At 47.0% G+C, this 67,558-nt stretch overlaps 1 protein-coding gene across 1 annotated transcript; it reads left to right on the top strand.

Annotated features, from left to right (window-relative positions):
• Window positions 1–7,737: 7,737 nt before the first annotated feature.
• PTMS (parathymosin) lies at window positions 7,738–58,228 on the top strand. The gene is made up of 5 exons (XM_078651535.1): window positions 7,738–8,115; window positions 42,960–43,034; window positions 43,746–43,815; window positions 50,175–50,248; window positions 55,204–58,228. The coding sequence occupies exons 1-5, from the start codon at window positions 8,071–8,073 to the stop codon at window positions 55,258–55,260; spliced, it is 321 nt and encodes a 106-aa protein (XP_078507661.1). The 5' UTR covers window positions 7,738–8,070; the 3' UTR covers window positions 55,261–58,228.
• Window positions 58,229–67,558: the final 9,330 nt, after the last annotated feature.

Here is a 67,558-nt window from a genome sequence, read left to right as displayed (position 1 = left end):
ACCAGAACCTATGGACATTGGAGCAGTAAGGGCTTCCTTAACTGTGAGTGAGAGGGATTATCGAAGAAAACAGGGCCCCTGTCTTTACTGCGGAAAAAAGGGACACTACCTCCGTGATTGTCCGATAAAACCTAAGGCAGGAAGATTCAGAGCCGGACAAGCCGTTGCAGGAACAACTGACAAGGGGCCGGAAAACTACAAAGCTTGAGGGTGGACGAAGGGGTGCCATCAAGCGAACAAGTTATCCCTTTCATAACGCCAGGTGGGGTGCAGGAGAAGAGCCATATGTTTCTTGATTTGATTATGGTTATCGCAGCTAAAGAAACTAATGTTAGTGCCATGGTGGATTCCGGCGCAACAGGGTGTTTCATGGACTGCGCAGAAGCCGAACGGCTGGGAGTGAGGCTTACAACCAAGAAACATCATGAAACGGTGTATGCAGTGGATGGTAAAGAATTGGAAGCAGGACCCATCAAATACCATACCCCAGAATACGAACCTATTTGTAATACATTCCATAGGGAATACCTGTCCTTTAACATCATCAATGCACCACAATACGGTATCATCTTGGGACTCCCTTGGTTGAAAAAACACGAACGCTCCATACATTGGTCCTCTGGAACGGTACAGTTTACATCCGCATTTTGTATGGAACATTGTGTTTCACTGTTTGATGGTCCCTCGAGGGCTTTGGCCTCCATCCAACACGTAGCCACCGCGGCTGAAAAAGACGTGTCATTACCGTCTTGTTATCTGGAGTACGAAGCGGTGTGCAGTGATACCCAGGCTGAGATGCTCCCACCACATAGGGAGTACGACTGCCGAATAGACCTTGTTCCGGGGGCAGTGGTCCCGAACGGAAGAATTTATGCTCTCACAATACCCGAGAACGAAATCCTGCGTACCTACTTGGATAAATACCTAGCGTTGGGATTCATACGACCCTCCAGATCCCCGGCTGCATCTCCTCTGTTTTTTATACCAAAGGCTAACGGAGAGAAAAGGTGTTGCATCGATTTCAGGGCTCTCAACACTATCACTGTGAAGAACCAGTACCCGCTGCCGCTAATCCCTGTACTGCTGGAGCAGGTGCGATCCGCTCGAATCTATACCAAGCTGGATCTAAGGGGCGCCTACCATCTCGTTCGCATACGCCAAGGGGACAAATGGAAAACGCCGTTTAAAACGCGGTACGGGCTTTTTGAATATCTGGTGATGCCCATCGGGCTCTGTAATGCCCCGGCCGCATACCAATACTTCTTAAATGAAGTATTGAGGGAATTTCTCGACCGATATGTCGTGGTATACATTGACGACATTTTAGTATATTCGGATACCACAGAAGAACACATAGAACACGTGAGTCGGGTGTTACAAGCATTAATGACTAACCATCTGTATTGCAAGATCACAAAGTGTGAGTTTCACGTCACCACGGTAGAATTCCTGGGCGTGATGCTCACGCCGTCTGGGCAAATCATGGCCGAAAGGAAGGTCAAAGCTGTGATGGAGTGGCCTCGCCCGTGCAATATCATGGATATTCAGAGCCTGTTAGGATTTGCCAATTTTTACAGGCGCTTCATTCAAGGATTCTCAGCTATGGTAACACCTTTGACCAAACTCACACGGAAAGATGTACCGTTCATATGGGATAAGGCAGCACAAAACGCTTTCGATCAGATGAAAGCTGCCTTCTCTACAGCCCCGGTCCTCATGCATGCCAATCCTCAACTTCCGTTCACAGTGGAAGCCGACGCATCTGAAGTTGCAATCGGGGCTGTGCTGTCTCAACGAAAGGAGACCACTGGACAACTGCATCCGATTGCCTTTATGTCGCGGAAATTAACTCCAGCAGAAATTAACTATACGATCGCTGAAAAGGAACTGCTGGCGATTCGGGAAGCGTTCCTGGAATGCAGACATTGGCTACTAGGTGCAAAACACCAAGTGACGGTATATACTGACCACCGTAATCTGCAATTTATGCGTGCGGCTTGTCATTTGACTCCTCGTCAGTTACGGTGGATGTTATTTTTTGAGGAATTCCGGTTTATCATCACATACAAACCTGGCGTTCAGAATAAGAAGGCGGACGCACTGACCAGACAAGAAAACCAAGAGATGCATACCAACAAACCTGTTTGGGCTATCATCGATTCCTCCAAAGTTTTGTGTGTCACTAGAACAGGGGATTTTTTGTTGGGTGTGAAAGCTGGAGCGCAATCATATGTATGGAGAACCTGGCTGAGGCATCACCAGAAATGGAAAGTGAAACAAGGTGTGCCTATGAAGGGAACACAAGTGCTCGTGCCTACGAAAGCTTTGAGGAGAACAGTGTTTTCTTGGTGTCATGAGTCCCCTTGTGCGGGTCACATGGGGTATGCAAAGACTCTTGAAAAGGCATTAAGACAGTTCTGGTGGCCTACCATTCGTCCGGATCTTTGTCGATGGGTGAAAGAGTGTTCCCAGTGTGCCCGAATGAAGTCAGATCGTCAACAACCACAGGGACTATTACAACCTATGCCCATGCCAGAAAACCCTTGGGAGAGATTCTCAGTGGATTTCATACTTGGCCTCCCCAAAGACCAAGGGAAGACTGCCATTATTGTAGTCATCGATTACCTCATCGCCTGTAACCAAGTCCCCACAGCGGGTCAGTTAGCTCACCTTCTTTTGACTCACATAGTCAGGTTGCGCGGGCTGTCGAGGGTGATAGTGTCTGATAGAGGGGCCCAGTTTACCGCACGGTTTTGGAAAACCTGGTGCTCGGAGCTGCAAATCACGTCATCTCTTTCCACCGCCTTTCACCCACAAACAGACGGTCAGACGGAGAGGCTGAACCAGACTCTTAAGCAGTTCTTGCGTTGTTACGTGCAAGAGAATAAAGATTTGTGGGTGAAATGGTTGTGGGTAGCAGAAATAGCCTACAATAGCTCTCAACACTCCTCCATGCTTCACTCCCCTTTTTTTAGTTCCTATGGGCATCATCCCAGGTTTAACCCCCTGTTGCTCCCGAATGCCAGCAACAAATTCCCAGAGGTCAAGGAAAGGTTGTTGCGTGTGCGCAAGGTGCTCCTTGCCACATGCAAGAATCTTGTACAAGCTAAAGCCAGATACAAAACACAGGTAGACAAAAGGCGCAGGCCTTGTCCAGGGTACAAGAAGGGTGACCTGGTGTGGTTGTCCACGAAACACATTAGGTTTAGGAAACACAGTGTGTTCAACCATAGGTTCATAGGGCCTTACAGGGTGGTAAAACACATCAATCCGGTGGCTGTGCGGCTGTGTTTGCGTGCTCACTTTTGAATCCATCCAGTTTTCCATGTATCCCTCTTGAAACCCTCTCACTGTCCGGTTCGTAGGGCTCCGCTGCCCATCTGGGTCCAACAGGACAGGGAATACGAGGTCAGGGGGGTTCTTGACTCTAAGTGGGTGAGGGGGCGCTTGATGTACCTACTCTCCTGGAAGGGCTACGGTCCGGAAAATAACTCATGGGAGCCTGCCAATGCCGTGCATGCTCCTGGTTTGGTGGCAAGGTTCCAATGTACGTTTCCGGGCAAGCCTGCTGCCGGTCAGCCCCCCTTGTGAAGGGGGGTGTACTGTCCGGAACTGAACGAAGGGGTCACTGATTGGCATCGGCAATGTCATGAACTTTGAAGATTGAAACCGAGTACTTTTGTGCAGAGATCTGGGAACCCCGTATCGGATTGGGTTCACGTACTGTTGGTTTCATGAGGTAGAGCTGCCTCATGTGAGATACCGTACAAATCGGTGCTCTCTCGGCTGAGAGAGCGTGAGCATAGTGGTTCCCCGTTGGCTGAAACAGTCATCCTGCTGTTTCTTTGGGGGGAACATAGAAGGGGACACGTGCAGATCGTGAGTGAGTAGAACAACGTTCGGTTGGGATTCCAGCCATACTCATATATCCTGCATGCAGCCTAACTTTGGAATACGGTCTGGGGTGTCCTAATTCGAATCATTTCAGGATTATTCACCTACAGCTGGCAATGTTAAGAAGTGATTAACCTATGCCCGCTGTGTTACTTTCCTTATCATCAATTGATGTACATCTTTATTTCCTAGCACAGGAGTGACGAACTGGGGGAGATACAGAGGGATTTATCTAACTACATGCCATGAACTCATGTATATATAGGTATGTTGTGAATACATTGACAGGACTGGTTTTGTACTAATGTTATGAGAGTTCCAACACCAGCTATCAGTTCTTCTGTTTCAGTTGATGAATCTCTGGTCTCACCTCATTCTTCACCCCCTGATTTACAGCTTCAATATTTTTTCTTTACAGGTAGGGAATAGGATAGTACAGGGTTCCGAAGCATAGTGTAATTGATGGTGTTATACTAGTATTTCTTAGAGTGTAAGTTCTAAGTGTATGCTCTTGTCATTTCAGGTCTCCCTCCCTGCCGTCCCCTTCCTTTCCTTCCCTCGCCTGACTATCCTAGCAGTCTGTGTATTTTCTCCAGACTCTTGGGGACGTCGTGAGGGGTAAGTTATAGGTACTTCAGCACAATCCCGAAGGAACAAGAAGGTGGAGCCTGACACAGGCTACAATGGCACACCTGAGAAGTGTTTAAAGGGCCACTTAAATGGGTGTCGCAATTAGTGCTGCGAACTCACTAGTGACTTTTCATTTACAGGCCAGAGGTCCATGTAGATCCACTTTACTAGGGACTTACAAGTACATTAAATGTGAAAATAGGGTGTAAGTCAATATCACCACGTTTAAAGGCGAGAGCACAAGCACTTTTGCACTGACTTGCAGTGATAAAGTGCACAGAGTCCTAAAACTTAAAATGCCACAAATTCAGAAAAATAGGAGGGGTGAAGCCAAAAAGTTTGGGGGTGACCCTGCAGATAGGACAAATTGCAAGAATAAAACGATATATCGCACCAACGATAATGTATGGATATTGGGTTTCAACAAGTGTTTATCATTTGTGCACCACCAAGTGTATTGATTTGTTTTGATCCTATTACATTCTTTGTTTCCATCACACTTCAGAATTACACGTGTTTCATTAGTGCTTTCTGAACTTCTGATTTATTTCGAAATATGTGAACAGTACATTTGGATCACTGAAATAATATCGAGGGACAGAATATCGACCATCAAAAATATCGTTGACAAAATATCGACAGTCAAAATATCGAGTTTCTATCTACAAACAGGTAAGTACAAAAATATCGAGTTAAAAATATCGTTTACAAAAATATCGTTGTAAAAAATATCGTATTTACTAAAAACAGTGTTAAATTAAATTAATATTAATAATTAATTACTAAAATATACTTAAAATTACTTAAATTAACTTATAATAATTAAATAATTAAGGAAAGTTAAATAAATATTTTTTTATTTCATATTTATTAAAACATATATATATATATAGTAACAAAATATAATAAAATAATACCCAAAAACTGAAAACTGACCCTGAACCCTAAAAATAAAAACGAGTTTTTTTACTATCTATATTATATACTTACATATTTTCACTTTCTATATTATTTACAGTCGATATTACTTCACTTACCTTAAAAACAATATTTTGGCTGTCTATATTCTGTCCTGTCTATATTTTGTCCAAACGATATTTTTGACTCGATATTCTGTCCAAACGATATTTTGGAGTCGATATTATGTCTGTGCACCAGTACATTTACAGGCATTTACATTTTGTTGTGGTTTAGAAAAAAATTGCATTCTACGGCCTTTCCTTTCTTACTCCCTGTACCCCAGCACGGTTGTCCAATGGTTCATTTTACAAAATTCTCTCACTTTGCAATTAAAGATGAAAAGAGAGCACCAATCTCCGTGTTAAAAGAATAAGCAGCCATTTGTCAGAAGACATACTCTGACATTGGGCCTCTGTTTTTGAACGCACAGCAAATGTGGCAAGATAAACACACAAAATGTACAGCTATTGTGACCTTAGATTGTAGGTAAGTGGTTCAGGAGTCAACAGAGAGGGTGAATATTAGGGTAAAAGATGGGGTGCAGAGTGAGACGGTGGTAGAGGGGAGGTGAGAGACAGGGTGAAGGAGAGGGCAGTAGTGGAAAGGGTGAAGAAGAGAGAACTGCCATGAAGGAGCGAGGAAAAGGGTCAAAGAAGAAAGGAACAGTGTAATGAGAGAGTTTGAGGAGTGAGAGGTGTTGATAGGAGTGAAAAGGGGATGGTATGAAAAAGAAGAGGAAGAGAACGCTGGCTGCTGAGAGGGAGCTGGAGGCGCGAGATGGTACAGGGAGAGAGAGAGGGGAGAGAGAGAGAGAGAGAGAGGAGGGAGAGAGAGAGGGGGGAGAGAGAGAGAGAGAGAGAGAGGAGGGAGAGAGAGAGGGGGAGAGAGAGAGAGAGAGAGAGAGGAGGGAGAGAGAGAGGGGGAGAGAGAGAGAGAGAGAGAGAGAGAGAGAGATAGACGAGAGAGAGGAGGGAAAGAGAGGAGAGAGAGTGAGAGAGGAGGGAGAGGGAGATAGAAGAGAGAGAGGAGGGAAAGAGAGGAGAGAGAGAGAGAGAGAGAGAGAGGAGGGAGAGAGAGAGAGAGAGAGAGAGGCAAGAGAGAGAGAGATAGAAGAGAGAGAGGAGGGAAAGAGAGGAGAGAGAGAGAGAGAGAGAGAGAGAGAGAGACAGAGAGAGAGAGAGAAAGAAGAGAGAGAGGAGGGAGAGAGGGAGAGAGAGAGAGAGAGAGAGAGAGAGAGAGGGAGAGAGAGAGAGAGAGAGAGAGGAGGGAGAGGGAGATAGAAGAGAGAGAGGGGCAAGAGAGAGAGAGAGAGAGAGAGAGAGGGGCAAGAGAGAGAGAGAGATAGAAGAGAGAGAGAGAGAGAGAGAGAGAGAGAGAGAGAGGAGGGAAAGAGAGTAGAGAGAGAGAGAGAGAGAGAGAGAGAGGAGGGAGAGAGAGAGAGAGAGAGGCAAGAGAGAGAGAGAGATAGAAGAGAGAGAGGAGGGAAAGAGAGGAGAGAGAGAGAGAGAGAGAGAGAGAGAAAGAAGAGAGAGAGGAGGGAGAGAGGGAGAGAGAGAGAGAGAGAGAGAGAGAGAGAGAGAGAGAGAGAAAGAAGAGAGAGACTGAGAGAGAGAGAGAGAGGGAAAGAGAGGAGAGAGAGAGAGAGAGAGAGAGGAGGGAGAGAGAGAGAGAGAGAGGCAAGAGAGAGAGAGAGATAGAAGAGAGAGAGGAGGGAAAGAGAGGAGAGAGAAGAGAGAGAGAGAGAGAGAGAGAGAGATAGAGAAGAGAGAGAGAGAGAGAAAGAGGAGAGAGAGAGAGATTAGAGAGAGAGAGAGGAAGAGAGGGAGAGGGAGAGAGAGAGAGAGGGAGAGAGAGAGAGAGAGAGAGAGACTGACTCTGGGGTCTGTCAGGATTGAGGCTTAATGGAAATCTCCTGTAAGGGCTTCAAAGTGCTACAGGCGGATAAACGCGCCTCTCCACCCCGCCCCTCAATAGGAACCTGAGACCCCCAGACCCCGGCGAGTGACGGGCACCCCTGGCAGCATGCCCCGGGGGGCCGAGGGGGGAGCCAGCTGGCTGCCAGGGCTGCGGTGCCCATCCTCCTCCTGCCACTGAAGCTGGGAGGGCAGGCTGGTGGGCGGGGCCGAGGAAGAAGAGGAGGCGGGAGGAAGGCAGGCCAACCAGTGCCCTGCCAGGGGGGACCCCTGCGCTGCCAGCGGCTCCGCCCTGGCAGATTAAACCCATATATATAGTATGCCCTCCCAGCTGTCACCAGCACCCTGCTCGGATCTCTGCCAGGCGCCCAGCATTCCCCGTGCGTGCTTCCAGGCGCCGTCTGCAGCCTCCTCCTCCTGTGCCAGTGCACCCAGCAGGGGGTCCTCTCGGCGCTGCCCTCCTCTCAGCCCCCACCCAAGCGAGCAGACTTCCAGGGGTGCCCCGGAACCCTCGACAGGTGACCCCAGGTGATCGCATCCTGCACACTGCCCAGGGTCCGAGGCAGCGCCTGGCACTTAGCGCGCGGACTCCCCCTGGCATCGAAGCGACCCGGGCACCCAGGACAGGGCACAGAGCAGCAGCACCGTGTGATCTGTGGCGAAGACCGCGAGCATGTCGGACTCGTCTCTCGATGCGGTGGTGGAGGTCAGCGCCAAGGTAAGGCTGGGGAAGTGGCACTGCCCTCCAGATGTGGGTGCGTGCCAGGTCGTGCCAGTTTCGGTCGCTCTCTTCTTGTCTGTTCTATTCTCGCTTTCTCTCTCGTCTTATCTTCTGGGCTCCTCCATTTCCTTCTCTTTCCATCCTGTCTTTCCTCCTGTTCCTCCCCTCTCTCTCTATTCCCCCTCGCCCACCACCTTCACTCTCTCCCCTCTCACCATCCGCCCCTTCTCCTTCACGTAACCTTCAGCGGTACCTGGTTTCCACTTCTCGACTCTCACCTTCCCTCTTACCTTCGCTCTCACCGCAGCTCTTCGGTGTCCCGCCTCCTGTCTCCTCTTCATGTTATCTCACCTTCCCTCCACCATTTACATTTTATGTTTTTGATGGCAACATGTACCATTGTAAAGCGCTCTGATACCGTCCGGTCTTGCAAGCGCTATAAAAAACACAAATAAATAAATTCTCCTCTGTAGCCTGTCCCCTCTCCTTTCTTCACGCTCGAGTCTCCCTTCTGCCAACCTTGGTCCTCCTTCACCTCTTCCCGTGCCCACCTCTTTCATTCATTATCAGTGTTAATCCCTCCAAGATTATTTCCTCTGTTTACCTCCCTTCTTTCCTGACCTTTTGCCCCCTCCCTCATAACATGTGTCTTTGTAAAGCGCCCGTTCACCCCCACAGGTGTCTTGGCGCTGAATAACATGATTATTGTTATCCAACTCAAGGGTACTCATTTCATCGACCTCAGAAGGATGAAAGGCTGTAGTGGTACCTCGGTGCTGAATAACAGATGTTTATTTTTATCCAACTCAATGGTACTCATTTCATCGACCTCAGAAGGATGAAAGGCTGAAGTGGTACCTCGGTGCTGAATAACAGGTGTTTATTGTTATCCAACTCAATGGTACTCATTTCATCGACCTCAGAAGGTTGAAAGGCTGAAGTGGTATCTCGGTGCTGAATAACAGATGTCTATTGTTACCCAACTCAATGGTACTCATTTTATCAACCTCAGAAGGATGAAAGGCTGAATGGTCCTGTTGGTATTTGAACCTGTGACCATGAGGTCAAACACAGGCCCCTACAGTGGACACATTAGTTCACTGAGCCACCAGACACGCCTCCTCTTCACCTTCACCCTGTTTACTTCGTTCTGTTTAAGCCTTCCTCGCACGTTTGTTTCCATTTCTCCCCCATGTCACCTTTCTTTCCCGTGTTCTCCCCCTCCCCCTGCACATCCCTCGATCCTTCTGCCTCACTCTCTTCCATCCCTCGCTCCAACCACCTGCTCAGGCCTCTCCCCTGAGTGTTCACACTCCCTGTCATGACAACACTAGGTTCCAGGTCTCAAAGCAACTCAGCATCGACACAAAAGCAAGCAGGAGGCCAAGATCACACGGGGTGAGCGCGGATAATCGGATTCTGGAATAAAAATAGACGCGGCACGGTACTCTAAATCAATCCTTTTCAATTTAATCGATCGTCTCCGTGCTAGTAGGTCAGAGTGGGGGTGTGATGGTGGCCTGGACGGGTGGGGGGATTGGAGAGAGGGCACAGCTGCCATCCACTTAATCCGCTCAGGCTGCTCCAGACGGTGTTATGAGGTGAGGATTTGGCTCAAGCCTCACCTGCCCGCGGGGTGCCACCGTTAAAAAGCGGGAATAGGGTGTGCAATCAGGGTCGAGGATTCTGGTTCTCTGTCCAACCACTGGGCAGGGAATTAAGCTCGCGCGCTGGAGACAGGCCCGCCCCTCCAGGGCTTAAAGTGTGCCGGGGCCTGCCGGTGCTCAGCAACAGCACTTCTATAAAGCAGGTGCTGAGATGTGTCTCCATCAAGCTCCCCATTTTTGCCCTCACTCTCACGATGGAAAAAAAACAATTTTACCTCTGGGGCAGGCAGTGCCACCCTTCACTGCCTCTGATGAAACTTCAAACAGACTCGTTATAGTTCTTTCATAGTTTCATCATTTTAGAACTGAAGCATTTTCAATATTATATACCACGAAGCCATAGTTGTTGCTTTTTTATCTTATGCAGCTAACAACCATTGGCAAAGCCAATAGCCCTGGCTTGTTGTAGGTGTAATGTTACTTGTTGTATTATATATCTGGCTACAATGACAGGAGCAGAGCAATACCAAAAGGGGTTTTTAGAATTTCAGATCTCTCGGGCGCACTACCTCAGTTAATACGTTACAGAGTGTAGAGTGACAGGTTGGTGTGTAGTGTGTGAAGAGCAGACGGAAAAACACCCTTAACCGTCTAAAAAAGTCAAGGGACTAAACAACTATATACAGTTATGCTCTCGCTACTACAGTAAAGTATCACATAAACAGTACAGTGACTGGTGAGTATTCAAGGAGACAGAAGCAGATTCTTTGGTGTGTTCTTAGTCACAGCAAGAAGATGGTTTATTTTCTCCAGACTTGAGGAATGTCATACAAAGCCGACACGTGTTTCGTCGTGTACAGTTGAGTCAACACGAGCCCTGAAGAGTCGTGTTGACTCAACTGTACACGACGAAACACGTGTCGGCTTTGTATGACATTCCTCAAGTCTGGAGAAAATAAACCATCTTCTTGCTGTGACTGAGAACACACCAAAGAATCTGCTTCTGTCTCCTTGAATACTCACCAGTCACTGTACTGTTTATGTGATACTTTACTGTAGTAGCGAGAGCATAACTGTATATAGCAGAGCAATACCAGTTGGGTGGCACACTAAGCTAAGCGCAGATTTTTAGCCTAAGTGTTTTAAGCCACGCCCTTATTTACTTCGGACACGCCCCTTGGAAAGACCCCCTCTGTTTTTTCGTTCCACCTAAAGCCCTGGGGTCCTCTGCTCCTCCCTTTGGTGGTTCAAGAACTCTAGGTTCTGGTACCTTTTATGGACGCCTTTTACAGTAGGCCAAGTGCGGCAAAACACCGACTATACAATGAGCCTGAGTCCGATGCGGTTAGGAAATCATTCCCACCTAGGGCCTGATGTTTCTGATGCGGTTAGGAAGGCCTCCTAATGGCATTTGCTCCTTCCAAATCGGATCGGGAACATGTCTTGCCGACCCAGAGCCCAATTATGATGCGGTTAGGAACATATGCTCCCATTGACGTCAATGGGAGTCCAACCAAATCGTATCGGGAAGCATCCGGATGCATCGTACTCCTTAGGTCGGACTCTCCCGATCCCAGTGGGTCGGAAACCATTTCCAAACCGATTCAGTCGGGAAGCTTTCCAACCCGAATCAGAATCAGCCCCTAGGTGTAAACTTTCGGGTCCTACACGTGTTCCTTACAGTTGATATTCCAAAGTAATTTTTCAGAAGCCGCAGTAACATTTTACCCACAATCTACAATTCCTGTCACTTAGAGACGGGCCTATTTTTCACCATTTACAGACATACATAAAATTGTTCAATCCAAGAACCCCATCTGGTGCTGCCAGTTAAGAGGCAGTGTATCCATCCTAAACCAATAGCAAAAGGCCTACCCTCTACCAATTGGAAACAGGTCTACCTTCTACCAAACAGTGATTAGCCAATGAGCAAGAGACAGGCTTTCTCCCAATCATAAACAGGGCTATCATCTACTATTGGAGATGAGCTTATCTTTCACAAACCAGAAACCGAGATATCTTGTTGCAGCAGGAGATAGGTTTATCTTTACCAGGTACTGTGCTACACGCTCCCAGCTATTGGCTACAATCGGAAACATCTATTGTGCGAATCAGAAAGAAGCTATCCCTACCAATCAGAGACTGGCCTTACTTCTGTCATTCAGAGCATGATATGTGTCCTATAAATGAAACACATGCCCATTTGTTTACCAATCAGAAGAAATCCTACATTCAAGCCCTTTGGAGAGCGGCTTATCCCTGCCAATTGGAGATCGACATACATTCTGCCAAAAATAAATATGCCTTTCGATTGGAGGCAGGCGTTTCTTCTATAAATCAGAGATAGGCCTATCATTTACCAGTGGAGATGGGCCTACGTTCCACCAATCACACACCAAGCTATCTTCCACCAATCGGAGACAGGTATATTTTCTACCAATTGGAGATGGCGCATCTTCTATGGTCTACTGTTCGTTGGCTACCATCAGAGACAGGCCTATTATCTACCAATCAGAAATGGACTACCTCTTCCAGGCAGGGGCGGGCCATGATTCTACCTCACACAGACGGGGTTATTTTGTTATTGTTTGTTGGCATTTGTGTAGCACCTAATCTGCCATTTTCTATCTGGCCAAACCTATCTTCTCCCAGTTATGGAGGTGTACCACCTGTCACCTGTAGACAGGGTGACCTTGTGGTATGCTAGAGTTTTTACCTAGCTCACCATCACCAGTGGAACCTTGCCACTGTCTGGAATTTACTAAACTTGAGCAAAAGACGTGCCCATGTGACAATCAGAGTAAACAAACCATGGTTCACTTTTTATTCTTTTGTAATTTTTATCAAAGGTATTCCAAGCTGTTTCTAATCCTGTTTTTTAAGGAAATTTCTATTATTACCGACCATAAAACAGCCCACACTAAAATTCTTAGTTTGGAAGATGTTTTGATTTTTCAAGTATGTTCTTTTTTGAAAGCAGCTGTTCGTTTACGTACCACCATGGGTGATAAATGAAGGTTAAACTCTAGTTTGTCTTGATAAAATATGGCTATAAGTGAATGGTAACAATTGAATTCATGTGTATATTCCAGATGCTATCTCTTTTTTTGAGTACAATATTTTTATGCATTTTAAAGAACTTCTAAGTATTCTGTAAACTAATTGATTTGACCTGTGCTTTTTAATGGACACAACAAATGTATCCGAATAAAGATTTATTGAACTGAATCAACTCATATCTTTTTGTTCATAGTTGTAAGTAAGCTCTTTGGTGATGCGAATGTTGCACCTTCTCGTCTAGCATAGCATCAGGCCTCTGTTAGTTTCAGCCTCTTGTGGTTGGTGTATATTTTTGCTTTGGGTTTCCATGTGCTCACCGTCCCCAGGGCCACTAGCATCTGGTTGTTTTTGGTCGTCAAGGAGTTCTCCGTGGGGACCTGGCTGGTCCTGTCACCAGTCACTAATGCGCAGAAGTGTGCAGCGATGGCGGTGTCTGCTGTGCCATTGGCTGCTTGCTGAGGTAGAGTGGGCATAGCTCCAGGCTCCCTGGTAGCGCTCTCACTGATAATGCCACATCTTGCGTGGGCTCTATTCTTGGTCTGCCCACAGACAGCTAAAACCTGTCTGTTGTATGTACAATGCTAATACTCACAGTGGGTTTTTGGTCGATTCATTGCTTGTTATTGTTTTGTGTTCTCATTTCCTTGCTTCTTATTCAATGGTTGTTCCTTCAACTTCTTATGCTTGCCCTTCCCTGGAGATTAGCTTCTTTATTATTTATTTATTTAGCTTATAAAGCGCACTGTCACCTAACAGGCATCCTGGCGCTGGCAGACTCAGACAGAAAGAAAAACCGTGACTAAACACCAACTAAATCATAGGAAACAACCAGGTTTTTAATCTCCTTCTAAAAGGTAGGAGGTCAGTGGCTTGCCTGAGCTCCATCGGGAGTACATTCCACAGTTTAGCAGCAGCCACATCTTAGGACGCTTTTCACCGAGTAACATGTATCCTTCCACTGCTTACTTTCAGGAACTACTTTTTTTCTTTTGATTTCAGCATTCCTTGGGAGTGCATGTGTTTTCTTGCTCGCACCACTCTCACCTGCGAGCTGCTTCCCCCCCCCCCCCTCCACTGCCAAGCTCGCTCTGCGTTGGCCTCCAGGACCCCAGCTCGCCCCCCCCCAATGCACCCCCATCCTGCTCGACACATCACTGTCTCTTTCCCTCTCCATAGATTAGATGACATTCGTCATAGTGTCGTGGAGACGTGTGGGCACCAAGATGGGTTCTTGGCCTCTACTGTGATGATTCCCCAAGGAATGACAATCATTAAAAACTTGCAGTCTGGACTGGTGTGAGAGGGGGGAAACATCCTTTACAACGCAACTGTTACAACGAAGTACCTTTACGACGCAACCATTACAACGCAACTTTTACAACGACTTGCGCTGGTGGGCGCTCTAGGATAGGGAATAGTTTTAATTTACTATCCAACACCTTCCCTACTATCCACGGGGACTGGAGTTGGAATAGTAAATTAAACTATTCACTATCCAGCGCCCCCCAACGCAAGTCGTTGTAACGACTTGCGTTGAAAAACTTGCGTCGTAAAGGCATGCGTTGTAATAGCATGCGTTGTAACGTCATACATCCGTGAGGGGGTGGTTAGGTGTGTTGTATTGTAGTGTGCTGTGATGCAGGGCGGCCTGGAGTAATTTGGCATCTTACCTCTCACAGAAGCCTGGGGAGAGCACTAACCAAGGGAAATATCAGATCCATTCTCCTACAAGGAACTCAGTGTAAGACCTCTCCCCTCCACCAGAGATTATTTCAGAAACATCACATCTGTCAGAGAGAAATCAGGGAAAGGTTACTCCGCTCCTTCAAAGACACCAGGGTTAGATCTCTCCTCTCAGAAGTGAAATTAGGGAAAGAAGTCTCCGCTCCCCAAAAAGAGTCTAGGGGCTGTACTCACCTCTCAAGAGAGAAATTAAGGACAGACCGTTGACTTCCACAGAGATTCGACTGATAGATCTCATCCCCTAGAGAGAAAGTGAGGCCTGCCCCCTTCCCTCGAAGATTTAATTGAGCCAGTGCTTTAAATAGGTAAATCCTCTCCTGGTATTGAGTACCTGCACTTCATTCATTTGAAAGGAAGAGTACCTGCACTTCTTAGCACTGCTGCAATGCATTTAATAGGAGAGTACCTGCACTTTTCAACCCTGCTGCAATACGTTTAATGGGAGAGTACCGGCACTTCTCAGCACTGCTGCAATACATTTAATGGGAGAGTACCTGCACTTCTTAGCACTGCTGCAATGCATTTAATGGGAGAGTACCTGCACTTTTCAACCCTGCTGCAATACGTTTAATGGGAGAGTACCGGCACTTCTCAGCACTGCTGCAATACATTTAATGGGAGAGTACCTGCACTTCTTAGCACTGCTACTATCCTTTTAATGGGAGAGTACCTGCACTTTTCAACCCTGCTGCAATACGTTTAATGGGAGAGTACCGGCACTTCTCAGCACTGCTGCAATACATTTAATGGGAGAGTACCTGCACTTCTTAGCACTGCTGCAATGCATTTAATAGGAGAGTACCTGCACTTCTCAGCACTGCTGTAATACATTTAATGGGAGAGTACTCTGCACTGCTGTAATACATTTAATGGGAGAGTACCTGCACTTCTCAGCACTGCTGTAATACATTTAATGGGAGAGTACCTGCACTTCTTAGCACTGCTGCAATACATTTAATAGGAGAGTGCCTGAACTTCTCAGGAGCAAACATGTACTCTGGACAGTGAGTGCCAGCACTTCTATATTTCCATTTAAAGCAGTGATTGACACGCACACTCCATGGAAATTTGAGTGACACACCTCACACTGGTTAAAAAGAGGCTCACTGCCTTTCAGCGACATTTCTGGAAGTGGTTTCTCCCCTCAGACAGAGAAATTGGCAGTAGGGCTTCACCTCCTGACATACATTTTTGGTTCGTATCTCACAACTTTTTAAAGAGAAGCATTGGCAGTGCCACTACGTCTGGCATTGGTTGTCGTCCTTTTAGTTTGGCAATGCTTGTTTTGATTTGTCATGCATTTTCTAAAATGTAGGGAGCAGCTGTCATGTCAACCTGAAAAAAAAAATCTAAAAGCTAAAATAATGTCGGGGTGTCAAAAACTGGCATTGTCGTCCTTGGCACTGAAGGGGCCTTGTGCGTGAATGTGGTGCTTGTGAAAAGCAGAAAGCCATCACCCACAGTGACGTGTGCCAGTGGCTGAAGTGGGCTGACCCACTGACCCATACTGCATCCTTCAGTGTGCGGAAGACAAATGTGATTGACACAATAGCAGACCAATGGATGAAGAGGGCTGGCCAAAAGCCCATATAAGTACATCTATAATTTTAGTAAAATTAAAATGTCTTGATAAAAAAATTGGACAGCTTTATCCCTTCCCACAGAGATTTTAGCGACAGACATCTCACCTCCCAGGGAGATATCAGTGCCAGGGCCTTGCTGCACAGAGATGCCATGGGCAGGCCTTTCGCCTCCTGTATGCCCTTGAAAGAGAGCAAATGGGGGCAGAGGAGGGGAGAGGGGGCAGAGGAGGGGAGAGGGGGCATATGACGAGATGGCGGAAGGGAGATGGGAAGAGAGATTTAATTTGACAATAGAATCCAGTGACCTGAATTTAGAGAGATGGGGCGGGGGCGGGAGGAGGAGGGACAGCTGGAGGGTGAGGGGGGCTCTGGGGACCGAAGGGTGGGGGGACTTCCACCAGATGGCCGGAGAAAGGGATTTGGAGACAGTGGTGGGAGAATGGAAGATGAGTGGGGGGTGTAAAATGGTCAGACATCTCGCGTGCGACCCTCGCTTTCCTCTACTTTATTGCAAAATAAAAACTCGGGAGGTGTCCTGCTGTGCGCCCTCAAAATATTTCTCCGGCGCATTCCAGTGTAGGGTTTTGCGGGCCGTGCAGAGGCAGCGGCGGCGCTCGAGGGCCGGGGGCTGAGGGGAGAGAGGAGAGACGGCCGGGAGAGCGAGGAAGGAAGAGACTCGAAGGGGAAGGACCAGAGAGAGCTCGGCTGCTCCCTCGTCTCCCTCCTGAATTCCCGCAGCTTGTGGAAAACAACAGCGGCCCCCTGGGCCCGGGGCTGGTTGTGCACAGAGAGAGAACGCGGCACAGCGCCTGGGTACCAGAGTCAAGGAGGACGACGCATTTTATTTTATTTTATTTCATGCGTTTTAATATAGCGCGGGCTTTCCCCGAAGGTGTCAGAGCGCTTTACAATAGGAACAATAATGATACATGAGGCGAAAATTACATGAGAACAAATTACAAAAGCAAACGTTAAGTGTGGTTGTGTGTGGTTGTGTGTGTGGTTGTGTGTGTGGTTGTGGTTGTGTGTGTGGTTGTGGTGGTTGTGTGTGTGGTTGTGTGTGGTTGTGTGTGTGTGTGTGGTTGTGTGTGTTCTTGTGTGGTTGTGGTTGTGTGTATGTGTGGTTGTGTGTGGTTGTGTGTGTGTGGTTGTGTGTGTTGTGTGTGTGTGTGGTTGTGTGGCGTACCTACGTTTTACCGCCCTTCGATGCACCCATAGGATCTAGTGGCTTGTCAATGTCACCAGAATCCCGAGGGGTCATTATTGGACACAACCAAGGTTATGCACTTTGACCTTTTACATGGAATGTGCATGTTGAAGGCTTTCTAATTGGTTCAGATAAATAGTGGGGTGGAGGAGGATGTGCAGGCCTTCGGAAAGTTGTGTACACATTGTCCAAGAAGAGCGTTAGCTATGAAGTTTCCCAGATCCATGTGTGATGTAGTGCTCCAGTCCATGTTTTGTATTTGAATTGTGGGACTTGTAGTTCTGTTTTATAATGGAATAAACAAGACTACATGTCCAAGATTTAAAGTAAACAAACTTGGACTGGAGCAGCACATCAGGCATGGACCTGGGAAACTTGATAGGGCTGGAAGAGGATCAATGTCACCAAAACGTGCATCTTTGAGAAGCCCGTATTTATTCTTCTGAGGTGTTTCTACAGCGCACATCATGGCTCCCCGCTTCTGTCGCTCAATACACTAGGCCAGTGGGCGAGCACCCGCAGGATAGGTGGAAGATGCTCCTGAGAATAGTTCCTGGGCGGGGCAGGGGAAGATGGTGCAGGCTGCAGAGCCGTGCTTTATTTAAAAAATGTAAGTGCCAGGGCCCTGGTCAGGAGGTCACTGCAGTTTGCAGCACACATTGCCCCTGCCAGCGCTGCCAGTGATAGTAACAAGCCAAATAGTAACCATCACACGCCTACAAGTGTGACAATTTGGACTATTCCAGACCCCCAAAGCTATAAGAATGGTTTGAGCAGCACGTAATAGTCATTTTTAATGTATATTGAATAAATATTTAATTGATGTTGTGGTCATCTCTAAATTAGCCAGGCAGCGCCACCTTGTGGCAGACTGTCACAAGTGCCGGTGTTGACAATTAAGTAATGGTGCCGCAGACCGGAATTCACTGGCTCAAATTAAGCACTACTGCAGGGAGAATGGTCGCAGTAAAGGCGTCTGCGTTTCTGCCAGAGCAGCCTGCAAAGAAATGTGTCCGAATTCGGATCACTGTTACTACTCTGATGTAAAAACGGACTCCTTATGCTGTGTACTTTCTTTTGTGATGTCACTCTGAACTCCTCGGGGTGTTGTTTACTCCCTTGATGTTATTTTCTACCCTCCGGTCTGTGTGCTTACTTTCATTATGTTAATATCCGCCCTCGTGCTGTTTACGAATATGATGTCACTATCTGCCTCCCTGCTATATGATGTCTTAACCTGTCCTCCTCACCGTAGGCTTATTCTCATGATGTCACCGTCTGACCTTTGTGCTTTACGTTTAATGTTATGACGTCACTATCAGCCCGTTGGTGTGCATTATTACTTTTATGACGCCACTATCCTCTCTTAGTGCTATATTTTGCTTGTGTTATGTCGCTAAATTTCCTTTCTGATGGTAATTTTACCCTGGTGTTGTCACTATCATCCGTTTTGCTGTACGTTGTTCTTATAATGTTGCTATCTGCCCTCCGTACTATAGTTTTAATGTGGAGTCATTACTTTGCTGTCCACTCTTGACATCACTGCAGCACTTCGCGATCCATGTTTACCATTGTGACGTCACTGTCTGTTAGACGTGCTGTGTCTTTCCTGCTAATGTCAGTATCTGCCCACTGTGCTGTATTTATGCCTGACTGAAGTCAATCAATCAATCAATCAATCATATACTTTATTCGGCATTTAAAAAATACCATAAAAGTGCATAATAATACAAGTACATAGATATTTATAACAAGTATTCACAATCAATTACAAATAATTGAGCCTTTCTCATACGAACAATTGATAGCCTATAAAAATCTAAAACCTATTTAATCAGATCCTTATCGTTTTCCTTAATTTAAGTGCTAGCTTCAAAAAGTTCACAATACAAAACAGCGTTCTAGGGTCATTGCCATTTGCAAGGATAATAAGGCAACCCTGGCCTGCCTAAACTTGGCCTGTTTTAGAATGCTTAATAAAAAGCGGCGCCTTGGCAATGAATAAAATGGGCACAATAATACAAAATGAAGGGTACCCTGAGGGGACCGATAGTCGCAACCACAGGGACCCTTCTGCTCAACAGTTAAAGTAAAACCTGGCGGGTCTGCCAGTAAATGATGTAAAAGGTTGAGCCTAAAACGCGTGATTAAAAATCTATCCTGCGCATTTGACATAAGGGCTAAGTAGGGTTCCATACCCTCACAGGTCTTCAACAGGCTATGAGCACTATGTGGCGTTCCAGCTGCGTCTCTCCCCTGGTGATGTCATGCATGCCTCTTGGGGTGTGTTTTTCACTGGGTATGTCACTCTCTGCCCTTCGTGCTTCTGTCCACCGCACAGCCGCGTCTGCAGTACCCGCTGTATGCCTACCGTGGTGATGTCACTGTCTGTTCACCCTGCTGCATGTGTCCTCTGCTGCTGATGTCCCCGGCTGCTCCCTCTGGTGAAGTCATTTTTGGCCCTTCCTTCTGTACGCTAAGACTGGTCTTCCCTCTGCTGTTGTGCCCTCGAATACGCCCCCTATACTCACTGTTCTCCTTCTGAGCTGTATTTTGTACGCTTGTCACGTGACTGTTGGCTCTTCGCCTTGTATTCTACCCAGATGGTGTGACTGGATGCCCTACAGATGACACTGTCTGCTCTTATTCTCCTTTTTAGGTCTCGGAACTGCGAACAGATTGCGAAGCAATCTGTCGTTCCGAGACTCTATTGTGATCATTCTCGGTTTCAAGGAGTCAAGGGAGACAGACAAGTGAGGTGCACGCGCAACCTTGGAACTGGGATCAGGTCGCGCGCGCCTCCTGTCTCCCATGGCTCCTTGGAAGCACACAGACACGCACGCACACACACACACACATACAGCCCCCCCCCCGCCGCGCACACACACATACAGCCCCCCTCGCCGCCGCCAGTGCGCATACACACACAGAACCCCCCCTTACACACACAAATCTCCTACCTCGTCTCGGCTTGTCATCGCGCTGCCTTGCCCCCGCTCCTCTGGTGCGCGCGCACCACTGGTTTCTATTCCCGCGTCGGCCGGTTTCGATTCCGTGCTCGTGCTTGTTTATTTACTTTTGCTGTAGGCGTCCACCGACACTTCTGGTGAGGTAGGCTGCCATATTGGAAGGGAGTCTGCTATGATCACTGGCCTTAAGTCTACATCAGATACCTATATGTAGTATTTTTTGTCACTTTGATCGACAATCTCATATTCTATTTAATTCCAAATACTTACTAAGAAATTGAAAGTATTCAATCATAATGTTCTTGCTTGCATCACTTAAAAATAACACGAACATATATATATTTTTTAATACGTTTCAGCATGGGACAAAGAGTGAAATGTAATTTCTTGTACGCTTGATATACACGTGCTGCACTGTAGTGATAGCTTTCTTACTGTGCCGAATGTTCGGTCGCTGAATATGGGTGATAATCCCACTTGCAGCCGCCTACGCAACCCGGAAGCACAGCTAACTCCAGGTCTGGGAACTGCTTTACTACTCTGATAATAAACTAGCTATTTTCTCGTGCAGTGTCAGTCTGGAGCAAAGTGGTTCCTGGAAAGTGTTTTCGCACCTTCTGTCTCGCGCCATGCAGTTGGAAATGGGAACCACCTTAACGAAGGATAGTGCTGGAGCTCTATCCTGACAGCTGCCCTCACCTCTTCATTCTGCTTCGCTCTCCTAGAGCTGCCTTTGTTTTTATGTTCCCACATTGAACTGTTTATTTTCGGACAGCTAGCAGTCTCTGTGTCCATCGCTTTGAAACCCTGGTAACGCTTTTGCTGTCCATTGTCCAGAAAGGGAGACAGCTTTTTGTCAAGAATGTCCTGCACCGATGAATACAAAAACGCAACGCGTTTAGAGTTTCTTGTATTGCTTCCTAGAATACCTAAGCACCACACGACTAGTGACTGGAGAAACGAAGCATCCTGCATCTAATGTGCCACGAACATAGGAGGGCACTGCACGGGTGCTGTCTATTATTTTAATTTATCCAGTCTTCGGTGATCGTGTTTTTGATCACCGTTCCTAGAATATTGATTTGTCGAGCCATTGAAACAATTGCGAGTCCGCTAGCAGATATCCAACAATGGACAAGAAATTCTTTGACGTGGTGCTGGATGAAGTGCGAAAGGTAAAATATAAAAGTTCGTTTTAAAAGGTTTTTTTGTTTCTAAACCGGAGGTTGGTGCATAGCTGGAAAGTTAACCCGGTCCATGCGCGAATAGCTAGCTGCTCCCGTGCCAGTTTTTTTCCTAGCATGCAGGGATGTCGTTCTGATTTTATAGTAGTGGGATAAACAAGAGACCAGTCCAAGAATGCAAAGAAAAAACTGCTCTAGAGCAGTTACTCATGGACCTGAGAAACTTGGCTAGGCTGGTGGTGGGTAGATAAGGGCGAAAGAAATCTGATACACTGCATGGGTAAATATTGTAAATCCAACGCACAACTCTACTCATTAGAAGGTTTTCGATGTATCAATTTGATATTCCATTCTTCAAATGTCTTATGTTAACACTCCCCATTTCTGCATCTTTCGTACACACTTGGCATGTATTTTATTTTATTTATTTTTTATTTTAAAAGTTTTATATAGCGCTAGCTTGACCCGTATTTGTGAGTGCTGAGTAGTGAGTGCAGACTAGTGAGTGCAGAGTAGTGAGTGCAGAGTAGTGAGTGCAGATTAGTGAGTGGTGAGTGCAGAGTAGTGAGTGCAGTGTAGTGAGTACAGAGTAGTGAGTAGTGAGTGCAGATTAGTGAGTGGTGAGTGCAGAGTAGTGAGTGCAGAGTAGTGAGTAGTGAGTGCAGAGTAGTGAGTGCAGAGTAGTGAGTGCAGAGTAGTGAGTGCAGAGTACTGAGTAGTGAGTGCAGAGTAGTGAGGGCAGAGTAGTGAGTGCAGAGTAGTGAGTGCAGAGTAGTTAGTGCAGAGTAGTGAGTGCAGAGTAGTGAGTAGTGAGTGCAGAGTAGTGAGTAGTGAGTGCAGAGTAGTGAGTGCAGAGTAGTGAGTGCAGAGTAGTGAATAGTGAGTGCAGAGTAGTGAGTGCAGAGTAGTGAGTGCAGAGTAGTGAGTTCAGAGTAGTGAGTAGTGAGTGCAGAGTAGTGAGTAGTGAGGGCAGAGTAGTGAGTAGTGAGGGCAGAGTAGTGAGGGCAGAGTAGTGAGGGCCGAGTAGTGAGGGCCGAGTAGTGAGTGCAGAGTAGAGAGTAGTGAGTGCGAGTGCAGAGTGCGAGTGCAGAGTGTGAGCAGTGTGTGAGCGTGCAGGGTGAACAGTGTGTGAGCGTGCAGGGTGAGCAGTGTGTGAGCGTGCAGGGTGAGCAGTGTGTGAGCGTGCAGGGTGAACAGTGTGTGAGCGTGCAGAGTGAACAGTTTGTGAGTGTGCAGAGTGAACAGTTTGTGAGTGTGCAGGTTGAACAATTCCAATCCAAACCACATAATTCCATTACACACCACATGCATACACTCCATAACACATGACTAAAAGACATTGCCATTTACAATGCCATTAGCTCTAACTCAAATATATCCGAGACCTATTGCATTTCCAATGCTTGTTTCCTCTGCTGACATGACTCGGTCTTTCGTTCTGCATGTTTCCTCTGCTTGGCCTCTATCCACTGCTCATGTTGTAGTGGCGATGCCTTTTTCTGACTTTCATGTTGCATTATTAGTTCTTGCCTACTTGACAGCTCTGCTGTCTGTTGTGAGACATATTATGGGTTTACCAAGAACACTTGCGGCACGCCCCTTGCTTTCCATTGGTTGGTTTTCCTATCACTCTCATTTGTCTGCTTCTTATTCGTATTTGCGTCTTGACCGTCGCATTTAATTGGCTGCCTTCTATGAGTCCATTGCTTGCTTTTCAAGCACAGCTTTTTTTCCCTGGTTAAGCACTCCATGAGACTGCATGTTTTTCCAGCTCTCTCCCTCATACGCTTTTCTCTCCAGGCACTGCTTTCTGTTGTCCATCGCTTCATCCTTCCCCCTCACGTAGATCTTGGACTCGAGTACTTCCCCCATTGCTTTCTCACTTGCGTGCTTCTCCCCGGCCTTCTTCACATCTCTCCCTCACCCACTCCTTCTCCAGGGGCGGCTCTAGGCTCATGGCGGCCCTGGGCAGGGAGCGTAGGTAGGGGGGCCCGGAAGCGGGGGTCCGGGCGGGGCGGAGCCACCTGAGGAACGCAGGTGCGGAGGCCAGTGAAGAGGGGGGGGGGGGGGTCAGGGTGTTTGGAAATGGAACAGAGCCAGAGGCCGCCAAATCCCTGCCAGGGGCCGCCACGCAAATATGTATCCATCCTCAGAGGATTATTATATTAAGGATATATATTGGAGTGGTGGCCCCTGGGGTTTGGTGGCCCTGTGCAGGTGCACAGCTTGCACATGCCTAAGGCCGCCCTTGCCTTCTCCCCCCCCCATGATGCTCCCCCCCACTTGCGCCTTCCTCGCTAGCCAATTACCTCTCACCACCCCTGTTCTTCCCTATTGCCTGCTCGCCCCAATACTTCTCCCTCGCCCATCACGTTGCTCTCTTGTCCGTTGCTTCTTCTCCCCCATCACATCCTCCATGTTGCTTCAGCCTCCCCCCCCACCTCTGGTTGCTTTGTCCCACCTTAAAAAAAAAGGCATTTGCACTTTTTTCCTTTGTATTACCGATCCAACTCGGATTGATAACTAAACAGAAAAAAACCACATGCATAACTTTGTATGTGTGCACATGCGTGGTGGGCGTGCCTACAAAAACATGTGGGAAGTCACGTGACAGGCTTTCAAAAAAAATTCTTAAGCCATGCTGCACCGAATCGGGGATCCTATGCAGCATGGCTAAAACACATTGGCAAAAGCAATAGATGCCCCCCCAAAAAATGACCCATTGGTGTTGCCAATGCTTGTTTATCTTAACAATGTCACTATCTATCTATTGTGCTGTATGTTTTTCCTTGGTAATTTCGTTATATGCTCCTGGAACTCTATATTCACTCTGCTAATGTCACAATCTGCCCTTCGTGCTGTATGTGTACCCAGGGCATATCTGTACCTGCTTTCGAAGTTGTAAACTTATACTGCTGATGTCACTATCTTCTCTTTTTACAAAGATGGTGTTACTACTAGCCTTTCCTACAACTTGCGCACTTTGATGATGTCACCATCCATCCTTCATGTCATATTTTTTCCCTGGTATCCATTTCTGTCCTTTATTCTGTGTGCTAACAGTGACAATGTCACTTTTGTGGTGTGTGTTTACACTGAGGATGTGCCCATTTGTCATATGTGGTGTATGTTTACCGGTGTGATGTCACTAACCTTCATGCTCATTTTACCCTCGTGGTCAGTGGTAACTCAAGGATTTTTGGGGTCCTGGGAAAGACATATCTTCTTCCAAATGTTATGTTTTTTAGCAATGGTCAGCTAATTTAAGTCGATGTGATGCTAAACAATATCGAAGTAAATACTAAAATTTCAGAAACAGCAGCATACCAAAACAGAGGAAAGCTCAAACCGCCCGATACCCCCTAACTAACTAGTACCAAAAGGCAGCTTAAACAAGGGTTGTGTGATCAAACTCCTAAGGCATTTACCCCGCACGCCTTTACAACGCAGTCAGTACTCCGTGTGAGATGTTCCCACGCGTAACTTTAGCACACAAGTCGTTACAATGACTTGCTTTAGTATAAATTACTATTCCAACTCCAGTCTATGCAACTGTAGGGAAGGCGTTGGACTTAAAAATCCCAAACCAGTCCAACAACACACCCCCTAAAGCAAGTAGTCGTAACGACTTGCCTGGTAAAGTAACACATGGTTACGTCGCATGCAGGGTACTGACTTCGTTGTTAAGGCTGGTCGTTGTAAATACTACTGGGTAAAGGACGTTTCTCTTAAATAATCAATTTGAGATTGAATCTAGATTTTTGTCTTACAACAACATTTCCTTCGGAAATTCTATGAGACCAGCCTATGTGTGCAATGCAGGTAAGACACAGTAAGGGTGGTGTGGTGGATGTTTAGTGGACTAGTGCATCATATTAAAATAAGACAAATACACAAAGCACTTGAAACTGTAGCTTCATTGTGCCAGAATTCGAATTTGTAATTACAAACAACTTCACCTCATCCTTAACGACGGGCATTCTCGGTACTGCACAGAATATCAGAGTACTGCTTCCAGGAACGGTTGTATGTCATTACAACGCAGGCTTTACCCCGCATGCCATTACAACGCGGGGATTACAACGAAAGTCCTTACAACGACTTTTGCTGGAGGGCGCTGGTTAGTGGAATGGTTTAATTTTCTATTCCAACTTCAGCCCACGTTGACAGTAGGGAAGGTGTTGGATAGAAAATTAAACTATTCCCTATCCAACAGCGCCCTCCAGCGAAAGTCCACCATTTCAACACAGGTTGAAAGAGTGAGGGGAGATGGAGAGGTGAGGTAGTGAATAAATGGTGAGGTACATTGAGAGATTAAGTGGTGAGATGAGCTAGAGAAAGAAATGGGATTGAGAAAGTGGTGAGGTAAAGTGACTAGGTAGAGAGAGTGATGGAGGTGAGGTATAGAGAGATAGAGAGCAATACAGAGGGGCGGTCAGTAATTCATTTGTGCAAAAAAAGAAGTGCAAGGGATCTCGTCAGGAGGCTGCTTGCACCAGCCCATTGCTCCTATTAGCGCAGCCTATAACAGAACTAACTACTATCCATGAAACCCTATAAGTGGGCAGAGGATGTGACGTAACCAATAGAGCAGCCGTCTTTGGAGCCGGGGAACCAGGTTTGAGTCTTGGGGTCGGCTCAACATACTGTGATGCTGGGCAAATCACATAATCTCCCCGTGCCTACAAAAGGTGAATGTGTACCTAACTGGTGCTCATGAAAAGAGCTCCAATACCTTTGGATCAAGTTCACGCTATAAGTGCTGGTGTTGATGATTAAGTGCTGGTGCCGAGCACCGGAAACCACCGGCTCAAATTAAGCACTGGGGGAGGTAAAGATAGGTGAGGTAGATGAAGAAGAGATGAAAACATAGAAGTGAGGTAAAAAAAAAAGAGGGCTGAGGTAGGGAGCAGAGGGAGAGAAAGTCAAGTATTAATGCAGATTACGGCGGAAAATGAGTGAAAGGTGAGGGAGTGAGAGACAGAAAGAGGTGGGCATTGAGAGGTGAGATAGAAAGAGTAAAGGTAGAGAGATGGGGTAGGAACATGGAATTGTAGCAAGAGCAAGAGAGAAGTACCATGGAAGGGGGGAGGTGAAGTAAAGCAAGAAATAAGACAAAAAAATAGTTGAGTCAGGGATGACTCAAGGTGTAGAGAAAGGTGTACTCGAGGTTGTAGAAGAGATGGGTAGATTGAGAAGTGATGTATTTAAAAGAAGGGCAGGATTTAATCATTAGTGAGGTAGAAATAAGTGAAATACAACAAAATAGAGCAGTAGAGATAGATGAAGAAGAGAAAAGGGAAGTAGAAACAGAAGGAAACAGGGGATCATTTCCTGCCATTTCTGCTATATTTGAGCTATAAGGGGGCAAGGTAAACATCAGGGGCCTTATTTATGAAGGCCTTGCGCCGCCGGTGCGCCACTTTTAAAATGGGAAAAAGTGACGCACCGGCGGCGCAGGGCCTTCATAAATAAGGCCCCAGGAGGCAAACATAAGTTACATGGAGGTAGAGAGAGGTGAAATGAGTGAGCAATGGCAATGTAAGGAGGAGAGGTAATAAAGCAGTAGATAAGAGAGGTAGATAGAAAGGCAGAGAGAGGTGAGGAAGAGACAGCAGAGATAAAGAACGAGAGAGTGAAGACGAGCTGTGAAGATAAAGAAAGCGACAGGACAGAGTGAGAGTGTGAGTCTTGTGAATGCCTCTGTCACTTTACCAGAACTCTTGGAAAGGGGGGGGGGCTGAGCAATTGCCTACTTGCTCATGCATTAAAACACCTATGTTTGTGATACCACAATCTGCCCTATGTGCTGTATTTTAGCCTTGTGATGTCACTGTCACCCTTCATGTTGTATTGTTACCCTTGTAATGTCACCATTAGCCCATCATGCTGTATTTTTAATCTTATACTAATCGCTCTGTCTTCTACGCTCTGATGTCACTCCTGGTCCTCATGTTATGTATTTCCTCTGGTGAGGCCATTGCTCCTATATTTTATATCCAGTAACAGTACCTGCCTTATTGTGCAATATTTTTCTCTGATTGTATGCCTTTATTTCCCTCTGCTCACTCCAAGTCTTGCGCCTCGTTCTGTATCTTGAGTCTTTATTACGGCACTTCAACCTTTTCATTTAACTACCACCTTTGTGGTGTATTTTTACTGTGCTGATATCACCACAGCTACTTTTTTATCCTCCTCGGATCACTGCCTGCCCTTTATGCTGTATTTTAACTCTGATGATATAATTGATTCTCAATTTCCATCCTGCAGGGGTCACTACCTGCCCTCTGTGCTATTTTTTTTAACTTATAATATAATTTCCTTCCTTCAGGGGGTCACTGTCTGCCATTTGTGCTATATTTTTTACTTATGATATCATTTCTATCCTGCACCGGGTCACTACCTGCCATTTGTGCTATATTTCTACTTATGATATCATTTTCGTCCTGCAGGGGTCACTACCTGCCCTTTATGCTATATTTTCACGTATGATATAATTTCCATTCTACAGGGGTCAGTCACTAACTGCCCTTTGTGCTATATTTTTGGGTCGAGCATAGGCAGTGCACATGCGCTGTCTGTCTGCAAGACATGCTGTATTCAGTCAACGAGCTTTAAGCACGCCCATCTATTGCCATTCGTTCTTTGTTGTGCTTGTCTTAAATGCTTCCTTTTTATTGGTGCATTTTTCTTAAAGTCCCTCCTTTGTGTGCTTAATTCCCTCCCTAGCGATTTCACTAAGAGAACATTTTTGTTGACCATCACGCTTCGTTCATGGCCTTCGCGCGTCCTCCTGTTACAGCATGTGATGGCACCTCCTCGCGTATGTTTTCTTTTTGGAGGAGGTAGAGTGTTGTGTGTGCTTTCAGAGTCATGACGGATCCGCTTTGCTGCTGCCAGTTTAATATTTTATTAAAGCTTTCGCTTTGCACTCCTGGTTCCTCCTGGTCGTCTCTTCATTTCAGAATCACTGACGTGCACTCTCTGTGAGATGCCTCCCTTTCTTGCGCTTGTTGAATCTTCCCCGAGCCCTCAACTGGTGAAACACACTTCCGGACGCCTCGCTTCATGTTTTAGACAGCATTTATATTACGGCCTACCCGGTTGATTGAAAAAAAAGGGTTTGCACCCGCCTGTCCACGCTTCTTTTTTTTCACGGCTCTTGTTTTGTTTTGTTCGCTTCTGTTTGTGTTTTATTTATTTGTAGCCATTGATAAACAAAAAGGTTTGCGGCGGCCCACTCTTCATCTTTTTTCATGGTATGTGCTTCGTTTTGTTTCCCTCTCCTCGTGTTAGTTTTTTGTTTACTTGTACCCAGTTGATTAAAAAAAAAAGGTTTGTGGCCACCCACGCTTCATCTTTTTTAATGGCTCGTGTTTTGTTTTGTTTGCCTCTGTTCGTGTTCATGTTTTGTTAACTTGCACCCATTGATAAACAAAAAGGTAAATAGATGGTCTTTCACTACTGAAATCTATTCTCATAAAAACCACAAAATGGCCCTCTCTAACCCCACCAACATTTTACCAAGAAAAAATCTGATTGTCATATGTCCTCAGCCTGGAGATGCACCTCCGATTTTCTATTTGACGCTCAATGTGTAAATTGTATTTCCCTGTGTGTTAAAGGCTTGACTCACAGCTCGCTCGAGGCTTCCCTGCCATTTCTTGCCATGGGGGCGCATCTTTTGAAAAACAAATGGTTCCCGACGGACGACTGACAGCTTCTTGAGATGTGCAAAATGTGCACATCAAGGAATTGGGGAAGGAGGAAGGGTTGTAAACATTCCAATGCTCTGTTTTGTACGGATTTCTTTCTGACTGTCCGGTTAATCCACCGTAAAGTGCAGGGGTGCTGCGCTGACGCAGTAATAGTGGATGTATGTCATTACCACGCATGCTTTTACAACGCATGCCTTTACCACGCAACTTTCACACCGCAAGTCGTTACAACGACTTGTGTTGGGGGGTGCTGGATAGTGAATAGTTTAATTTACTATTCCAACTCCAGTCCCCGTGGATAGTAGGGAAGGTTTTGGATAGTAAATTAACTATTTCCTATCCTAGAGCGCCCCCCAGTGCAAGTCGTTGTAACGACTTGCGTTGTAAAAGTTGCGTGGTAAAGGTACTGCATTGTAAAAGCTGCGTTGTAAATGCTGTTCCCCATCAATAGTTGCTAAATATATTGAAATTACGCATTTTAAGCAATTCGACTATTTCAGCTATTTACTCAGAGTGAAGATTCAGATAAAATAAATGCGTAATGCTTGCGCCACAAAGTATTGTAGATTAAGGATGCTCTCTTGCGATCCAGTGAGAGTTTTATAGGTATTTTCTTTTCAAACCATTATATCTTTCTCCTGCCAGGACCACTTCATTCGGATTCTTGGCACTGGCTTCGTAACCCCATCCCTCCCATTCCCCCACTCCTCCCTCTACAACAACATGGAGCAGCTACTCCACCTCTTTTTACATGTAGTGACTTTGGTGGGGGAATGCTTTTGTTTGCTTCGGATAATCTGTTTCTCCTGCCCACAACCTACATAACGATACCAAAGGGGATGATGGACGGAGCGTTTGAGCAAATCAAACACTCACCCCCAGTCAACTGATCTGGGTTTAATCCATCATCATTCTTTAGCTCACTCCACCACCCCAGTTCAGAAATGGCCATATGCAAATCAGTCTGACCCTGTGCCTCATGGGAACAGTCCAGCCTGAACTGCCAAGCCATGTCTTCCCTGGACCGGAAACAAGCATCCTGGGACCGGTTTCTGGCTAATCAGCCGTCATCAGCCAGGCTAGCTTGCATCCAGTGGCAAAGTGAGCAAGTGAACAACCTACCTAAAACACTTGTCGTAAATTCACAAACCTGATACTCTTTAATCTGGACAACAAGTCTTATTAACAAGTTCTATTGTTTCAAAGGCATGTTCATTCTATGGCCCTCTGCCATCTTTTTGCCTGTTCCCCTCTCTGAGTTTGTCCCTCTTTTATCCCAGTCCTGTTCTTCTGACTATCTATGGCTCTGTTTTCCCCCGCCCCCTTCCTGTCTGTGCCTTTATCTCCATGATAAACTATTGTGAATGAAGTACTGACAGTGCTTGGCGGCTTATATCTAGTTCATGATCATGTGTTTTGTCGATGCCACTACACCCAGGATAATAAGCTGCATGGCGAAACATATATACGGTCCCAAACGCAAGACCTATTGGCTGTGCCAATGCTTGTTACTAGTGATTTCATTGCTTCTCCATTTCCATCCTACAGGGGTCACTGCCTGCCCTTTGTGCTACATTTTAACTTATGATATCATTGCTTCTCCGTTTCTGTCCTGCGGGGTTAGTACCTGCCCTTTTAGCCACACTTTTACCAGATATCATTTCTTCTCCATCTACATCCTACAGGGGTCACTGCCTGCCTTTTGCACTGTCATTTTTCCCTGATCATATTTTGCTCCTACATTTCCTCCCCATTATTATATGCTGTTGTGTATAATATTTTGCTTTTGTGATGTTTACCTCCTATAAGCTGACGTAACTGCATTATACTTTTGTATCCTTTTGTAATGCTGTACTGAGTCCAAAATAACTCCCTCAATTATATCACGCTACTCAGTGTTTGCCTTGGTGATGTCATCACTGAGCCACCGGGTCTGGTGACTCAGTGGACTGATGCGTCCATTGCAGGGGCTTGTGTTCGACCTCATGGTCACAGGTTCAAATCCCGGCGGATCAACTCAGCCTTTCATCCATCTGAGGTCGATAAAATGAGTACCATTGAGTTGGGTAGCAATGAACATCTGTTATTCAGTGCAAAGAGACCTCTGAGTGAATGTGCGCTTTACACATACACATGCTATGTTATGTTTATCCTGCTCATATTATTTGCCCCCTGTGCTACATGTTTTGCCCTGGCGATGTCTTCATTCTTGTAGTTCCCCTTCACATGCTACTAGCAGGTTTTGTGTTGTATCTGTTGTAAGATTACCTAACTGTCCCTATATTTCTGTTGTGACAACATGTCCTTAGCCTAATATCTGTCTACTATGATCTCATAATGCCTCACTTTCCCCTGCTGTACGGCAATCTTAATGTTAATGTTAATGAGTATTTATAGAGCGCACTTACACCGGGTGGCTTCATGGCGCTGACCAAAACGTGGTATGCTATAAGAGTGAACTAAAAAGACAGCAATGCTCACCACTATACCACATTGTATGCTTGCAGAAACAGCCAGGTCTTAAGAAGTTTCCTAATATCAGTACTAGACGGGAGTTCCTGGGGGAAGGAGTTCCAGAGTTTTGGAGCAAGGACCGCAAATCTGCAGCCCCCTTGACGTACTCGCTTAAAAGTTGGAATAGTAAGCAATGAAAGATGAGCAGAGCGGAGGCTTCGAGTTGGAGCATATCTAATTATCAGGCTGTTGATAAATGCAGGACTTTTGCCATGCAAGGCTTTGAACACAAGGCAGCCTGTTTTAAAAACACAGCACTGGGAAATGGGGAGCCATATACCATATATACACACAATGAGAGAGAGTCTAGGGACCCATCCTCCCTAAGAATACGTATCACACCAAAAGCGCTACGGGCCGGTGGAAGGGTAAGTCACTCTGTTACCTTCAAAGACACTGAAGGTATCCAAGGGTATTTCGATAGGTCACCACACCCACATTTTGTCGTAGCATGCTTCATCCTTAGTGACCTGTCCACGCCAAGACAGGTAGGTACCACCTAGGTGCACGGCCGGACTGGGAACAGCAACCATCCCTGCCAGATTGGTGCCTGACCGGCCCGGGAGCGGGAAACATCCATAACAACGCAGGCATTACCCCGCACTGCTATATTTTATTTATTTATTTAAAACACTTATATAGCGCGGCTGTCACCTTGCAGGTATCCTGGCGCTGGAAATTGCTCCTAAGGTGGAAGGCAGTGGGGAACAACTGAAAGCAGGAAGCCAGAGTAAACAATTAAGGGAAAAGCCAGGTTTTAATACGCTTTCTAAAAGGAAGAAGTTGCGATGTTTGGCGAATGTCAAGGGGCAAGCTATTCCACAGTTTTGCAGCTGCAACTCTAAAGGATCTTCCCCCAATCCTGACCTTGTTGAATCTAGGTACTGTGACAAGGTAGGCTGAGGAGGAGCGGAGAGCTCTGGTTGGGATGTACCAGGTGAACATGGCTTGCAAGGATCTGGGCCCAACTACGTGCAGTGCTTTAAAAACAAGACAGAGTGATTTAAAAGCCACTCGCTGTTTCAAAGGGAGCCAGTGCAGCTCGGCCAATGCCGCTGTGGCCGAAGATCTCCTAGTCCAGCCAAGGGCCAATTTGGCAGCGGCCGACTGAACTCTTTGGAGTCGGTCTAACAGTACAGCTGGGGCCTCGAGCAGCATAGCGTTGCAATAGTCAAGGCGACTAAGAATAGTACACCTGACTATTAACGCTCGGGCCTGTGAGGGGAGGAGTGGCATGATCTTGCGTAGGGAGCTCAATAAAGCCGAGCAAGTGGACACTGTTTTCGCAACCTGAGTTTCCATGCTAAGCTTATTGTCCATCATGACACCCAGGTTGCGGACAGTGGTGACCGGCTGTGGCTTTTCCGGGGCTTCTGGGGGCCAGAATTCGGCTGGGAACAGGCGAGGAATCCGGCTTCCAGCACAAAACAGAACCTCGGTTTTGGAGGAGTTAAATTGCAGAGAGTTTTTGTGCGGCCAACCAGCTGTATCTCTCAGACAGTCATGAAACGATTCCAAAGGGATCGATTCTTCACCCTCCCAGGAGAGGATGAGCTGGGTGTCATCCGCGTAGTTTATGGCTTTTAGCCCATGGGATTTTATTAACCTAACCAAAGGTTTAAGGTAAACGTTAAAAAGAATGGGGCTGATGGACGAGCCTTGAGGCACCCCATGGGGTACTGAGGAGAAGGCAGATTGAAACGGGGGAAGGGACACAGCCTGCTTCCTATCCCGCAGGTAGGACTGAAACCAAAGCAGGGCAGTGCCGTCAACCCCAGCCTCCCCTAGTCTCTTCAGCAGAATCACATGATTGACCGTATCGAATGCGGCAGACAGGTCCAGTAAGATCAAAGCTACTGCCTGGCCCCTGTCTGCACGCATACGAAGATCCTCCATGGCCGTGAGGACAGCTGTTTCGGTGCCATGGGCTGGACGAAAACCAAATTGTATTTCGTCCAGGATGTGATTCTGCTCCAGATGTTTAGAGAGACAAGAGCTCACCTAGCGCTCGGCACAACGCTGCTATTACAATGCAAGTCGTTACAACGACTTGCGCTGGAGGGCGCTGTAGGATAGGGAATAGTTTAATTTTCCATCCAACACCTTCCCTACTGTCAAGGTGGGCTGGAGTTGGAATAGAAAATTAAACTATTCCACTATCCAGCGCCCCCCAACGCAAGTCATTGTAACAACTTGCATTGTAAAAACTGCGTTGTAATGGCATGCGGGGTAAAAGCCTGCGTTGTAATGCCGTACAACCCCGGGAGCTAGTGAGAAGCATCGCTCCTGCTTTTGTTGCAGGCGGCCGATATTTCAGCACTGCTGCAAAACTGGCCCCTGATAACAACACTGCCCGCCAGGGGTACAAAACAAGCCCCCTCCCCTCCGGGCCACAGGGGAAATGCCCAGTGCCCGCTACGGCCAGTCCGGCCATTCCTAGGTGGACTTCACTTCTAGTTGTGAGTTGTTGATAAATGTTACTGGATAACAGCAGGGATCCAGATCGTTTCCTTAAAATATTTTAGGGTCTACCCACCAGGTTTGCAATGAGATGAGGCGCAAGGCTCTCATACCTGTACTAATACTTTATAAAATACACGTGTATATGTACGTCATGACACAGTGGCCAACTTTGTATTTAGGGAAATGAGTGGCCCATAGCAAATTTCAGCTAACAGGCCGTCCCAAAAGGTTAATCAAAAAAGATTTGAAATACATTTTAAAAACAAGAAGCGGTGGGGTGAGTGTGACCAGAGGGAGGGGGGAATATAAGTCAATGCCACAGGTGCCGGCAGTGAGGAGGGAGTAGCAGGAAAGTAACACAGGAGCCCATAGGCCGAAAGAAATGGACACGGGGGAGGGTGTGGAAACAACAAACGATCGGGGGGGGGAATACATGCACTCCTATGGAGTGCTGAAAGCAAAAGAAAAAAGTAGGTCCCTGAATGCAAACAATGAAAGGATACAGGGGCATATTATCAAGGGGGGCGAAATGAAATTATCGCCGCTTTAGCTGCCGTTTTCGGCCGCTAAGCGACAATAATTTCATCGCCCTATTAGCAAGTTGTCGCTAACATCAATTAGCGACAGCTTTTAGGTGATAGCGAGCGGTTTGGGGCCCGCTTTGCATGTCAGCGATATTTATCGCTAATGACATGCAAAGTGGGTGTACACAACCTGTTAGCGACTAAAAACAGTCGCTAACATCGCTATCAGCTATTATCAAGGCAGGCGTAGCAATGGAAATATTTGCGCTAAGCGCGAATATCTCCAAAAGCTAACGCCTGCTCAGACCAGTTCTTAGCCATTATATTCAATGGGAGGTGGATATTATGGCTAAGACCCTATTGCCGGTATTGCGTGAATATCGCTGTATTCTCTGTGATATTAACGCATTTCGCAGCTATCGTCAGATATTTTATCGCTTTAGAGATAAACGTTGCTAATTGCACGTTATCTCTGCGATAATATCCGGCGATGCTTCTCAATAAAAAAAAAACTCGCTAAGCCCATTTAGCGATAAATATCGCTAGTTGTTGGTAATATGCCCCACAGTTCATTCAATGAAAAGGCTTCTAAAGCTATGCTTCAGGGGATGGACATACACAACAAGAGGAAGGAACACCAACCACTAGGAAGCAAATGAGACTGACATAAAAAACAACCAATGATAAGCTGTGGCCTGGACCAAAGTCCACTGTCAGTGTTGTTATTGTACACAACAACAGGCCTAGAAAGCCTACAAAGGATCTTCTAAACTACCCCTATCAGCCTACTGATAGGGGTAGCTGTCAAAAGTGTAACAGGTGCAGAGGCACCGGGGTCCAAGAAGGCGAGGGCCCCATAAACACCAGTTTTGGTTGTCTTTACTCTCCAACAGGTGGGGCCCTTTTTTCCTTGCCTGCATTAGGGTGCCTGGCACTTTTGCTCAGGCCAGTCATCCCTTTTTTACCTTCTTAATCAGTGGGATGTGATGTCCCTAAAGACATTGAATGACATTTTGCATGTGGCACTAGAGGGTCTGTGGACACTAGAGCACAATTCAGCCATTGACCCCTGGAAAGCTACCCTGCCTGCACAGCTGGAGCCAGCTGGAAGAGTTACAGGCATGCAGATAGGGAAGGAGAAGGCAAATGGAGGTGAGAAGACAGGGGGAGGAGATTAAAAGGCACAGGGCCTTGTTTGAGGTTTGCAGATGGGACACTCAGTGTTTAATTTAAGCTGTTGGTTGCTGGTGGGGCTCACCAACACTCTTTTTTGTGGCCCAGGTCTTACTTTTCCTTGACAGACTTTCATCCAGAGCAAAAGAGAGAAAAACAGAAAATGTTGAAAGGATGAGGAGAAAGATAGAAAAACAGTGACAAAGGGAGAAAGTAGGAATATAAAAACTGCAAATAAAGAGTATCCAGTGGTGGATTAAAGAAGCAAGAGATAGATCAAGACTACACAGCCTTGGTATTCAGCACCTTGACTTTTGATAGCACCGACCCCAAGCTTCTGAGTAGAACTTTGCCCCCCAGCACTTATTCTTTTGCAAATTAAGTACTGGGTTACTACTTTTTAACCATGACAGATATCCCGCCTTACATATTACAATTGACATATCCTATAATGAAGCTCACTGGAAACATGCGACTCCACAATGTTTTTCCAATATGGTGTTTTCCACTTCAGTATGGATTTGCCACATAAAATATCATTTGCTGTATAATTTGCAGATTTTAACAAAAATAATGTTCTAGCTCAAATGGATCAAATGCTACTAGACAAGCTACCACACATGTGGCAGGCCTTTAATCATGGAGACACAGGTCGCATTTAAATTGCTGACTGCTGTATTTATGTGTTAAATTGATAGTAATGCGGTGAAACCTTTTGCCCATACTGTATTAAAAATGACGAAATAGTTCAGTGATACTACTTCAAAATATGCCACATTAGATTGTATATTTTGACTTTTCTTGCTGCATAATTTAGTCAAATCCTGCCGCATAATTCCAGTGTCCTTGGCTATAATGCACTTTTAGAACGAGGAGAAGATATCTACATGTTTGTGACCCCTCCGCTAAACAATACATAATGCCCATAGTTGAAAAGGATGAAAGAGCTTGTGCAACCAATAGGCTGAGAGCGACAAACAGGTCGAGAAGTAACAGGCAGGGAATGTAGACATGTGGACATATGAAGGGGCAAGCAGGTAAATGAGAGAGGGGAAACGTTTAAAAAGAGGAAGTGCAGAAGAATGAAGATGGCAGTGCTTAATTTGTAAATAAATAAATGTCAGGGCCCTTGTCAGGAGGCCACTGCTCGCACTACGCATTGCCACTGCCACCGCTGCCAATGACAATACCAACACAAGTACTAACCATCATACACCTACAAGTGTAACATTTTAGAGTATTCCAGGACCCCCACAACTATAAGAATAGCATGGGCAACAGGTTTAGTCATTTTAATGTATATTGAATTAATAAACAAGTATTGTTGTGCTGATCTCTAAATTAGACAAACAGCGCCACCATTTGACAGACATGGTACAAAAGGGGGTGGTGATGGACGGAGCATCTGAATCAATCAAACACTCACACCCAGTGAAAATATCTGGGTTTAATCCATCACCGTTCTTTAGCCCACTCTGCCACCCCAGTTCAGACATGGCTATATGCAAATCAGTCTGACCTTGTGCCTCATGGGAACAGTCCAGCCCGAACTGCCAAGCCATGTCTTCCCTGGACCGGAAACAAGCTTCCGAGGACCGGTTTCTGGCATTCCAGCCGTCTTCAGCCCGGCTTGCTTGAATCCAGTGGCAAAGTGAGCAAGGGACTCTCGTCTGAGCATACCCTGCCACACGTATGGCGGCCAAAAGCGGTACAAAAGGGGGTGGTGATGGACGGAGCATCTGACTCAATCAAACACTCACACCCAGTCAAAAGATCTGGGTTTAATCCATCACCGTTCTTTAGCCCACTTTGCCACCCAAGTTCAGGCATGGCTATATGCAAATCAGTCTGACCCTGTGCCTCACGGGAACAGTCCAGCCCGAACTGCCAAGCCATGTCTTCCCTGGACCGGAAACAAGCTTCCGAGGACCGGTTTCTGGCATTCCAGCCGTCTTCAGCCCGGCTTGCTTGAATCCAGTGGCAAAGTGAGCAAGGGACTCTCGTCTGAGCATACCCTGCCACACTTATGGCGGGCAAAAGCGGTACAAAAGGGGGTGGTGATGGACGGAGCATCTGAATCAATCAAACACTCACACCCAGTCAAAAGATCTGGGTTTAATCCATCACCGTTCTTTAGCCCACTCTGCCACCCCAGTTCAGACATGGCTATATGCAAATCAGTCTGACCCTGTGCCTCACGGGAACAGTCCAGCCCGAACTGCCAACCCATGCCTTCCCTGGACCGGAAACAAGCTTCCGAGGTCCGGTTTCTGGCATTCCAGCCGTCTTCAGCCCGGCTTGCTTGAATCCAGTGGCAAAGTGAGCAAGGGACTCTCGTCTGAGCATACCCTGCCACACTTATGGTGGCCAAAGCGGTACAAAAGGGGGTGGTGATGGACGGAGCACCTGAATCAATTAAACACTCACACCCAGTCAAGAGACTGCCATAAGATCCGGTGCTGACATTTAAGTGCCAGTGCAGAGACCTGGAAACCACCGGTTCAAATTAAGCACTGGAAGATGGACAGAGGGACATTGAGAGGGTTAGAAGAGATGGCAGTAGAGTGTGACATATGGGCAAAGAGATGTGCAGGCAGAAAACCGAAACAGAGGAACTGACAGAATGAGGGCAGGTATGTGGATACACAGACAGACAGAGGAAGAGAGAGGCAGAACACAGATCAGAGACAAACAGACAGAGGAAGAGATAGACTTAGACTATTACCTCTGTCTATTTCTGCCTCTGTCTATCTATCTTTGCATCCAGTATTCTCTGTCTCTGTGCTTCCGGGTGGCAGAGCTCTTCCTTCCATGGCCAATAACGAAGAGCTCTGCCACCCGGAAGCACAGAGACAAAGATGACTGGATGCAAAGAAGGATAGACAGGGGCAGGAATAGACAGAGGTAATAGGCAGTCAGACAGAGAATGACAGATGGCTGTCAGAGGATAAGGGACAGGTGCAAGGACAGGCAAACAGAGAAGGGAATAGGCAGTGAAATTAGGCAGGCAGACATAGAACGGTAGGTGGGCTTTCAGACAAGGACAGAAGGGAGCAGACACCCAGAGGGACAGGGATGGACAGATGTAAACGCAGACAGAGAGACACGGAATGGGCAGGCAGACATAGAATGACAGATGGCTGTCATAGGATAAGGGGCAGGTGCAAGGACAGGCAAACAGAGAAGGGAATAGGCAGTGAAATTAGGCAGGCAGACATAGAACGGTAGGTGGGCTTTCAGACAAGGACAGAAGGGAGCAAACACCCAGAGGGACAAGGATGGACAGATGTAAAAGCAGACAGACAGACACGGAATAGGTAGGCAGACATAGAAGGGCAAATGGACTCTCAGGTCAGTACCAAAGGAGGTTGTCAGTCAAAGGGACAGAGCCAAGGGTGGACAGGCTGACAGACAGAGATTGGAATGGACAGTGGGAGAAGACAGGCAGTCATGGGTTGTTAGACCAAGTAGGAAGGGGGCAGACACCTGGAAGGACAGTGGCAGTGATGAACAGATGTAAGGAAGGTAGACAGATGTATGGACAGGCAGAGACATGGTCAGACAGCAGGCAGAGATGGGCAGATGAGCTGACAGGTGGGAACAGAAGGGGCTGAGGAATGGGGGGGGACAGAAACAATGACCGACATATGCAAGGACAGACAGACACATATAGACAGCAGACTCAGATAGACAGCAGACTCAGATAGACAGCAGGCAGAGATGGGCAGCTGAGTTGTCAGAAAGGGACAGAAGGGGCTGAGGAATGGGGGGGACAGAAACAATGACGGACAGATGCAAGGACAGACAGACACAGATAGACAGCAGATTCAGATACACAGCAGGCAGAGATGGGCAGATGAGTTGTCAGGCAGGGACAGAAGGCCACTGGGGGACTGAGGCCTAAACCTGCTAAGTCGCCTCGTCTATTTCAGGTGATCCTCTTAGAGCTTAAAGCCAGGATTACCTCTTTCTAGGGAGTGGGGGTGTTAGAAGCTGCCCCCTCAGACACCCCTCCCCTAAAGAGTGCCTCCAGCCCCAGATGGCTTGTAAAAGTATAACTCTTTTTTGGACCCCCCCCCCTTTCTGCACCTCCTGTTTGCTAAAAAGAGCCCTCCCCCACACACACTGTAGATAAGTCACATTGCCCCAGTGCCAGGGCATCACACTGGCTGATACCCTGCCGTTACCCGCCCCTCTTGCATAAGGAAGTGTGTACTTACTTCTTGGTTTCCCAGGATGTTCATCAGCTCCATACTCTGTGCAATTTTGCCTATTTGTTGATGGGTTTCAACTAGGTCTGAGTGAAAATTGCTTAACTTCGCTTGCAGAATTTACGCAAAATGCACAAAAAATTACACAAAATTACACTGTATCACTAAAAATGTAAACCCAGCATTTTGCATTATTTTTTTTTAGCACAGAATGCCACCTTGTGTACATTTTGAGGAGCGTTTCTTTCTGAAAAAAATGCAAAACCACACATGATGTAAACAACAGCTGGTCGCGGTCTCTTCGTGTTGTTCCATGCTCCTATGGTTACATTTTTACCGTAGCTAAATCTTTTTTTTTTGATAATCAACTTTATTAGTTTTATGAGAACAAAGAAAATTCATTGGTTGCAGTTCAATAGGCTTAAAAGGAAATATGACAGAGTTGATTGATGACAAAGATAGGGCAAGTCCATCAGAGTCCAATACAGCATTCCGTACGATAAGCTAAATCTTAATTACGTGTCGTACGGGGCATAATAAGGTAATCTCGGGCATTTTGCTATCGCTGCCAGAAATCAGGCAAGATTGTGCCCAGTGCTTTAAATTGGAAAAAATAAGTGCAGGTACTCATTAAAAGGAGCTAGAGGTGTGTCAAGTGGGCGGGGCTAGGGGCGGGGCTAAGGCCCAGACATGATGATACATAATATGATATATAACAGTAAATAAAAGCATAAATCATTCAATCACTTCAAACGTGCAAAGGAATTTCCGTATATATACACATGTATATATTTATAAACGATAATAAAAGTTAACCAGAAATACAGCAGATTTTGAACTATGCACTAACTTGTGTTAAAATGCCATTTTTAAGCCCTGATTTCAGAACTGAACAAATATCTGGTACTTTTAACTGAAAAAAAGTGTTAATCCTAACTTCAGCTGTCACCTCACCTTTTTACATCCCTCCCCCCCTTCCTTCTATGGTTCATCATCTCGTTCCCCCCCAGCCAGGTCCATTGCCCGTTGTCACAGGAGGTCATTTCTTTTGTGCTGCAGCGTCCCCTGCTGTGCGTTGCTCTTTGGGAAGGGCTACTGTCACACCCATGGGTCCATCGCTGTTATGTAAATGCAGCGATTAGTTGATGGGGCACACAAAGGGAAGCAGCTCCTGCCCTGTAAAAAAACAAACATTAAAAGAAAAGGTCATTGTGTTAAACTGCCACTCGCTCAAGTGTGGCCAGTACAGCACCAGCCCAGGCTATATCATGCACCTGACGGAGAAGGAGCTGGGGGCGGGGCTAAAGCAGGTGTAGCTGCATGGTCGTTACACGCTTAATCAACAGTGCAAGGTCTGGCTAGAACAAAACACACAAGATGACGGACGGAATGTTGCGCAATGGCAAAACATTCACCCCCAGTCACAGATCTGGGTTTAATCCATCGCTATTTTGCTCACCACGCCACCCCAGATCAGACATGGCCATATGCAAATCAGTCTTGACCCTGTGCCTCATGTGAACAGTCCAGCCCGAACTGCCAAGCCATGTCTTCCCTGGACCGGAATCAAGCATCCTAGGACAGGTTTCTGGCTATCAGCCTCCATCAGCCAGGATAACTTGACTCCAGTGGTGTGGAGAGCACGGGACCCACGTCTGGGCATACCCTTCCCACATAGGGCAAACAGCAAAACACACAAGATGATGGACGGAATGTTGCACAATGGCAAAACATTCACCCCCAGTCACAGATCTGGGTTTAATCCATCGTTATTTTGCTCACCAAGCCACCCCAGTTCAGACATGGCCATATGCAAATCAGTCTTGACCATGTGCCTCATCGTGTGTGTTTTGCAAGGTCTGGCTAGACCCTGCTCTGTTAATCACAACATGTGACGCACGCCACTCGAACCCCTGCAGTGTGAGGAATTGCAAGGGGCCGCCTCTGGACTTTACCAGTGTCTCTGCAAAAGCCGACTTCATGGCTCAGTGTGATTGCAAGATCCGGAAGCAGAGCGGCATCTGTCCTGCGTTGTAGGGGATGCGGAACGTGAGCCTGCCATGCCAACAATCAGGGTACCGTTACTCTCCCTAACAAAAGAAAAGTGCCGGCACTGAGGGCTAGAAAATGTGGAAGTGCCGGTACTCAATACCCGTGAGTATCGGCCCATTTAAAGTACTGAGTGTGCCGGCACAGACAAAATGTCCCCTGGGTCTGGTTCTTCCCAGGATTTTGGCATCCCTATGGCTGTGTTCAGCTGTCTCCTTTATATGAACCCCACTGCTCCAATGCAAGCAAGAGATGAATACATCTTCCTGGAGTCTTTCCGTGTGCTCTCTTCACCCTCTCCACCTTAATACCCATTCGCATCTCCTCTCCCTATTTCACGGCAACTCTACTCTCCCTTTTCCTTTCCAATGACAATTCAGACTTTTACAGGTGCCAAAGCTTAGCTATAAGAATGGATTGGGAAGAACGTTGCAGTCATTTTTCATGTATTTTGAATTAATAATTACCGGTTGTTGTGCTCATCTCTAAATTAGCCAGATAGTGCCACCTTGTGGCAGACTGTCACAAGCGCCGGTGTTGACAATTAAGTGCTGGTACCGAGCACCGGGAACCACCGGCTCAAATTAAGCACTGCCTTTACCTACAGTTCCTCTGCTCCCGTCTTCCACCTCTAGCCAGTTCTTTCCTTCGCATTGTACTCCCCCGTCTGCCCACTTCCAACCCTAACCCCTCCTTTCTGCAATCTCTCCCGTTGCTCTCTCTTTCTCTCTCTCTCTCTCTGCCTCGTTCTCTCTTGTTCTCTATTGTCCATGAGTTTTTTGCTCTCCCCTCTCACCCTCTGGAGCTCACACCATATATTTCTCTTTTTCATCCAGGACCTGAAAGAGAAGAAGGAGAAGGTGGTGGACAAAAGCAGCAAGAAAGACAAGAAGAAGCAGCTGCCCCACGAGGTGAGAAGACCCCCCCACCCTACAGACACCCCCTGCTTCAAGGGGGACCCCACCCCTCTGCGCCCCAAATTAAAAGTGGCCAAGGCGGATCTGAGACTTTAGTAATACCTACGTGTATGCGTGCCTCTTCTGTGTCCCTCCTAAAATCTATTTTGCTCACGATTTCCGCGTGAAGTTTGAACACATCTCTATTAATGACCTAAAATCTAAAAAAACATAATACATTTAAATAGTGTGTTACTAGTCGATGAGAGGGTTATCTCTAGGCCTGGGCGGTAAATTCTGTTCCGCTCGCAGAATTTGGGTAATTTCGCGTTCCGCGGAGAACGCGAAATTGCCCACAATTCTACATTCCGCGAGTTTGTGAAGTTTTTTGCTTGTTCGAGTTCTCAAAATGCGTGTTCGTGAGATATTTTCCCCCGAGCACGCAAACAGCAATTGCGAACAGGAAAAAAGCATTGTGAACATGCAATTCCGCGTGTTCGCTGAATTTCTGCGTGTTGGCAGAGATTTTTTACAGTTTTGCAGAGATTACGCAAATTCGGCCCACCCCTAGTTATCTTCGTTCCTACCCTAGTCGCCTGCATACCCCCCTCTTGCTGGCATACCGTTCCATCTGTTTGCCCTCTGACCTCCATCCATCTTCTTATGTTTTGTGGTTTCTCACCTCAAGCCCTTGACACTAGCTCGCCTCTGTTTGTCCTTCTGCAGGAGGAAGAGAATGGTGCGGAGGACGAATACGTAGAGCACCACGAGGAAGATGATGATCCGGAGGAAGATGGTAAGGCAACCCTGCTGTGGGGCAGACAAGGGCGAGAGGCCAAGTCTTGAATGGGCATGGAGACTTAGATTCATGGCCTCACCGAAAAACTACTGTTGTGGGAAGTGTGTGAAGGAAGCTTGTCCTGCGTCTCTACGTGCTGCACCTGTTCTCTGTGAGAGAGTTGTTTATCCTGCGCCTCTAGGCGCTGCACATGTTCACTGTGTGAGAGAGAAGCTTGTCCTGCGTCTCTAGGCGCTGCACCTGTTCACTGTGTGAGAGAAGCTTGTCCTGCATCTCTAGATGCTGCACATGTTCTCTGCTTGAAAAAAGATTGTCCTACATCTCTTTTATGCACTGCACGTTTTCTGTGTGAGAGAAGCTTGACCTACATCATTACGCGCTGCACCTGTTCTCTGTGTAAGAGAAGCTTGTGTTGCATCTCTATACGCTCCACCTGTTCTGTGTGTGAGAGAAGCTTGTCTTGCATCTCTAGGCGCTGCACCTGTTTTTTTGTGTGAGAGAAGCTTGTCCTGCGTCTGTACACGCTGCACCTGTTCACTGTGTGAGAGAAGCTTATCCTGCGTCTCTAGGCGCTGCACCTGTTCACTGTGTGAGAGAAGCTTGTCCTGCACCTCTATGCGCTGCACCTGTTCACTGTGTGAGAGAAGCGTGTCCTGCGTCTCTAGGCGCTGCACCTGTTCACTGTGTGAGAGAAGCGTGTCCTGCGTCTCTAGGCGCTGCACCTGTTCACTGTGTGGGAGAAGCTTGTCCTGTGTCTCTAGGCGCTGCACCTGGTCACTGTGTGAGAGAAGCTTGTCCTGTGTCTCTAGGCGCTGCACCTGTTCACTGTGTGAAAGAAGCTTGTCTTGCGTCTCTAGGTGCTGCACCTGTTCACTGTGTGAGAGAAGCTTGTCCTGCGTCTCTACGCGCTGCACCTGTTCACTGTGTGAGAGAAGCTTGTCCTGCGTCTCTAGGCGCTGCACCTGTTCACTGTGTGAGAGAAGCTTGTCCTGCACCTCTATGCGCTGCACCTGTTCACTGTGTGAGAGAAGCTTGTCCTGCACCTCTATGCGCTGCACCTGTTCACTGTGTGAGAGAAGCGTGTCCTGCGTCTCTAGGCGCTGCACCTGTTCACTGTGTGAGAGAAGCGTGTCCTGCATCTCTAGGCACTGCACCTGTTCACTGTGTGGGAGAAGCTTGTCCTGTGTCTCTAGGCGCTGCACCTGTTCACTGTGTGGGAGAAGCTTGTCCTGCGTCTCTAAGAGCTGCACCTGTTCACTGTGTGAGAGAAGCTTGTCCTGCATCTCTAGGCGCTGCACCTGTTCACTGTGTGAGAGAAGCGTGTCCTGCATCTCTAGGCGCTGCACCTGTTCACTGTGTGAGAGAAGCTTGTCCTGCGTCTCTAGGCGCTGCACCTGTTCACTGTGTGGGAGAAGCTTGTCCTGCGTCTCTAGGCGCTGCACCTGTTCACTGTGTGAGAGAAGCGTGTCCTGCGTCTCTAGGCGCTGCACCTGTTCACTGTGTGAGAGAAGCGTGCCCTGCGTCTCTAGGCGCTGCACCTGTTCACTGTGTGGGAAAAGCTTGTCCTGCGTCTCTAGGTGCTGCACCTGTTCACTGTGTGAGAGTAGCTTGTCCTGCGTCTCTAGGCGCTGAACCTGTTCACTGTGTGAGAGAAGCTTGTCCTGCGTCTCTAGGCGCTGCACCTGTTCACTGTGTGGGAGAAGCTTGTCCTGCGTCTCTAGGCGCTGCACCTGTTCACTGTGTGAGAGAAGCGTGTCCTGCATCTGTACGTGCTGCACCTGTTCACTGTGTGAGAGAAGCGTGCCCTGCGTCTCTAGGTGCTGCACCTGTTCACTGTGTGGGAGAAGCTTGTCCTGCGTCTCTAGGCGCTGCACCTGTTCACTGTGTGAGAGAAGCGTGTCCTGCGTCTCTAGGCGCTGCACCTGTTCACTGTGTGAGAGAAGCGTGCCCTGCGTCTCTAGGCGCTGCACCTGTTCACTGTGTGGGAGAAGCTTGTCCTGCGTCTCTAGGCGCTGCACCTGTTCACTGTGTGAGAGAAGCTTGTCGTGCGTCTCTAGGCGCTGCACCTGTTCACTGTGTGGGAGAAGCTTGTCCTGCGTCTCTAGGCGCTGCACCTGTTCACTGTGTGAGAGAAGCTTGTCGTGCGTCTCTAGGCGCTGCACCTGTTCACTGTGTGGGAGAAGCTTGTCGTGCGTCTCTAGGCGCTGCACCTGTTCACTGTGTGGGAGAAGCTTGTCGTGCGTCTCTAGGCGCTGCACCTGTTCACTGTGTGAGAGAAGCTTGTCGTGCGTCTCTAGGCGCTGCACCTGTTCACTGTGTGAGAGAAGCTTGTCGTGCGTCTCTAGGCGCTGCACCTGTTCACTGTGTGAGAGAAGCTTGTCGTGCGTCTCTAGGCGCTGCACCTGTTCACTGTGTGGGAGAAGCTTGTCCTGCGTCTCTAGGCGCTGCACCTGTTCACTGTGTGAGAGAAGCTTGTCCTGCGTCTCTAGGCGCTGCACCTGTTCACTGTGTGGGAGAAGCTTGTCCTGCGTCTCTAGGCGCTGCACCTGTTCACTGTGTGAGAGAAGCTTGTCCTGCGTCTCTAGGCGCTGCACCTGTTCACTGTGTGGGAGAAGCTTGTCCTGCGTCTCTAGGCGCTGCACCTGTTCACTGTGTGAGAGAAGCGTGTCCTGCATCTGTACGTGCTGCACCTGTTCACTGTGTGAGAGAAGCGTGCCCTGCGTCTCTAGGCACTGCACCTGTTCACTGTGTGAGAGAAGCTTGTCCTGCGTCTCTAGGCGCTGCACCTGTTCACTGTGTGGGAGAAGCTTGTCCTGCGTCTCTAGGCGCTGCACCTGTTCACTGTGTGAGAGAAGCGTGCCCTGCGTCTCCAGGCGCTGCACCTGTTCACTGTGTGAGAGAAGCTTGTCCTGCGTCTCTAGGCGCTGCACCTGTTCACTGTGTGAGAGAAGCTTGTCCTGCGTCTCTAGGCGCTGCACCTGTTCACTGTGTGAGAGAAGCTTGTCCTGCGTCTCTAGGCGCTGCACCTGTTCACTGTGTGGGAGAAGCTTGTCCTGCGTCTCTAGGCGCTGCACCTGTTCACTGTGTGAGAGAAGCGTGCCCTGCGTCTCTAGGCACTGCACCTGTTCACTGTGTGAGAGAAGCTTGTCCTGCGTCTCTAGGCGCTGCACCTGTTCACTGTGTGGGAGAAGCTTGTCCTGCGTCTCTAGGCGCTGCACCTGTTCACTGTGTGAGAGAAGCTTGTCCTGCGTCTCTAGGCGCTGCACCTGTTCACTGTGTGGGAGAAGCTTGTCCTGCGTCTCTAGGCGCTGCACCTGTTCACTGTGTGAGAGAAGCGTGTCCTGCATCTGTACGTGCTGCACCTGTTCACTGTGTGAGAGAAGCTTGTCGTGCGTCTCTAGGTGCTGCACCTGTTCACTGTGTGGGAGAAGCTTGTCCTGCGTCTCTAGGCGCTGCACCTGTTCACTGTGTGAGAGAAGCTTGTCCTACAGCACTATGTGCTGTACCTGTTCCTCTGTTCTATGTGTGGGAAGCTTGCACGCCGGCTCTATACGAATGCACGCGTTCTGTGTGCAGTGCAAGCGTGCACTGCAGCTGATGGGGCTGTATCAGGTCTGTGTGGGAGTGTAGCCTATCCTCACGCTGGTAAAAAGGGTTGCGAGCATGTATTCCTCCTTTCCCAATGTTGTAGTTCACTTCCATCAATGGGTATATGTTGCTTGATTGAGGAAGATAGCACAGTACAAGTTGGTTTGAGTGAACAGAAATCCTTTTATTGATGTTTTCACTGAGTTTTATCCATTTTCACTCATTTTTTTGTTTTTTCTCAAGGCAGCAATGTATCACGGAAAACAACCTTTACAACGCAACTTTTATCACGCAGTGCCTTTACAACGCAACTTTTACAATGCAAACCATTACAACACATTGCGCTGGGGGGGCGCGCTCTAGGATAGGGAATGGGTTTAATGTACTATCCAACACCTTCCCTACTATCCACGGGGACTGGAGTTGGAATAGTAAATTAAACAATTCACTATCCAGCGCCTAAAAGCACTATGCGTTGTAATGGTATGTGTTGTAAAAACCGCGTTGTAAAAGCATGCGGTGTAAAAGCATGCGTTGTAATGTCATACACCCATGTATCACGATTAGTTAGTTCATTTTCACATAGTGTAGTACACATCATCAGCGATCAGTCAAATTTGAAAAGCAGTCATCATCAGTTCGGTGGTCACCGGGTAAATCCGCTGCGTGTGACACGCAGCGGATTTACCCGGTGATTGCGAACTGTTTGAGAGAGAGAGACTCTTACACTGCTGCTGCCTGTCATGCACTTGCTTCTCTGTGAGAGGGGAGGTGGCTGTACCTTAGGAGAGCCTTGCTGTCACTCCTCAGCTTGTTGGTACAAGGGATGCTTCCACTGCAGCTCCATGGGCTGTGAATGCTTTGTGTGTGAGGGATGTTAGCTGCTGCCCTGGCTTTGCCTCTTCTCCTGGTGTGAATGAAGCCTGGTACTGCTGGCCCTTTTCTTCTTGTAAGCTGCTGCCACACTGAAACTAGAGCTTGTGTGTTTTTATGTGTTTGTATTTTTTTTAGAACAAAATACTAAACCTGCTATCCAAAACAAATCTACTACATTATTCACTGACCCTGGGTCCCAGAGTTGCATGCTACTTGTAATAAAGCGCTTCAACACCTCATCAGGGGCCAGATGTAGGTAGGCTATTACCAGTCGGTAACGGGCGAATTCGGCCGTTACTCACCGGTAATAGACTTTTTCTATGTAGGAGGCTTTTTTACCGACTCGGTAAATAACGAATCGGTATTTACCGATTCGGTATTTACCGAATCATCATTTACCGATTCGGTATTTACCGAATCAGTAAATAAGATGTAGGAAGCACTGTAAACAGTGCTTCTGGGCTTTAAGGATTCGTTATTTACCACCAATAACGAATACCTCTGTAAATGCATAAATGTGCATTTACACCTGTGCCATGTGACAGACATACATGCCCTTAGGGCATGTATGTGTGCCACATGTGCACACAAGCACTAATCAGGGGTGCAGCAGGGTGTCAAAGTGACACCCTGCCACCCTTGACTTTTTCCCAATTTTACCGAATCGGTATTTACCGATTCGGTAATTGATATTCATTCCTATGGGCCTCCAGGCCCATAGGAATGAATGGCAAATACTGAATCGGTAATTACCGATTCGGTAAATACCGAATCTTAACGATTCGGTATTTTTTACCGATTGATTACCTACATTGCATTTGCCGATTCAAAAATACCGAATGGGTAAAATTCGGTATTTTCGAATCGGTAAATTAAAATTACCTACATCTAACCCCAGGTGTAGTAAATACTAAATAAATGCAATTACGATACAATGCAGTTCAGGAGGCTGCTGCTGGCCCCGCTGCATCATTTCTATATGAGATAAGCATGTACCCCTGCTTGGGATGTACCGGTGGTAAGTGTGGGAAGCTTGCACTGCTTCCTCTCTTTGCACATTCTTTTTAAGTCGAGCATGGGCAGCGCATGCGCTGCTCTGCGAGGCATGCTGTATTGAGTAAGGGATGTGAAGCTCCGCCCATATTTTTCATTGGCTTGTGTCATTGTCCTTTGCAAATGCTGGCTTCTGAGTCCTTAATCGCCTTGTTAGTCCCTCCTTAGTTCCGCTTTGTCTTAGTTTGAAACCGCCCAAGAAGACTGGCCCTTTTACTTCTGTTGCTGCACTGTATGTTTTATATCGTCTGTAAGCACTATTTTCTTTAATGGGTTTTGCCCTACTGCAGGCACGACAAGCTTTCCTTACATTCAGCGTGCCATGCGCGCTTTCACTTTCCAAGCAGCCGGGACAATGGCGGCTGCTTCTTGGCCATGCAATAGATCTCGCATTTAGGAGAGTTTGAGTTATTGGCATTGTAAAGCCAATAGCTTAAACTCTCGCAAATGCAAGACCTATTGCAAATATGTGTTTTTTGTTGTCAGAGCCCCATGCGCACTTTCACGTGCATGAAAGCCGCGCCCCTTTCATTAGAAGAGCCGTGTCTAAGGAAAGGTGCACAGCCGCTATTAAAGTGAAACAGCGGGATGGGGGCTTGTATAACAAAAAACAAAGAAAGTGGCGCGGCCTCCATCAATGTGAAAGCGCCGCATGGTCGCTAGAAAACAAAAAAAATATTTCCAGTGCAATAGGTCTTGCATTTGCGAGAGTTTGAGCTATTGCATTGCCAATAGCTCAAACTCTCGTAAATGCGAGACCTATTTCATTGCAAATGCTTGTTTTTTTTTGTGTCTGTGCCAAAGTTCGTCCCCTTACTTCTCAGTTTGTATTTTTTCAGATGATGACGTAGATGAGGAAGACGAGGACGATGACTATGAAAGCCATGCTGTGAAGAGGTCGGCAGAGGACGAGGTGAGAAACTCAAATGAAGCTCTGAGCACATCGCAGGACCGGTGTCCCTTCAGGCAGGACTTTAAGTGGGCCGGGTCTCACCGGATCCGAGCACCAGCAGTGTTTTTTTAGGGGGCCTCGAAACGGGTCTCTATCGGGCTCTGTTTTGTGCCCTGGCACAGGCGGTCCGTTTTTTTTTCTGGACTGCAGTGACATCCATGTGTGCGCGGTAAGCGTTGCAGGGGAAGGGAAATCCTTTAAAGTGAGTCATTTTCTCTCTGGGTTTCTCTTCTCTTTTTGAAACTCAGGAGCAGCAACATTGTCATGGTGTCACCACCAGGGCTTTAAGTGGAAGTTTTTTCAATATTATATACAAGCCACATAGTTGCTGCTTATTTATCTTATGCAACTAGCAACCATTGACAAAGTCAATAGTCGTGACTTGTAGGTATGATGTGACTTGTAACATATATCTAGGCACAATGACAGGAACAGCAAAATACAAGTCAGGCGGCACTCTGTGCTAAACTCAGATTTTTATCTTACGTGTTTTGAAGCCACGCCCTCAATTTCATTGACCACACCCCATTGAGAGACCCCCCCAGTTTTTTCATCCCACTTAAAGCCCTGCCTTCAGGGCACCAATCCCCCCATGCCCCTGTCTCATCCCTTCACCATAGGGCTCTGATCTGTCCACCCTTCTGCTCCTACGCTCCTAAGGCCTCTCGCCTAGAGTCTGTAGTTTAAATATCCTGTGGCGCTGTGTCTGCACACAGCTACATCCCACTTAATGCTGTAGATTAAGATGCTACACATATCTTCCTTCTTTAAATAGAAACTGGTCTCCCTTCCCTGTAGCTCCACCCCTTGCTCCAGAGAGCTTCGCTTGTGGAGAACCCCCAGCTTTTAAACTTCTCGAAGGGAGAGAGCCTGCTGCTGGCCCTGTGAATTGAAGGTTGCTTCCTGCAGCTTAGGCAAACTGACAGACATATAGGGGCAGATTTACAAGCCCCTTGCGCCACTTTTCCCCATGTTAAAAGAGACGCAAAAGTGGCGCAAGGGGCTTGTAAATCTGCCCCATAATATTTATCCTAGAAAAATAAATGGTGGTAACCCGATTAATGTATGTTTTTTTCGGTTAACCTGCTTAAGAAATGCTGTAATTCCGGAAAAGGTAACGACGGGGAACTAGTGTGGGGAACTAGTGTGTTAGTGACGTGTTATTACCATATTACTGGCGTGTTCCTTGGCGCCCTGTCCTTCGTCATTCCTGACCCCAGGGCTCCATGATCAGCGAGAGTTCCATCTCCAGGGGCCACCTGACCACCTGACCCTGCCCAAGGAAAGGTGCCATCTCTTGACTTTACACTGAAGTCTAAGTGAGGCTGAAAGAGGTCTAACCAGGAGACAGACGTAGACAGACATAAGCTTAAAACTAGGCCTGTGCGTTAAATTCCGTTCCGTTCACGGAATTTGGGTAATTTTCGTTCCGCGGAGAGCGCGAAATTGCCCAAAATTGTGAATTCCGCAATTTCGCGACATTTTTTGCTTGTTCGCATCTCAAATGCGTGTTCGCGAGATATTTCCCCCGAGCATGCAAACAGCGATTGCAAACAGTAAAAAAGCATCGCAAACATTTTGCGGAGATTTGCGTAAAGCAATTACGCAAATTCCGCCCACCCCTACTTAAAACCAGGGCTTTAAGTGGGATGAAAAAACTGGGGGGGTCTCTCAAAGGGGCGTGGCCAATGTAATTAAGGGCGTGGATTAAAAACACCTAAACTGAAAATAGGTGCTTAGCATAGTGTGACGCCCGACTTGTATTTTGCTGTTTCTGTCATTGCATCCAGATATATGATGCAGCAAGTAACATCATATTTATAACAAGGCAGGACTATTAGCTTTGTGAATGGTTGTTAGGTGCTTAAGATAAATAAGCAGCAGCTATGCCTTCTTGTATATAATATTGAAGCTTCCACTTAAAGCCCTGGTGACACCATGACAATGTTGCTGCTCCTGAGTTTCAAAAAGAGAAGGGAAACCCAGAGAGAAAATGACTCTCTTTAAAGGATTTCTCTTCCCCTACAATGCTCACCTGGCATGACGTCATGCGGTAACTTCTCCACTAGTGAGAATTGAGTAGTGTGAGCACGCGCACTTCGATGTGCCTGCTGTCACTGCAGTCTGGAAAAAAACTGACCACCTGTGCCAGGGCACAGAACAGAGCCCGATAGAGACCCGTTTCGATGCCTCCTTTAAAAAACCGCCGATGCTCAGACCCAGTGAGACCCGTCCCACTTAAAGCCCTGCTTAAGACCCAGACACAGGCCGGCTGTGACACCCAGGCCTCAGCGAGAGCTCTAGCGATTGTGGCGAGGTGGACAGAATAATTACGACATCGCATGTCTTATCTAGCAGGCATGTTTTTTGGAGTTGTGGTGAATTAAATACTGTTGTTCCAACTCTGCCTTAACTAGCCTGGCACAGACAGAACCGGGCAGGCATACACAGCCCGGCAGAAAAGGATACCCACAAATAGACAGTCACAAATACGCAGACACTTAGTCACAGGCACACACACTACAATCGCTGACGTAGCCACGAAGGAATGAACACAGGCTGACCAGAGATAGGCTCAGACAGATTTAAACACAATCTGGCTTTGTCAGTCACGGTAACGCCCCCCCCCCCTCACGTTAGTGGTTAGAATGTCAGACATGGTTCTGCAGACAGCGCAGGCGCACTCAGGAGCGCGCGCATCCACACCTTCTTCTGGATAAGATGCAGCCCTTGGTACTTCCTGCTTCCCTTTGTGTGAGCCACAGTGCAGGAAGTAGCTACCTCGCAGGGTCGGATTGGTAACACGGGCACTCGGGCAATGCCCGAGGGGCCAGTGCCCAGTCCCTGCTTTGGACTGCTTTTTTGAGCAGTCTGTGGGGCCGATTTGGCTGGTTTCTGCATTGTTCAGATACGGATGTATGACGGTACAACGCGTGCTTTTACCACGCGTACCGTTACCACGCAGGTTTTACAACGCAAGTCGTTACAACGACTTGCGTTGGGGGGCGCTGGATAGTGGAATAGTTTAATTTACTATTCCAACTCCAGTCCCCGTGGATAGTAGGGAAGGTGTTGGATAGTAAATTAAACTATTCCCTATCCTATAGCGCCCTCCAGCGCAAGTCGTTGTAACGACTTCCGTTGTAAAACCTGCGTGGTAACGGTACCGCGTTGTAAAAGTTTCGTTGTAAAGGATGTTCCCCTTCAGATACTGCCAGCGACCCAGTGGGTGCCTGAGTGGCCTTTCTGGAGGCAGATGGGCGCTCATTACCTCCCTTTTATCAACGGTCAGAGGTGTCACTTCCTTTCTCTCGCAGGGCTGGCCCATTAATGTATGCATAATGAGCAGGGCAGGGGGCCTGAGCAGAAGTGTCTTCGCTTGTTTTCAGGTGTGTTTCACCAGTGTAAACTAATCAGTGCATTTTTTTTACCCACCCTTTCTTTTTTTTTTTTAAATGTTGCCACAGCAGTGTTTTTCGGAAAGACAATATGCAAATGTGGGGCACTTTTTTTAGCGTGCCCGGGCCGATTTTTAATCCCAATCCAACCCTGGCTACCTGTACCCAGGCGCACAACCCCCACAGGGCTCAAAGGGCTTCAGACCTTCCGCCCCGCCAACCCGATCCCACCGCCCACCCCGTCGCCCTCACACAGAGGGAAGCAGACTTTGGTAAAAAAGCAATGGGTGTTTGAACTAATTTCCCCAGTATGGCCTCCTGGACTCAAAGTGACGTAAAGCAGTGCAGATGGGTTTTGGTACAATTAAAAGGGCATCCTCCCACCAGAAAACAACCTTTGCACTGACAGTAAATACCTTGTGTAATCTGCATTGCTTTGTACCTGCTTGACTGGAGGAGATGCTGGATTCTGAGAGCAGAGGAGGCTTGTGATTGGTTCCTTCACTCTCACAGACCATTCTGTACCTGCACAGACTTCATCAGCTACAATGATCTCTCTGCTTGGTAAAGACACATTGACAGGCAGGCCGTGCCCGCTTAGTACATAAGACCTAGGTATATGAGTCAATTATCCCCCACTTCCTTGACCGCGTTCACCACTGACACCTATAGGGCTCCACAGGAGCATCCACACTGTTTACATTCACCTTTATAATAGTAGCAGAAACATACTACATTCATCTGCTTACCCATGATGTAAACTGGGACTCCCCCCCCCACCCCCCCCTCCATACACACACCGAACTGCGGGCCCGATTCACAGAACTAACCTAAGACAAAATCCTAAACTTACTACCATTTCGGTATTCACAGAAGGCACTTACTCATTTTGGTATTCACAGAAGGCACTTGCTCATTTCGGTATTCACAGAAGTTAGGAGTCCTAACTTTAGGACTCCTAAATGCCTTCCGTGAATACCGAAAGTCTTAAAGTTAGGATTTTTCTCAGTTTAGCAGTGGCAAAGTTAGGACTCCTAACTTTAGGACTCCTAAATGCCTTCTGTGAATACCGAAAGTCTTAAAGTTAGAATTTTTCTCAGTTTAGGAGTAGTGAAGTTAAGACTCCTAAACTGAGAAAAACCCTAACTTTAGGACTTTCGGTATTCACAGAAGACATTTAGGAGTCCAAAAGTTAAGACTCCTAACTTCTGTGAATACCGAAATGAGTAAGTGCCTTCTGTGAATACCAAAATGTGTAAGTGCCTTCTGTGAATACCAAAATGTGTAAGTGCCTTCTGTGAATACCAAAATGTGTAAGTGCCTTCTGTGAATACCAAAATGGTAGTAAGTTTAGGAGTTTGTCTTATGTTAGTTCTGTGAATCGGGCCCTGCATTTTCAGGCTTGAATGCCCCACATTAGGCAGCTCCTAGTGTATGAGGGCGCGTCAAGGCGCTGCACCTTGTGGAATCCCATGTGTCTGCTCTAACCCATGCTCTTCTTTCTCTCTCCTTCCACAGGACGAACAGGACTCAAAAAGGCAGAAGACAGAAAATGGGGACTCCAGCGATGCCTGAGCAGTGTGACCATCCCATATATGTCCTCACCCGCATCCCATTCTCAGATACACCTGACACGAAATACCACCAGCCCTCCAACACTTACTATCCCATATCTCCAAACTCTCACCCATGCAAATCCACCATGTGTTCCGCTCCTGTCCTATCCGCAGACTCCCCGCAGACCACTTTCCCATGCCCCTGTAGGTCCCATCTGCAGGCCACTCCCTGCTTAAATCACTCACCTGTGTACCCATCTTGTCCCACCATCACACCTCTTCCATCATCCCACCCTTAAGCTGCCTCAAACCACCTGACCATTGACACCAAAATAAACCCTCCTCCTGATCTTATAGTGAGCAGCATCAGAGTGGCACTCAAGTTTGATTAAGCTCAGCTGGTCCACTACAAAGGGGCAGCCATTCAGGATAGCCAGACACAAATTGTGCTGGAATGGAATGAGTAGAACCAAAGCAAGGGCAGCCACTTAGCGAGGGGGATCAGAAGGTAATTTTGTGACTAGTATGGAACGTTCTGGCCATCATACATTCATACAGGGGCGAGCAGGCGGAAGGCGGCAATGTAACGACTTCGATAGCACTGAACTCAGAAGAGGGACCTAGACGCATACGTGCCAGAAAAGCCAACACCTAAGTACAGCAGCATAGAGGCAGGGGGAGAATGCAGGCGAGGGAAGGAGAAACAGGCAAGCGAGACCCCTAACAATGCACAGTCGCAGGAGAGAGGGGGAAGGGATGCAACAGAGGAGGCTATAAAATCAAGATATGGTGCTTCAAGGCTTTCCGGATCAAAATCCACACTGTGGAGATCATCTGGGCCTCCTCCACTCAACCAAAAAAAAAGATGGCATCTTCTGACAACTGGTTGCAAATATTTCTATGATTTAGGATTCTCAACATTTTCAAGACCTCCTGACCATCTAATACCAAGCTAAAGGCTTGTCTCATGCTAGTCTTTAGAAGGCCAAAAATCCCTCCTATCCCTGAGGGCGCTTCCAACTCTCTCTTACGTCTAATGACCGCGAACATCTTCTCCACACTCCCTTGTCCGAACTGATCATCTACTCGTGGCGTCCATCCCTTCTACATTCTACACACGCGTACATCCTTCATCTTCCCTTCCCTAAATATCAGAAACACACCACTCCCATCCTTCCGCCCTTGAAATCCTAACCCACTGATCCCCTCACAGTTGCTGACCAAGGTCTGGCTAACTGTGGACGCCCCAAATATTTTCTCTTGAGATCATCTCGTCCAAAACCACCTTTTGAAATTTGTCGCTTCAATGTATTAAATCGGAAGAGTACAACTGCACCCCGGTGTATACATGTTATATTTCCACCCCTTACTATTTTCATTTCTGAAGAACTTGCACCAAATTCCCTTTACTGTAAGGCTGCTGTCTGCATCAAACCAGCACCACCACAGAATAATAAGCTTCCCACTTGAATAATTAACTTCTTTCTCTTATTCTTCTGAGAGAAAGAGAACATGCAGTGAATATTAAAATCCGGTGGCCATGCAGCTGCCACCCCCCCATCCTCCTCACCGCTTCCCTAACCAGCTGTGCAAAATGTGATCCACTCACAGACCCACCGCGGTTGGGTGTATCATGTTTGCCTTGGCATAGCATCGACTAATGCCCCCTGCCCAGGCAAGGAGGTTTTTAAAGATTTCAAGATACTTCAAAGTTACTGAGAAATTGAATGCTTTATATTGTTCCTGACTCTTCAGTTGGAGAACTAGAAGTCAGGTCTAGGTGGTCTCTGGGGAGTCTGTCTTTTAGAAAGAGACGGGTGAGCAAGCGCATCAACGAGTTAAGGCTATTCTTCATAGGGCTGATTGGGCCTCTTCTCCTTAAGCCGACATTGTGTATCACTGTAGAGATATGTACGTTTGGGGACAATTTAGCTGGTATGTGGGCCCTGCAGCATCAAGCACATTGGTGTAGTTCACTTTTTTTTATGACTATTGTGCACCTGATGGCTGTGCGAGGGTAGGTGCGATGTACACAAAGATGTACTCATCTGTAGTGAGGCCAACAGGTCCAGGATACAACATAATCTATTACCATTCTGGATCTAAAGAAATAGCCTGCCAGGAGACAACCCAGTAGTACCTCTCCTTTACCACAAAACATACAGGCCTGCTAATGTCCTCCACTTGTCAATCTATTTTCAGCTAATCTGGCCTAAAGTGGCATTGGTTAGGGATGTTGAAGGCCGGAGAAACACTTGGGAAGACTTGGATATAAACCTACATTTTCATCCAGAAACTAGCAGGTTCACTGAACGTACCAATTTGACAAATACTGGCAAAGGCTCTGCAGTGGTCAGAAATCATGACGCCACAACATTTGCAAGTTGGGGGCTAATACCCCAGCGTTTCTAAGTGCGTACGTAAAGCCCTACAATTTCAATAGTTATATCAGGATGCTGACTGCAGCGTAATGTGGATTAATTTTAGGAAAATTAGTTCATTGTGTTGTTGTATCCAAGAGGTGTATGTAGATTCTCACTCATGAGTAGGTAAAGATATATCTGGTGAGATAATATTCTCCAATCACACCATAGTGACCCCAATCTGAGTGACTCTGTCAATCTTTGTCTTTCCCTACTACTCCCTATGATGAACCGTCCCCTCACACCCTTCCACAAGCAGGATTTTTAAACGAGATTAGAAGAGTGTTTTTAATGAGATGTTGTAATTTTCCCATATTTCACACCACTTCCTGTGCCCTCTACCCCTTACGGCTCTTTTTCCAGCAGATACAATAGCTGGGACGTGCGTAGACTGGCGTCCGCAAACCGGAAGGACTCCCTTTTTAACGAACGGACCAAACCTTTTGAATCGTCACTTTTTTGTAAATTCAGGCACAGGTGCATTTTTTAATGATATATATATATTATATACATCATATATATATATATTGTTTCAGCACTGTAAATAAAACAAAAAAGGAAAAAGAGCTTTGCATGTGCGTTGGTGTTTTATTTCTTGTCAAAATGTCTACTCTTGCAAGGATAAGTGGAAGCAGTAGGTTTGTTCAAGTGCGAGAAGTGTGGCTCAATGGTTAGAGCGGCAGACCCTGATGCAGGGATGTGGCCCGGGACCAGGGTTCAATTCCTGCCTCGGTGGGTCTTGGGCTCAATTTCCTCGGACCTGATAATTCTCCTCTCTGTGCCTAATCTCATCATGGGTCCCACTCTGCAACTCTGGGCAATAGCTTGCTTAATCTCCACAACGGCCCCAACAGCGCTAGGATGTCTGACTTCACCTTGGGGGTGCCCAGGAGTGGACATTTCACAGGAAAAAGCCAAGGAGGTTTCTACAGCGCCTAGAGGCCTCAGGGTATAAGTGCGCTATACAAGTACGAAGTTTACAGTTTACAGTTTTACTCATGAAGGGCGTTCAGGAAGAAGTGCGCCTTCATTGCAATATCAAACGTGCCGGTTGGGGCCTTTGAAGTCCATTGGAACCATTCAGATTGGGCATCTGGTGGAATGCTCTGGGTTGAGAGATCTTAAGTTTGATTGGAGAACAGACTTTCATTCAATGATGTAGTAAATCAAGCGAGTGGCGTAGCAAGGTCAGGTGGTACCCAGTGCGGAAAATTTCTTGTCACTCCCGGCTTGACAAAATGGCAAAAATATAAAATACATATTTTTACCGTTATGTCACCCCCCTCAGTGATGACACCCGGGGGTGCCCGCATCCACTGCACCTCCCTTCCTACGCCACTGAATCAAGCCATCTGTGGTCACAGTGAGAGAATTTTTCAAACCTCCGGCTGCATCATGGGTAGGAGTTTTATATACCTTTTGCATTTAAATATGTGGCTCGTTAGTTACTAAAAGGGTGGATTTTGTGTTTGGCAGCATGCATCTCTCTGCACTGTACAGTGTTTTTGCTTTATTATCAGCAGCCAATCAGAATGGTTCTAACACAGGCATCTATTTTTGTGACTGAAAAGGCGACCAATCACAATTGCTGAAACTGCAACTTGTTGCTGCCGCATTCAGAAAAGCTGCGGCATGGCCTGGTGACCCAATTGTGAGCGGGCGGTCTTGCGTGTTTTCTTGGATTGACGCGCCATACTGCCTGCTGGTCCTGCTTTTTTTCAGTACACACGAAGCGGTTCCTGGAAAAGGTGTAATCTCCTTGAAACTGACTAAGCTCAGGAATTCGCTCAGTCCTTCTTGGAACTAGGGTTGCCATTTGGCCTTTTTTTTTTTTTTTTAGCCTGCCTGGCCTGTATTTTTAAGTCCAGGCAGATAAAAATAATGGGAAATGCAGTAAAATCCAGTACTTTTCCCTTCTAATTCATAAACCTAAAACGGCAAAAACATAAAGAAATCAGTTAACAAGTATGTGAAGGATGAGTTAATCAATTACGAATGAATATTAGAGCAAACAGAGGGATGTTTGCCGCTATGTAAGAACAGCCTGACAATTTGCTTGGATGTTGTTTTTTTCCACCCACTTGGTCTTGGCTGTTCCAAAGCAGCAACAAATAAACAAATGGTCGCCATTTTTTTCTAACAAAGGTTGCAACCGTACTGTTAAACATTATGAACTGAATTTTTTCAGTTAAATCAGCTTCTAATGGGGCAGCCGATCATGCTACATGAAGTGGCCTGTGCGGCTTTCCTGTAGGACACATGGTTGGGGAGGGGGGTTGCCCGTAGGGGAATAGTGGTTCATCCCTCAGTTTTGGGGCCTGGATGGGGATGGTGATTGTTATTGGCACAACAAGTACCTCATTCTGCTGCCCAAGAGGAGTCTGATACTGGTTTGGATGTGTGGCCCCATTAACATGGGCGTCCCCAGGAGGGCATAAGAGGTGGTGCTTACCCCCCCACCTGGATTTTTCAGTTCCCCTTAAAATAAAATGTCAAGGTCACGCTGCCTGTATAATACCAGTACACGGTCTTGAATTTTTGTTAATTATGCCCCCTCTCGAAAAAAATTCTGCGGACACCCAATGATTAGCGATATTTATCGCTAACGAGGCTTAGCAACGAATTTTTTAACGCTAAGCATCGCCGGAAATTATCGCAGAGAAAACTTGCTATTGGCAAGGTTTATCGCAGAAGTGATAAAAATCCTCGCGCTAACTGCCAAATGAGAGATTATCGCTGGAAAACCAACTATAATCTCTTGAAGTTTGGCGTTAGCGTGATGATAGTGGCTCACAAACTTAGCCATGATATCCACCTTTCATAGAATATCATGGCTAAGTCAGGCAAATACCAGGTGTAAAAAAAGCAGCGCTAACCGTGGTTAGCGCTGCTTTTTTTTATCACTAACAGGGTTAGCGAAATCCTTGATAATAGGAGCAATGTCGCTTAACAACATTTCTCCTATTATTTTTCTCTGGAACGCCCCCTTTGCATCTCATTAGAGATGCAAAGGGAAGCGTAGAGAAACAGAATTTGCATGTTAGCACCCTGTTGCTGATAGGGAGATCATTTTATCTCCGCTTTCTTGGCTTTTAAAGCCAAAAAAGCGGAGATAAATCCCTTGATAATATGCCCCCATGTTCCCATCTCTTGATGAAGTTAAGTGGGCCTCTTCTCCTGAATCCGCAAAGATTGCCCAGTAGGGATTTGCACCTTCTGAAGGCATGTTGCGGGTATTTGGGTAATGCCGCATCCAGCACTCGGTGTAGTCCAGTTTTGCCGGCATGAAGGTTGGGTGTGATATACACAAAGGTGTACTGGAACCGTCTAAGTTGTAAGCCTGCTCATTATGACACTATGCTGAATTCTGTGCCCATTTTGAGGCCATGTTTCAACAAGACCTGCAGGTGTTTGGACAACTTGGCCAAATGACCTTGATGAGAGTGAATTGGAAGAGAACGTTCCAGGTTCCCACAAAGGCTACAGACAGTGCTTAATTTGTAAAAATATAAGTTCCAGGGCCCTTGTCAGGAGGCCACTGAAGGCTGCACCACTCATTGACCCTGCCTGCGCCTCCAATGATAGATCCAATACAGCTACTACCCATCACACCCTAAACGTGTGACAATTCAGACTCTTCAAGGGCTCCAAAGCTAATAGAATGGCTTAAGTGGTAGGTATTATTCATTTGTAATGTATATTGAATTATTAAACAACTATTGTTGTGTGTGCCTGTAATTTGGACAAACAGCGCCACCATGTGACAAGCTGTCATAAGTGCCGGTGATGACAATTAAGTGCTGGTGCCGAACACTGGAAACCACGGCTCAAATTAAGCACCGGCTACACATTAGCCATCAGTTCAAGTATAGCTGATTTTCTGTTCTCTATATTTTAGTTGCCTCATGGCCTTAGTCAAAGTGAGGACGTCCTTCTTTGGTCTGATGAATCAGCCATTAATTCGATAGGTGTGTCACCAGCTTCAAAGCGGAAGGCGAGTGCAAAGCTTCAAGGCCTAGTATCTTAATGCTGCAGAGAAGGAAGAAGCAGGGACGCATCCCCTAGGAGCCAATAGTAACATTATGGTCTCTTTGAGTGGAAGAAACTCTACTTTTAGTGGTACATAGTTACTGTAGCCCCGTGCTGTAGCAATACGCTCCAGCTGCAGACAGGTTATGGAGAATAACCAAGAGACTCATCTTCACTCAATGGGATTCTGTTCTAGATGAGAGACCACCGTTAGATTTCCCTAACTTTCTTGAAAATTACTCTGATTTCTTTTAGTCCAGGAGATTGTGAAGCTCAACAGACTAGTACTGTTGGACACACCAGGAGCCTTCTGTACTTGTTGCCATGGTCATTTTAGGTTTGGGATGGGGCATGCATTTTTTTTGTCTGTCCAGGGCTTAACAGTGACTTCTTTGAACCTAAGCATGGGAGGTGACTCTTAATGGCCTTGGCACAAGGTCACCGTTGACATCAATTCGTCGAGGCCAGAGGCTGAAGCTGCTACTCCTTGCTTGCTCTTTGGTACCCCTGGCACTTCTCTTGCTATCCCAAAATGGGGGAGGGAGCACACTGCCTGGCATACCAGCACACAATTCACCCAGATGCATTGTGGTAAATGTAGTACATGATAACACTCTTGCTACCTCCTTGTGTCAGGGGTGATTAAGGAAGCAGTAGCAACTGAACACGGATCTAAGGGCGACTTTCTGTGTGTCCAATCTTGGCACTTTTATCAGCCAACCAGCAGCCAATAGAAATGTATTCAGGTACAACTGGTGGGGCAGTGGGTCAACACTGTGATGTCATTGTTTGGTCAAAGGATGTGTGTTGCCCCTTTCTCTGCCCCTGGCATTTTGGTGAATTATATCCAGGGTTTTCTTCCCAAGAGTAGAGTATCTAATGGCAAAGGAGCAACTTCTAGGGCAAGAACACCAACATCTACAGACAGAGGCACAAAGGAGGGAACACTTGGGAACCCTGGTGGTCCTGAGCATCAGAGTCTTAAATACCTCTGTTTACCTGTTTACCAAGGAGGGAGCCAATAAAGCCGGATTAGCTCCTGCCTATTGTCTGTTCCTTGTCTGCCGGGGATCAGACAGGGCCAGGAGAGATTTGAGAAGAGAAGAGCATTACAATAATCCGGCTTGGCTGACGCAGAGAGCTGTACCTCGCTCCGGAGTTCATCACGTCCACCAGTGGACAAAGCAAACAGCCGGGGAGGGATGGTAATCATGATGAGTGCCTATGTTTTGACCATCTTTTTGGGGAAACTGAGGGATACCTGCCTGATGGTGCCAGGCAGTAAGAGGTACAGTTTCTCTCACCAAATCAAATCCATTTTCAGAAGGCTGGTGTAATGACTTGTACCATCAACATGAAGGCCACACTTTAACCCGTTAACCGGGGGCGTTTGCGTACGCGGGTGGGGCCGCGTCGGCTGTTGGACGTGCGCAGCACTACAAAGGTAGTGCTCGCGACAGCCGACGGCAGCAGGGAAGGGGTTAATGTGTGAGCATGTGAAATCTCTGAGATAGTTGGGAAGTCAATGCACACAAAGAAGAGCTCACACAGGAGAGGCATGGCTGTTGCAAAATACTGGGGAGATCAGATATCGCTGCTGACCCCTGACCGGAGTAGGGTCTATTGTCCCTGACTCCATGGCCTTTGGGAATCCTGCTGCAGGAGAGTCGAGCCAAGAGGCTCTACCTGCTTTAATTTGGTGCTCACCATCAGTGCTAAAAGCGGTACTCCTTTTATCATGGGTGTCTGCCATGACACAACTTATTGTTGGTGGCTGCTGATGAAGAGGGCACAGACCTCTTTATCCAAGCAGGGCCGGACTGGGAGCCAAAACCGGCCCTGGCAAAGTCCTCGCCCCCCCCCCCCCCCCCCCCCCCGGGGTTGGGGGTGCCGCCGAGCTCTTTGCCGGGCCGGTTTTTGGCTGATTTTGTTACAGGGCCGATTTTGCAAAACGGCCCTGTAACAAAAACGGCCCCCAGGGGCCCTAAACCGACCCCTACCCGTGCGGCGCACCGGGGGATTGCCCGGTGCCCGCTATGGCCAGTCCGGGCCTGTATCCAAGTGGTGAGTCACCCTACTAATGCCCCCTGTGTAAATCTGTGTAGCTGTCATGACTGTGCCCTCTGATTCGCCAATTGTAAGTGGGGTGTACGAGTTGTGTTTGGGTACATGATGGGTGAGAATCCCAAAGGTCAAGGTCCCTCCAAGCACTGGGGTACCCCGTAAGGCTGTAGGGTGCTAAATATACTTTTTTTTTGGTAGTCAGAGTTGCTGTCCTCCCCAGTGGCGTAGCAGGATCAGGTGGTACCCGGTGGGGAAAATTTCTTGTCACCCCCGGCTTGACAAAATGGCAAAAATATGTGTTTAAAACTGCACTCCCCTTCCCAAGCCACTGGTCCTCCCCATTATCTGCCCATACTCCCATACTCTTTCCTTTTGTCCTCCAGACAGAATACATTGTAAAATCAAGTGTACACATCTGTGTTGAAATCCCATCAAACTGAATCTTTAAGTTAACCTTACCTGGACCAGGCCATTTCCAGCAGCTCCGTCCGGTACCCTGAGTGAAGCAACTCCAGAACGAAATATTGAGCCACACGGCATGGCCCAGGTTGTACACCTACACAGAGATGGGCTGCCTGCTCTGGCAGCTGAGAGAAGTAACATTTTCTATAAAAGGTACGTTGCGTGAGTGCATGTGGGTGAAAGTGAGTTTGTGTGAGAGTTAATGTGTAAGTGTATGTGTTAGTGTGTGAGCGAAAGTGACAGTCAGTGATGGGTAGTGAGTGAGTATAAATGAGAGTGAATGTCAAGGAGCATGAGAGAGCCACAGTGAGTGAGAATGAATGCAAGTCAGTGTGGATAAGTATGTGTGAATTATAGTGATAAAGAGTGAGAGTGAGTTTGACTGGGTGAGAGTCAGTTTGAGTGAGAACGACTGAGAGCAAGATTGAGTGAGCAATAGTGAGGGTAATTGAGTGAGACTGAATAGGTGAACAAGAGTGTGAGTGAGTGAATATAAGTGAACGAGAGTGAGAATGAGCTGTTATGCTTTTGAGTCTGCCTTTGGCCCTGCATACCAAAGGTAGTTATTGGCTTATCGAGGCACCCAGGGCAAAAGCTTGGCCCTGGCATACTGGAAGTAGTTCTTGGTATGGGAAAGACATGGGAAAATTCTACCCTTTGCACAATGGGGGTGAACCTTGGCAAAAAGGCGGATGGTCATGGCGTCTAGAAGGGGGAGAGCCATGACACAATGCAGTCCAAACATACTACAGGTACATTTTAACATAAGAGCCACCCATGATATATAGGTATTTCTCATAGCAAAAATCTGGGACAGACAGGTTTTATGTAATTGTCCCAAAAAACAATAGAGGGAGTGAAGAGGTAGTGTCCTGGAAGGGCACTGGAGGTGGATACGTCCTCCTCTGGCAATCTATATTAAACGAAAGGATCCATCTGTGGATGGGAATGTTGCAGTGGAAGCGTTCTCACTGGTTGGAGTGCGATTCCTACTCTGGTTGGAAGCACACAGTGTTTGCTCAAATACCCCTCACACACCAAAAGGGCCCTTGGTGTCATGCTTCATCATGGGGTTCTTCCCGTACCGCTGTGGGACGGGGCGTGCTACGACCTGCGAATACACGGTACCACTGATCTTCAGTACTATGTGTGGTGAGGAAATTGTGAGAGGAAGGATCAAGGGTGAGTGAAAAAGGTGAATTTAAAAAGGACCTGCCCCCTGTGGACTAAAAAACTTTAATATTCCCTGGAGCTGGTCCTATTAAAAGTGATGGGCTGGACAATGCCTGCGACAATGTGCGGATGCTCCTTCAAGTAGTCAACATGTTATATGTAAATGTAATATTGAAAGGGTGTCTCAACTGAATTAGTATTGTAGACTCTGCCTCACTCGAATAACGCCATCTCGCGGCTCCATGGAGTCATTCCAGTTGAGACACCCTTCCCACCCGTTTCTGAGGCTCATGGAGCAATGTCTCTTACAATATTAAATATACATATAACATACCAAAGGGGTATTGTATACAGTGCATGATTACTTGCATCCTCACTTAATTTGATTGTGTTATTATTTCACTTTATCATTATCATCGTTTATATAGTGAGATTTGAAGGGATCAGATACAGTCCTGAGGGAGAAGTCCTAGAGCGTCGAAACATGTTGACTACTTGAAGGAGCATCCTTCCTCTCACAATTTCCTCACCACACATAGTACTGAAGATCAGTGCTCTGCATATTCTCACCGTAGCACGCCCCGTCCCGCAGCGGGATGGGAAGACCCCCATGATGAAACATGACACCAAGGGCCCTTTTGGTGTGTGAGGGGTATTTAAGCAAACACTGTGGGCTTCCAACCAGAGTAGGAATCACACTCTAACCAGTGAGAACGCTTCCACTACAACGTTCCCATCCACAGGTGAATCCTTTTGTTTAATATATTCATGTCATTGTTGGCATAAGGGGGCACCTTTGACATATAGGAGGAACCCATGACATAATGCTAGCCCTAGGATAATGGAGGCAATTTTTAGCATATATGGGCACCCATGGCAACCAAAAAAGGAAGTCAACTCCTGGGGAGTGTCAGATTTCATTGGCTTGGAACACCAGGCATATATTTAACCATTGCCTGTTCAGAGCCCGTGGCCCATGAACAAAGTTACGTCAAAACTTTGGCATAAAATGCATTATTTGAACCTGTTTCTTAAAAAACAAATATGGGTCCCTCAACGCCCAAATCAAGTGAGCACTTTATTGTAGGTGTATCCAAAACAAAAACGTTGATTGTGTTTTCATATTAATCACAAAGTTATTATCAAACTTATTGTGATACCATCTGGGTGAAGGTCAAGTGACATCACTTTTTGGGAAGATTCAGGGTCAAAGGTTGTATGATCTTACTTTCTTTGGGATCATTAGGGTCAAAGGGTGTATGATGTCACTGCTGCTACCCCTGGCATTTTGGTGAAGTGACATCCATGCGCGAGGTGAGGTCTACTTAACAGATTAAGGGGCATATTATCAAAAAACTGCGTTAAAATTATCGCCGCTTTAGCGACAGGAAACTGCCGCTAAAGCGGCGGTAGTGGGCTTGATGATATGCCCTTGTAAATTCCCGTAGAAGCCCAGATCTCTGGTGTGAACATGGGCTTCTATTGGAATTCACAAGGGTATATTATCAAGCCCATTATCGGCACTTTAGCATTTGTAGCACTTAAGCCTTTGTCTTCAGTGCTGCAAATGGAGAGTTGGAGTGAGAAAATAAGCTGTTTGGATCAGCTGCAGAGTTCAGTCTGTGCCATTGGCATTGAAATCCCATACTGCCTCTTGTACAGCTTGCAGAGACGGTGAACACCTGAAGTGCCTGCAATGGTGTGAGTCCCGTGTGCTCCAAACCTGCCCTTTGCCTCAGGTTGAATACCATCCTGAAGAGCATGGTCTGCCCGCTGGCCCCCATCACCCCCTACACAGTCTTTTTTTTTGTTTTATATAGCACAAACTAGACCCGAGACATCGGGTATCAGAGCGCTTTACAGGAGCACCAGTTTCGTTACAAGAGAGCACATTCTTTTTTTTTGCTAGGCACGGGGAGTTTAAGGGCCAGATGTCGGAAGCGTAATTCCGGTCGGTAACGGCCGAAATTACCGAATTTTGGCCGTTACCGACCGGAATTAGGCTTTTCATATGTAGGTGGCTTCATTTCAGATTCGGTAATTTACCGAATCGGTATTTAAGAATTCGGTAAATTACAGATTCTTAAAAATACCGAATCTGTAAATTACCGAATCTGAAATGTAGGGAGCACTCAAATGAGTACTTTTCCCATTTTAGGATTCGTT

This window comes from Lissotriton helveticus, chromosome 7 (assembly GCF_964261635.1).
Source record: "Lissotriton helveticus chromosome 7, aLisHel1.1, whole genome shotgun sequence".
Classification (NCBI taxonomy): Eukaryota; Metazoa; Chordata; class Amphibia; order Caudata; family Salamandridae; genus Lissotriton; species Lissotriton helveticus.
This window is presented reverse-complemented; position numbering and strand designations above follow the sequence as displayed.

Excerpts from the sequence above, each read along its gene's own strand:
- PTMS (XM_078651535.1), top strand. The coding sequence starts at position 8,071 with ATGTCGGACTCGTCTCTCGATGCGGTGGTGGAGGTCAGCGCCAAG. Across the intron at positions 43,035-43,745 it reads AGAAGCAGCTGCCCCACGAG|GAGGAAGAGAATGGTGCGGA; the intron begins GTGAGAAGACCC and ends GTCCTTCTGCAG. Across the intron at positions 43,816-50,174 it reads TGATGATCCGGAGGAAGATG|ATGATGACGTAGATGAGGAA; the intron begins GTAAGGCAACCC and ends GTATTTTTTCAG.